The sequence below is a fragment of the Cupressus sempervirens genome, chromosome 6, assembly GCF_028749045.1.
Source record: "Cupressus sempervirens isolate cs-2001-9-10 chromosome 6, ASM2874904v1, whole genome shotgun sequence".
Taxonomy (NCBI): domain Eukaryota; kingdom Viridiplantae; phylum Streptophyta; class Pinopsida; order Cupressales; family Cupressaceae; genus Cupressus; species Cupressus sempervirens.
Window position 1 is genome coordinate 146,432,478 of NC_143123.1, and position 60,948 is coordinate 146,493,425.

At 36.6% G+C, this 60,948-nt stretch overlaps 2 protein-coding genes across 11 annotated transcripts; one reads left to right on the top strand and one right to left on the bottom strand.

The window, feature by feature from the left end:
* Positions 1-17,282: 17,282 nt before the first annotated feature.
* LOC149551647 (RNA-binding (RRM/RBD/RNP motifs) family protein) lies at positions 17,283-60,405 on the bottom strand. 10 transcript variants are annotated; one of them, XM_089787151.1, is made up of 10 exons: positions 60,288-60,405; positions 38,767-38,823; positions 38,083-38,161; positions 37,758-37,908; positions 37,415-37,470; positions 34,067-34,114; positions 33,861-33,958; positions 18,073-18,142; positions 17,786-17,896; positions 17,283-17,651 (listed from the first exon to the last, which is right to left on the bottom strand). In XM_089787151.1, the coding sequence occupies exons 2-10, from the start codon at positions 38,799-38,801 to the stop codon at positions 17,595-17,597; spliced, it is 705 nt and encodes a 234-aa protein (XP_089643277.1). In that variant the 5' UTR covers positions 38,802-38,823; positions 60,288-60,405; the 3' UTR covers positions 17,283-17,594. The 10 variants fall into 10 exon arrangements, with proteins under 10 accessions (XP_089643277.1, XP_089643278.1, XP_089643280.1 ...); XM_089787152.1 differs by having other exon boundaries at positions 60,279-60,405; XM_089787154.1 differs by having other exon boundaries at positions 60,256-60,405.
* Positions 42,002-42,819, top strand: LOC149551648 (uncharacterized). The gene is made up of 2 exons (XM_089790120.1): positions 42,002-42,185; positions 42,332-42,819. The coding sequence occupies exons 1-2, from the start codon at positions 42,002-42,004 to the stop codon at positions 42,817-42,819; spliced, it is 672 nt and encodes a 223-aa protein (XP_089646246.1).
* Positions 60,406-60,948: the final 543 nt, after the last annotated feature.

Sequence of the window (60,948 nt, forward strand, 5' to 3'; positions counted from 1 at the left end):
TTCTTGGCTTTTCCTTCCAACGGCTTCCATAAATCCTTCTGATATAAATAGTCTTCCATTTGCATCTTCCATAACTGGAAGTTCTGCCCATTAAACCTGTCAACCCTCAACTTACCCTCATCTTCCATCGCTCCCACTCAACTGTGAGACTCCCACTTAACCGTGAGACTTTCCTGTAGAGGATAACTGAAAGACAACTAGGCTTTGATACCACTTGTTAGGATAAACCACAAACAGAAATAAAAAACTACATGCAAATATAACCAATAACAGAAAATAATAGAACACACAGAAATGAACACAAGGCACCAAGATTTAACGTGGTTCACCCAATCCCTGGGCTACATCCACCAAACAGCAAGTCCGATCTTATTACAATCCAATGATTACAACCTGATTACAATCCGTAATCCCTTACAGCTCAATACCGCCGCAAGAACCAATTTCGTATCACCACATATAAAAAATACCCAACCCTAAGCCCTTTTTATACAAGTATTAAACCGCTTTAGGGTTATAACATGTCGGCCATATGTCGTCCATAATATGTCGGCTACCATGTCGGCTACTTCCCAAAAAAAAAACCCACTATTTATGAAGTATGTACAGTACTTTCCTGATCAGTCACACAATCTAACAGATTCTTGAGCTATAAATAAGATAACCATCAAGTACCGATTTTCTTTGCCAAGGATGGATGATCTTATAGACTGCTTGAGTGGAGCTCAGTACTTCACAAAGATAGATCTGAAGAGTGGTTATCACCAGATACGGATTCGAGAAGGAGATGAGTGGAAAATAGCCTTCAAGACCAAGGAGGGTCTTTATGAGTGGTTAGTCATTCCCTTTGGATTGACGAACGCCCCAAGCACCTTCATGCGGCTCATGAATGAGGTACTTAAGAAGTTCTTGAGAAAAGTTGTTATTGTTTATTTGGATGATATTTTAATTTTCAGCAAGACTTTGGAAGAACATTTATTGCATATTCGTAGTGTCCTTGAAAGGCTAAGGGAAGAGAAATTGTTAATCAATCTGAAGAAGTGTATCTTTGCAAAAAGGGAGTTAGTCTATTTGGGGTTTGTTATATCACCTGAAGGTCTCAAAATGGATCCAGAGAAGGTAAAAGCCATCTTGGAATGGCCTACTCCAAGGTCTGCTGCTGAGGTAAGATCATTTCATGGTCTGGTTAGTTTTTACAGGAAGTTTATTAAGAATTTTAGTGGCATATGTGCACCCCTAACTGATACAATAAGAGGGGATAGAAAAGAGAGTTCAAATGGACTGCAGTAGCTGTGAGAATTTTTGAATTGCTGAAGAAGAAGGTGAAAAAATAGCCTATGTTGGCACTTCCAGATTTTAGAAAGGTTTTCCAAGTGGATTGTGATGCCAGTGGCAGCGCTATTGGGGTTGTATTAAGCCAAGAAGGTAAGCCTATTGCATATTTTAGTGAAAAATTGAATGATGCAAAGAAGAAGTATTCTGTTTATAATCAAGAGTTCTATGCAATAGTTCAAGCCTTAAAGAAATGGAGGCATTATTTATTGCCAAAGGAATTTGTTTTGTATACTGATCATCAGGCATTACAGTACCTAAATAGCCAAGGTAAATTGAATCAGAGGCATATGAAGTGGGTAGAGTTCTTGCAGAGCTATACATTTGTGTTGAAGCATAGAAGTGGAAAATCAAATAGGGTTGCAGATGCACTAAGTAGGAGACAGTTGTTTCTTACAGTAATGCAGGTTGAAGTGGTTGGGTTTGATGAACTCAAGAATTTGTACTCTGAGGATATTGATTTTTTCGAAGCATGGAAAGCTTGTAAAGAACCTATTGCTGTAGATAGAACCAAGTGGTTAAACTATTTGATTCAGGATGGCATGTTGTTCAAAGGTAGTCAATTGTGCATTCCAAGGAGTTCCATGAGGGAAAATTTGATTAAGGAGAAACACAGTGGAGGGATGGCAGGACATTTTGGTCGAGATAAGACCATTGCCATTCTTAGAGAACATTATTTTTGGCCTCAGATTTCACAGGATGTGAAGAAGTTTGTAAAGAGTTGCCAAGTTTGTCAAGTTGCCAAGAGGTTTAGTCAAAATACTGGCCTATATCAGCCATTGCATGTTCCATCAAGGCCATGGGAGGACATAAGTATGGATTTTGTTCTTGGATTGCCAAGGACACAAAGGGGTAATGACTCAGTATTCGTGGTGGTTGATAGGTTCTCCAAAATGGCACATTTCATTCCATGCCACAAAACTCATGATGTTGTCCATACTGCAGACTTGTTCTTCAGAGAGGTGGTGAGACTACATGGTCTCCCAAGGAGTATAGTTTATGACAGAGATACTAAATTTGTTGGGTATTTCTAGTGGACATTGTGGAAGAAGTTGAGAACAGACCTAAAATTCAGTTCCACGCATCACTCGCAGACTGACGGTCAAACAGAAGTGGTAAATAAAAGTCTGGGCAATTTGTTGAGATGTTTAGTTGGGGATAAGCCCAAGGGATGGGATTTGATTCTACCACAAGCAAAGTTTGCTTACAATAACTCTATAAATAGGAGTACTGGAAAATCAACATTCCAAATTGTATATGGGAATAGCCCAAGGACTGCACCAGAATTGAGGAAGATAGAGCAAGGGGAGAGGACAAGTGCTGAAGTGGAAGAATTTGCTAAAAATATAAAGCGTCTACATGAGGAGGTTCAGGCACACATTACCAAGATGAATCAAAAGTATAAAGCTAGGGCTTATCAAAGGAGAAGACATAAGGAATTCCAAGTAGGGGATCTAGTCATGGTGCACTTACGAAAAGAAAGATTTCCCGCCGGTACTTACAACAAGTTGAAAATGAAAAAATTTGGCCCTTGCAAAATTCTCAAGAAACATGACTCAAGAAATGCATACGAGGTGGAGCTGCCAGATGGTGTTCACATTTCTCCTATTTTCAACATTGCAGACTTAACAGAGTATCATGATGATGGTGCAAATGAGGAGCTGGTGTTAGAGCAATGTCCACTTCCTACTTCTAAGAAGGAGGAGATAGAAGACATTCAAGATCATCGTGTGGGTAGGAGTACCAAAAACAGGCAGTATGAAGAGTATTTGGTCAAATGGAAAGGACGACCGATCGAGGACTCAACTTGGATTTCAGCAGCTGAGGTTTCCCATTTGCGATTTCCTCTACCATTCATAAATTGACAAGGTCACTTTTCAATCTACCCTGGGTGTCTGATGCAGGAGCATCCAGAGGTATAAGGGCAATCCTGTGTTACCCAAAAAAATATACTTAGACTTAGTTTCTGTTTCATGTGTTTTCATTTTTGGATACCCATTTCGGTCAAATAAAGGTTCCAACTCTCACAGTTCCACTATCAGTGTTCGTGTAAATCTCAAAAAAATAGGAGTATGTAATTAAGCCACCATTTTGGTGAACTAGGAGGTGTAAATTGGCTAGATGAATGTAATTGTAATTTAGAGCATTCCAGAAAAAAATCAGGTCAAAAGGCCCCACGGTTTGAAAGTTATTGCAGTTTTTCGAGTTGTGGAGACCTCCTAAGAATGCTTCAAAGTCAAGTTAGGGGCATTAAATGACCTCAAAAAGGGCCAAAAATTGGGGGACAAGCAAAGCCTATCCATAGGGCTATAGAGCACTTCGAGAGCTTTTCGAAAATGTAAACGGTTCGTCAATTGGAGCTACGGTTCAAAAGTTATGCCTCCCGCAAGTTCAGTTACTGTTTCTGGATTTTTCTAGATTTTCGTCGACTTCTAATGCAACTTTTGGAACCTTCTATTTGGTCGGTGGATGCCTACTAGTACTTTCTAGAATGTACTCCTAGTCCTTAACCCTCCGGGGTCTATTTAAGGATATTTTTGGCATTGTAAAAGGCAGTTCTGAGTGGAGTTTGAGAGGAGGTATTGGAAGGAGAAATTATCTCCACGTTTATGCTATTGTAAGCCCTTAGGGCATGTTGAAAAAGTTTATTTTCTCTATACTGAATGTGCTAGCTTATTTTTCAGTTAATACAATTTCCCTTTTCTGTTGTGTCCATTCTGTTCTTGGGTTGTGTCCCCATCAAACATACAAAAACTCTTATTAGGTTCATTTTACTCTCATTTAGTGTAGTGTTTTCACTTATTAAAAAACTTACAATGGGTTACCCTGGCGGCCACTTAGGGCCCCGGCCTCTATTGCAAGCCACTTCCCGACATCACATATTGATAACCTACCCTAAGCTTATGAAATCACAAATTAAAAAATCATATAATATCACATCAGTCCTATACAAGTGACTAGAAATCATCAAAAGATAAATCACAATAACCCATTAGTTCTCTACAAGTAACTGAAAAGTATCTCAAAAATATCGATCGAAGACTCAAAATGGTTAAGTCATAGCATTCATCTCGCTATCCCACAATGACAATGAAAACAATAACTAACAATATAATCACACTCATCATAGAGCATACCAACACATTATACAATGGTTGGGTTTAAAAGATCAAAGATCAAATCAGCATAATACCACATTCACAGAACTCCTAAGCCTCTGGTAGATGTCCTAAAATTGGTCAACACTCTAGTCAACCCAAACCCAAAACATAGACAACATACAGATAACAAAGTGTAGGTTTAATAGTTTGGTTTGATTTTGAAAACATATCGTTGAGTTAAATATAAGGTTTCAGTTTTCGTTTCAATGTATGTTTCAAATATATAAGATTCTTAGTTTACCCTACAAATTAACCCATTCCTTTATTCGAATAATTTTCTAAAATACTCTAAGGGTAACTATTTATTTGTTTAAATTATTAAAATAATTCTTATTGATTTTAAATAAAATAATTTGCAATTTCATTAAAATCAGAATTATTAATAATTAAGTAAATCCACAAACCTATTAGCTAAATTTCCATTATTAAATAAACTATTTAAATTAAATATAAAACAAAATTAACAAATTTTCATTTAACCTTACCCCTATGTATGTTAAAAAGCCTGGCGGCTTTGTAAACCATGCGGCTACCTCAGTGCGACTTTCAATCGTTGCCATGACAGTGGCCTGTCGTACAGCCATTAATGGCCGCCAGCAGTACAATGTCATGACAATATATGCCACGGTGAGAAGTTGAATTTGGTGGCTCGCCTCCCCGCTATTATATTATATAATTTTTTTTAAAAAAATTAAATATTGTTTTAAAAAATTACGTTTTCCAATTAATTTTATTTCATAAAATTTTATAATATATAAATTTTAAAGAAAATAATAACCTCCTTTTAAATTTTATATGTGTGTGTGTGTGTGTGTGTGTGTGTGTGTGTGTAACAATTCCAGCATAAATCTAATAGGGAAAATATGACCAACTAGTCAAATTCTCTATTTAATTTTTTCCTTTATAAAACTCAAAACCCCTCTTGATTTACTATCTAATTTACAAAATTACTAGATGAGGTTTCTAAGATATTTCAATCTCTACGTGTACAGAAGAATTAACATGCATACTAAAAATTCACAATCTTAAAAACACTTGTCACAAAGAATTATTCAAATAAAGAAGATAGGAAAAGAAATAGCGTAAATAACTATGTGAATTAATCACAAGAATCTATCTGGATTCTAATGCTAATAATACAACACCCAAGAAGATTTGTGAGAAAAAATTCTCCTGTCAAAACCTTCTTTTTTTCAAAAAATCCCTTCCAAAATTCACGGTCCTTTGAAAATGAACCCACAAATTGTGATATGGAGTTCTCTCGTAAAATCGGGGCACTAATTGTGCGATCACCTGAGAGAACTCCTTGCTCACCGGTCTTTAACTCTTTATTATCTTTTCTTTATCTTTTTTATGCACGTTCATTGAATTATAAAATAGATTTATTTAATTTCACTTGACTTCTCTTTTTAATTAATTTATTAAATTTTAATCTCATGCACACATTATGCAATCTTAAATCTTTTAATAAATTAATATATTTTTCATTTTTTAATTTATTTTGAAAATGTTAACTGATAAAATATTTATTAACTTAAATAATAATACTATTTAGCATTTATTTAAAAATGAACTCTAAATATATTATTATTAAATTAAATAAATATTATCACGTTCTAAAATTATACTTATAATTTTATCTTTAAATTTAATTCTTTTTATTTAATTAATTTATATATAATTAAATATTAAAATATCATAATAATTTTTTATTAAATTAAATCATTAATTTAATATTTTAATTAGACTTAATCAATAGAAAAATCACCAAAGACTAATAACACAAAATACGAAAACCCATCATAGAAAAATACATACAAGATCAAACTAAAGGGTTATAATCATAAATTAACGTCATACGACGCATTCGGAAGGTAATCAACTTGGATACTTGTCCTAATTGTTTAGGACAAATGGCTTAAAGGTTTAGGATTTGGACTTAAGAATTTATCTCCCATCTCTTACCATTGAGATAGTGCGATAGGGTACACTCATCCTAGCAATTCAGGGAAGTTGAGACCCGGTACTTGCAATTTGCATAAACACATATATACCAACCTAAACAGACAATGGCAGAAAGTAGTGCATCGTGTAGATCCCGACTAGTAGGTGACTACGTCTCCCTTCCTTAACCATATCAAAATTCCATACATAAAGAAAACATACATGTACACCATACACATACAGTATGGGGTAAGTATGCATAAGAAAATACATATGATAATCCATTTAACTAATCATCATCAATAACTGAAAATACTGTAATAATCATCATGCATACATGAAGTATAGAGTACTAAGTAATCTCATCATAAATCAACTAAATCTGAAACAGTATCTGGTAATCTCAAAACAATGCTACTAATCATCAAGCATAAAACTAGCTTAAAAGAGTTCAACAATAATAAAATGTAAACTAGGGGCAGGCACTACATCCAACCCCCCTAGACTTAAGCTTACTCTTGGAAGCCTACAAGAATGGTAAAGCTAAAGAACTCACTATGTGGGTCCCATTGGACCCTTTCCCCTTGTAGGAGGATATGACTCTACTGAGAACACTTCAATAATACCCAAAACAACAAGATGTTTTAATAACCATAAACCATACTACTGTAAAGCATAAATAGAAAACACATATTTTGAAAACAGTATTAGTTCAATTTCAGTCTGCCTATTTTTATGTTTAAGTATATTTCAGTTTTGAAGTCCAAATGCTCAAGTTTGAAAATATACAACTAATAGTTTAAGTTCTGCTTTAGTTCAACTAGTTCAAGTATTAGTTCGAAATAGACACACATAATAGTTTAACTTTCATTTTTATTCAACTAGTCAACAACTAGTGGCGTTCCAATATACCCAGAGCTCTTGATGTAGAACTCGGGCTCTGATACCAGATGTAATGCTCCGCAAAGAGATCCAAAAGAATTAACCTAAAGTTTTACTAAGTTTACCAAACATTTTTATTTTTTTTAAAGAATAACATACACATCAATCACAAAGTAGCGAAAGCAATAACATACAATCATACAGAAGCAAACATAACAGATTACATTCCTTAAGGATCCCAAGATGTTGAATCACATTTAATTTAATTTATACTAAGTCTAACATTTACCACATCCACATGAAAGAATAATTAAAAGTCTGAAGTACATTTAAATAATATACATTTGTTCTGAATGCCACTTGGCAATCAAATTCAGAATGTTCAATCATCCTCTATACATGTCACAAGGTATGAAAGGCTAAAAGAATATACATTTATAAAAATAGATTACATCATCCCTTTCGGATCCATGATACAAAGTACAATATAATAAATGAAACCATCCATCATAAAGATATAACTATTCATCATAAAGATATAACCATCCATTATAATACACAAGATAGAATGAAAGGAAATGCAAACAAAGAACTCCAGTCACAGTATCTACGGACGGATCTCAATGGTAAGAGTAAAAAGCATTACTACTCGATCATATGGTAACCCAAAAAGGCCCACTCCCACCACGCTAAGGAGATAGTCTCAAGTCCCAAACAGGCTATCAATCCAAATATCAAAAGTAAACTCCTAGGAAACCCTAAAAGTAATATAACTCAAAGGTTCCAAGATAAAATCGACATCTATACTCAGAGGCACATAAAGACATGTAAGGAATCTACTACATAAGCGGGCAAGTGTCATCGCACAAATCAATGCTAGAGTTACCTTGGCAGTCTCTCAGGAACCCAACCCCCTAGTGATCCTATGCGGCACCAGTATCCTCTCGTACTGACAAGGCATATTAACGATGCATGGTCGCAACCAAGCCTTCTCTCTACTCCCATCCTAGCCTGTACTAGCACTCGAGGCATGGGCGAGAACATACAAAGAGTCTTATTAGGTTCATTTTACTCTCATTTAGTGTAGTGTTTTCACTTATTAAACAACTTACAATGGGTTACCCTGGCAGCCACTTAAGGCCCTGGCCTCCATTGCAAGCTACTTCCTAGCATCACATATAGATAAACTACCTTAAGCTCATGAAATCACAAATCAAAGAATCATATAATATCACCTCAATCATATACAAGTGACTAGAAAGCATCAAAAGATAAATCACAATAACCCATCTGTTATCTACAAGCAATTAGAAAGTATCTCAAAAATACCAATCGAAGACTCCAAATAGTTAAGTCATAGCATTCATCTCGCTATCCCATAATGACAATGAAAATAATAACCAACAATATTAATCACACTCATCATAGAGCATACCAACACATTACCATGGTTGAGTTTAAAAGATCAAAGATCAAATCAACACAATACCACATTCATAGAACTCCCAAGCCTCTGGTAGACATCCTAAAACTGGTCAACACTCTAGTCAACCCAAACCCAAAACATAGACAACATACAGATAACAAAGTGTAGGTTTCGAAATTTAAAAAAAATGGTGCTCCCGAGCTCTGCTATGGCTGTTGCAACTAGGGTTTTTTCTCCCTGTGCGTGGTATGATGAGGGGCATTTTTGACAGCCCTCTTATCTTTCGGATCAACCAGGCACGGCGAAAAACATTGTTGGATTGGGAAAATGTGCGTAGGCAAAGTCAAGGGTTGGATGTATTTCAAAGGGCAGAACCAGTGCTTTCGTGAATCAGCAGAGCTTTCAAAATGATGGGAGATTAAACAATGGAGGGCCTGAGATATGTGATGCAAGTTTTGGAGTTGTTAGTGGTAAAAGGAACCGACAGGGTACGAAGACTATCCATGATCAAAATGATAAAGGAAAAAGAAACAGAGGAAATAGAGGTCATGGACGGGTAAGGTTTTGTAGTGGAGGCAACAGTAAAAATCACAGAGTTTATAGATGCAAAGAAGACAAAGGTGGAAATGCGAAAGGAATTTTTTCAGATGGGGGTGGATTTACTGACGACGATGAGAAACATGCGGGATGAAGCAATAAGAGAGATGGGTTGGATGGAGTTGCATGTAACGTCCGCCATGGAAGACCCCCTGTGCAACAAAAAGGAGGTTTGTCTGTAGTTTTAGATACATGGGCAGATGAGGAGGTTATGCATAATGTTTCAGTTTTCTATGAGTATGGACTGATAGGAAGGTTCCGTGGGTTGTGGCCAAGCTTGAGTGAGCTGTATACATGGATCTCAGAAAATTGGGGACCTTTGTTAACAAGAATAGTCCAGATTTACCCAGCAGCTAAAGGGTTTTTTTACTGTAGTGTTTGAGAACACCCAGGATAGAAAGATGGCTCTGTGTGAGCATTTTTGGTGTTGGGAGGATCAATATGCCCTTATGTTGAAACCTTGGCACCCCAATTTCCGTCTGAATTCTGAAGGTTTGATAAAATCCCAATCTGGGTAAGACTTCCATATTTCCCTTTCCACTTATGGTTTAATTCTTGTTTGGAAGCAATTGGGAATACGTTAGGTGAATTTTTAATGGTTGATGAAAGCTCCTCAAACCTTTTACATTCCACCTATGCCCGGGTTTTAATTGAAATGACTATTTCAAATGGGCTACCTGTAGAAATTGAAATCAAAACCTCTAAGGGTTGCTGGACTCAACCCTTGGATTATGAAGGCATTCCATTTAGATGTAGGAGATGCCACCAAGTTGGACATATGGCTTCGGAATGCTCAAAAGTGAGAATCCAGCAGGAAGTTTCTTGGTGGAAAGATAGCGAGGAACAGCACTACACGGTTGTGAAGAATGCGGAAGGGGGTGAGAATCAAAAGAGTTTTTCTCAAGTTGTTACAGAATCTCCGCAAAGGTTACCTTCCGCAGCCATGAAGGAGCCTCCAAAATTGAACAAGAACCTATTAGTAGAGGGAGGAAAAGGCATGCAACAGTCTAATGTAGGCACGGATACTCCAGATGGACGGGAGAAGCGGAAGAACGATGATGATTCTGGTGCACAAGAGACATTACTAAGGAAGGATAATGATGGAGCTTTTCTTACTTAGAAGGAGTTGGCTTGGCAGACGAAAGCTGCAAAGGTGGAGGATGGCTGGCAGGTTGTGAAGGGCAAAAAGGAGAAGCGGGGGGTAAAAGAATAATTTGAAATGATTCTCCGATCTCAGTCTCGAGGAAAAGGAAAGACATAGCTTATGGCCCTTGTTTTAGTTTATGTTTCTACTTGATGTTTTGTCGTTTTTCTAGTTGATTGTATCTCGTCTCTTTGTTACTAGTTCTGGCCAAGGTTAACCCGATTTTAACATCTCAATAAACTCTTATTACCGATCAAAAACAAAAAAACAAAATGTAGGTTTCATAGTTTGGTTTGATTTTGAAAACATATCGTTGAGTTAAATGTAAGGTTTCAGTTTTCATTTCAATGTATGTTTCAAGTATATAAGATTCTCAGTTTACCCTACAAATTAACCCATTCATTTATTCGAATAAAATATAGAATTACCCCCATTATATTTTAAATCCATTTTCTAAAATACTCTAAGGGTAACTATTTATTTGTTTAAATTATTTTTTTAAAATTAAATCAAAATTATTAATAATTAAGTAAATCCACAACCCTATTAGCTAAATTTCCATTATTAAATAAATTAATTTAATTTAATTTAAATAAATTTATTAATAATTACACATATATAATTAACTATATTTTAATTAATTATTAAAAATTAAAAACAGTTAATAAATTTTTATTAATAAATATTATTTAAAAATAATAATACATAATAATTAAAACTTTGAATAAAATTAAATTAAATATAAAACAAAATTACCAAAATTTCATTTAACCTTACCCTCGTGTATATTAAAAACCTGCCAGCTTTGTACACCGTACGGCTATTGCAGTGCGGCTTCCGGTCACTTCCACGACAGTGACCTGTCGTGCGGCCATTAATGGCCGCCAACAATACACTATTGTGACAATGTATGCCATGGTGGGATTTGGTGGCCCACCTCCCCATCGTTATATTATATTAACAAAATTTAAAAAATTAAATATTGTTTTAAAGAATTACGTTTTCCAATTAATTTTATTTCATAAAAAAATTTAATATATAAATTTTAATGAAAACAATAACCTCCTTTTAATTTTATATATATATAACAATTCAACATAAATCTAATAGGAAAAATACGACGAACCGGTTGAATTCTTTATTTAAATTTTTCCTTTTTAAAACTCAAAACCCTTCCAGGTTTACTATCTAATTTGCAAAATTATTGGACGAGGTTTCTAAGATATTTCAATCTCTACGTATATAGAAGAATTAACATGCATACTAGAAATTCACAGTATTAAAAACACTTCTCACAAAGAATTATTCAGATAATCATTTCACAGACACGAAAAAAATAAGAAAAGAAATAACGTAACTGTGCGAATTAATCACAAGAATCTACCTAGATTCTGATGTTAATAACACAATGCCCAAGAAGATTTGTGAGATAAATTTCTCCTCTCAAAAACTTCTCTTTTCCAAAAAATCTCTTTCAAAATTTGCAATCCTTCAAAAATGAACCCTCAAATTGTGATATGAAGTTCTCTCCTAAAATCGAGACACAAATTGTGCAATCACCCGAGAGAACTCCTTGCTCACCAGTCTTTAACTCTTTATTATCTTTTCTTTATCTTTTCCATGTGCGTTCATTGAATTATAAAATAACTTTATTTAATTTCACTTGACTTCTCTTTTTAATTAATTTATTAAATTTTAATCTCATGCGGACATTATGCAATTGTAGAACTTTTAATAAATTAATATCTTTTTCACTTTTTAATTTATTTTCGAAACATTAATTAATAAAATATTTATTAACTTAAATAATAATAATATTTAACATTTATTTTAAAATGAACTCTAAATATATTATTATTAAATTAAATAAATATTATCACATTCTAAAATTATACATATAACTTTAGATTTAATTCTTTTTATTTAATTAATTTTTCAATTAATTAAATATTAAAAATATCATAATAATTTTTCATTAAATTAAATCATTAATTTAATCTTTTAATTAAAATTAATTAATAGAAAAATCAACAAAGACTAATAAGACAAAATACGAAAGCCGATCATAGAAAAACACATACAAGATCAAACTAAAAGGTTATAATAACGAATTAACGTGATATGACGCATTCGAAAGGTAATCAACTCAAATACTTGTCCTAATTTTCTAGGACCAATGGCTTAAAGGTTTAGGATTTGGACTTAAGAATTTGTCTCCCCTCTCTTACCATTGAAATAATACAATAGGGTACACTCATCATGACAATTCAGAGAAGTCGATACCCGATACCTGCAATCTGCATGAAATCCACGCATGTACAAACACATATTTACTAAGCTAAACAGACAATGGCAGGAAGTGGTGCATCGTGTAGATTTTGACTAGCGAGTGACTACGACTCCCTTCCTTCACCACATCAGAAATGCCATACATAAAAAAAAATACACGCACACCATACACATGCAGTATGGACTAAGTATCCATAAGAAAACACATGATAATCCATTTAACTAATCATCATCAATAGCTGAAAATATTGTAATAATCATCGTACATACATGAAATATAGAGTACCAAGTAATCTTATCATAAATCTACTGAATCTGAAACAATATCTGATAATCTCAAAACAATACTACTAATCATCAAGCATAACACTGGCCTAAAAGAGTTTGGCAATAATAAAATGTAAACTAGGGGCAAGCACTACAAACACAGATACCCTTATTTAGCCTACTGCTCCTCAATTGCTATTGCAGACTCTGATCCCGCAACTAGAGCCCATGGTTGGTATGCTTAGGCTACTATCCTATTGAGTTCAGTTGGGATCGACATTGACCATCTCCCTCCCTACTAGTTCTCATTGGACGCTCCTACTCATCTACTCCCCTCTCGGAAGGGGTTGAACGGGAATGTCAGACTTGACATTTACAGGCAGTATATCAAATAGACCTAGGTGAATCCTCTAAGGGGACTACATCTGAAGATGGCTTTCTACGTCAAGCACTTCTTAGATATTCGAGATGAGATTATTGTACACCTTGTACTTATACAAGTATTGTTCACACGTCTTGTGTATCTCCCTTGGCTCCTTTAGGGTGGGGTCGCACAGACTCTAGATCTAGGTCAATCACCATATTGTTAGAGAGGATAGAGTGTGTACACTTTGTACCTTAGCAGAGGCAAAATTTGAGATTCATTTTCTTTTCAGATGCCTCGTATATTACGAGATTAGAGGGAGATTTTACTATTTGTTTAGAGATTGCAGATCCCTCTCAGATTTTTTCAAATACATCGATCAACGTTGCATTGCACTCTATCTCCGTGAATCCTTACAACTTCATGACCATACTTTATAGCTATCATTTTCCAAGAGTCGGACCCAAGCACAACTTATTACAACCTTCTTCTCACCCTCAACTCCGGCTCGAGGTGTGAAGCAACTATACAGTTTCCCTAACACAAGCCATTCCAGAGCTATGAGACCCTACAAGGGACTTGTTAGCCAGCGACACTCCTCTCATAACATTCAACTTCATCACAGGGCCTCTGATAGCCACACAGATCAGTTGTTGTTGGACTTTTTCCTTGTGAGGATGGATACCTAATCTTTTCCATGATGTCTCATGCTTTTTTCTTCTTTTGTTGTGCTTCTTCTTTTATGAACACCGTTTGGTGTTCCGACTGTCTGATTTTTTTTTCCTTAGGATAAACTTCCAATCCCATAGACCCACGTTGTGGTCTTTTATTGGATATTAATAAAAGTATCTCATCTTATCCTACATAGGTAGCATAAGAGTGATAATTTTGCATATATAAAAAATAAAACATAGTTTATCAACAATGAAAATGAAATTTACAAATGCATATTCTTTCCTCGTATATAAGAAGTGTACAATTCATTATGGCAGTATGAATCCCTCACAATTCCTACTCTAATGCAACTAATTTTAGTCGATTTCATTTACTCTTCAAAATAAATTTTCGTTGATGGGTTTTCCCATAATATTCTTCCCAACAATTAAATATGTTACCTCTAGTTCTGGCTCGCACCAAGTTTAGGTGTTGTGTGCACCACCACGCAGGAGCCCACCACCCACTGTCAATCAGTGTGCTTAGCGATAGAATTTTTTATAAAAAATATTAATATTAATTTGAGGTTAATTCCCTTTCTTATACTTTTAAGTTATACTTTAAATAAATACTATCAAGATGTTTTAAAAGAGGTTTCTGATTGTTTTCTACAATGGTGGCACAGTCTGTAAGACAGTAAAAAAGTCTAGATGATCAAGCCCATGACATTCTTGCCCTGGTATCGTTGAATGGAATCTCTTATGTTTTTCAAGCAGTGGCCAATTGCTCAGGCGCAATCAGTCATAATACATAAGTAGGAGAAACGACTAATGAGATATCTTCTGAGTTTGCAACCAAACCATGAATCAAATATGGATCCCTAAGACCATTGTTGCCAAGTGAAGTTTAAGTGAAACATAAGAAGATGAGGTTTTCTCACTTATTTTCTCCTACAGCGTATATAGGTTTCAAGGACTGGAGAATATAATTCAACTGTGTGTACTTTATTTTTTCCCAAGTGCAACAAAACAGAATGGCATATAAAATGTTACTGTGCAAAGACATCCATGACCTAGGGGATACAAAAGAACTTACTTTTATCATTTATGGAGTTATTGACCACATACAAGCATTGTCCTAGACACCTAAGGATGCAACTTCTCAAAAACTACCAAAACAATCTGACTTGGATACTACTAAAGTTTTTGATTTGTTACAACATGACAACAAGAACCAATAAGACTTGTGAGCTCAAAATTGCAACCATTTACACAACATCAAAAATAAAGAAGCTTATGTTTGCTATAATGCTAAGTATATCAAAAATCAAGTTTTAATGGCTGCACGACTGCAAAGTTAAGAAAGATCAAAGAAGTTGCCAAGTATTGTCAAGGCTTTCCAAAACCCAAAATGCAAACTGTTGGATGCATGAATCATCACGGAGAAATTAAGATAAGTTCCAATGATAAACAAAACTTAGCTTAGTAATCAAGTCCATTGAGCCTGGGGTTGAAAATGAAATTTGACGATACACAAACAGAGGTGAGTTTTAAATACAAAAGCAACAAGTGTAAAATAAGTCTTTCCAGTATCTTAAAAACAATTATGTTTGCATGTTTGGTACTGGAGGCAGTGAGAGAGAACATCTGCAACATTTCCAGGACACGGTATCATCAAAAAGGCTTGTCTCCAGTCTACATTGTTGCAAAATAGTGATTGCGGCAAAAACAGTTGTTGCTAAAGTGTATTGTCCTCAAATGAGACATGACTGATACTTCGTTAAAAAATTCATTATCAGGCTTGTCACAGATACATGAACGCACCTTAAAACATGGAAGAAAGTATTTAAGAGGATGATGTGGCATTACAACTCAAGACAGATGGTTGTATTAGAAATAACATGAACAAGGACACTTAAGGGGTGCCCAACCACTACAACTATTTTCTTTGAGGTAGAAATGGATACAGGATTGCCAAATGGAAGGATGCTCATCCCAGCTGAAATATGTATGAGGCCTTATCAGAACCACCAAATTAGGATTTTATTGAAGATAAGACAATCAGCCCTGATGGATCAGGATAAAAGAACCCGTATGAATTGTAAAGACAGGACTTTGGGGCTCAGGTCAGACCTTCGTAGATGGAATGTGGACATAACAGACCAGACTGCAAAATAGGAAATGAAGTAAACAAACAGAAAGAAGACTGACAAACATGTCAAGGACACAGAGAACTCTAACATGACACGATGGATGATAACAACAGGCACTAAGAGAACCCAACCTCTGGAATGTCTACAAACATCTGCACATTGGAAAAAATATGGTGCTCTTTAGAGAGACAAACAAGTTTCTAGGTTATATTCAAAGCTGAGCGTAGAACTCTGTTAAATTGATGGATTGATAGATCATAACAGAAAACAAGAGTTATAGAAGCTATCTAAGATACCTCAGTACTCAGATTCAATTAATCTCAAAGACTTTGAATTTAACTGCCTTTCCAAGGTGAAAACTGGAATCTTCAGGCTGTACTGCTACTGGCATAGGGGCTTGGTGAGTTCAAGTAACCCAATCCTTCAGCAGCACAGAGCAAGTTACCTAATGAATTCCAGATTATCATCTTTGATAGGGGCTTTCAGCAAAAGAGTGATTATTGGCGCATGAAAGTAAAATTTAAAAGTAAAAAATTGTAGGGGTGTACTTTAAATTCTTAGAGGGGTTGATCAACAAAAAAATCATCACCATTGTGAGTCATGACAGTGAAGGACATCCCACCTCCTCACATTAAGCTATGAGGCTGTGCTCTCTGAAACATATGTATTTAACTTTATTTTCACATTGGTGGTCACAGTAACACAGAGATGTTTGCATGCAAACCACCAGACCATATTCATACTTGTGCTAACCTAAGCTGATGAATTTTATCTATATCACCTCTAGGAACTCGCCTGCGCCTTCCCAATTATGAGTTGAGTACTTTTACCATTCAGCCATGGATGCAAAATAATAAGCATTTCGGTTCGGATTTAAATTGGATACCCAAAAGTTAAAACTATTGTTTTTGATAAAAAATAAAAAATATAATTAACTTGTTCGAGATTTGCATCAGATGCTAATTCCAGTAATAAAACAGCTGTAAACAGAATACCTAATTTAAAAGAGTTCAAGCCTTATTTCACTAGTATATGCCTTCAAGATCGCTCAACTTATTTCCACATGCAACTCCACTGAATAATTTGTAGAATATATCATACTATGAACAAATTCTGTCACAGTTATATATATGCAAATTAAATTTTCTGGTTAGTTTCAAAATTGATACCAACATTGCTGCAAAATCCTTGTGACAAGTTTGCCACCGCTAAGGAAGCTCACAATATTTTTACAGATCTATCTGAACCTTCCTCCACTTAACCCTAACTACAGGTAAACTTACTGACATGTTGAAAAATATAGCATTGATACACTCATGAAGCATAAAGCAGGTTCTGGCAGATGCTCAAATTGCATCTGTTGTTTCTTGCCCTTCATGTGCCTAATCTTCCTCATCAGAGAACTTGATTTTCTTTGGAATTGGTGGAAGAGTTCCAATCTGAAGCAGAAAATCAACCAATATGATGATATCAGGAACTTCATACACACCCACCCTTTAATTTTATCTTGATAGCTGAATCCGACTTTCGACTTAATAACACAGATAATGCTTGTATAACCTATATTACTTACAATGTCTGGATACTCATACTCAATGCCAGCAGCTTGTATTTTCTTTCGCCGTTTTGCATCATTTTTCATTATTGTTTTGATAAGACGCTGCTGCTCTTCCAGAGTTCTTTCCTGTTTGCAATCAAATTCCAGTCACACCCATATGAAAAATAATAATTAAATCATCAATTCTAGTCAATGCAACTAAATTTTTAAAAAGAAAAATGTAATTTCTTTTCTTCAATATTAAAATTATAGATTTTAATCTAATAATGACGCCAACAAGAATCACAACTCATAATACTTACTCGATTATGATGTTTCCTCTCAATCTGCTGCCACTTAATTGGTTTGAACTTGCAATTTGCTCTTTCCCACCTATCAATAAATAACCACAATTATGTGCATGAAATTTAAGGTGAGCAGTAGAACAAAAATGCTTATATCTTTCAGTTACAATAGGAAATTGATAGCAATTTAAAAAGAAAATACAGAAGAACAGCATACATGCAACAATGCATTAGAATCAAAAACTATCGTATGCGTTTTTTCTAAAACCGCTCCATACCTGAATGGGTACGGTTTAGATATGGGTCCCAGGTGTAGAAGTTTGTAGCTGCGGTGGACATTTTTATCTCTGATTTTATGAGATAGAAATATGACGTTATAACCATTATGGTCATCTTCAGCTAAAAGAAATATTTGTGATTATATTTAAGTTAAAAAATACAAAAAATTGTGCCATACGTCATGGAAGAGGCATGCGTATGGAAATATTAAGTATTGAATATGTGCAAATATGAATGGTCTTATTTTTGAGACTCAAAGAGACCATCGTGTGCAAGATGAAGTCTTATGCAATCTATTTATATAATTGCTTGGTATATTGTAAATCAATCAAGAGAAACTCAGAAAAGTCTTGTACTATGAACATTTCTTGATCAATAAAAGAGATATTCTGCTGGTGTGGCAGGGTTTTTCCCCTTCAAGTGGAAGGGTTTTCCCAGGATAAATATTTTGACTCTTTTGTATAATGTTTACTCTCTTTTATTGCTGTATATCTCTATTTTCTGGACCAAAACATTAAGATGGTATCAGAATCAGGTTCATTAACAGCAATAAAGCCAAACATTGTGCTGACAGTTTATTTTTATCATTATGTCCTGGAACATCAGTTCATTATTATTATTGGTGGTCACTTTGTTTCTCATCTCATATGGTTGATATTTTTCTGATGAAGTATGAACAGGGAGCTTATATTCTTTGTTTCAGGCTCATTGAGAATCTATGTGGTATCGGATCGACAAGTTAGGGTACCTGGAGAGGGGAGATGAAGAGTCTTATGCAATCTATTTATATAATTGCTTGGTATATTGTAAATCAATCAAGAGAGACTTAGAAAAGTCTTGTAATATGAACATTTCTTGATCAATAAAAGAGATATTCTGCTGGTGTGGCAGGGTTTTTTCCCTTCAAGTGGAAGGGTTTTCCCAGGATAAATGTTTTGACTCTTTTGTATAATGTTTACGCTCTTTTATTGCTGTATATCTCTGTTTTCTGGGCCAAAACATTAAGATGGTATCAGAACCAGGTTCATTATCAGCAATAAAGCCAAAGGTTGTGCTGACAGTTTATTTTTATGTCCTGGAACATCAGTTCATTATTATTATTGGCAGTCACTCTGTTTCTCATCTCATATGGTTGAGATTTTTCTGATGAAGTATGAACGGGGAGCTCATATTCTTTGTTTCAGGCTCATTGAGAATCTGTGTGGTATCGGATGGAGAAGTTAGGGTACCTGGAAAGGGGCTATGCCACTTATATTTCATTATGCTCTCATTTATTGTAATCTATCATACTGATTGGGGCATTCAAAATCGTCCTCCACTAAAATTTGTGTCTACCGTTGTTTTTGGTCTCTGTTGGAAGTTTTATCAGGTATTCTTTCCTTTAGATTCCTTCAGCTTAGATGTGTTTGCTTGCCAGTTCTGTTCGATTGTGTTTCAGTTATGATGGTGATCGTCTCTCTTCTGAGATTGATTGGGTCATAAATTAATGATGATAATCTCAGTTCTTACCACTGCCAGCTAGCTCATATTATTGTTTTTTCTCAATATCTTGAGGCACCTGTTCAAATTTCTCCAGCTCGGTGCCATGCTACATGCAGTAGCAGTGTTGGGATTCATTTCCCTTCATTATTGACTATTTCTGCATTCAATGGGGGCGGTCAATATCAGTGTGTAAGCAGCTCAGGAAGAAATCAATTCAATTTACGCTGAGAGGGTCTATTCATGGACATGATTTTTGATGGGTGAGTGCCGGCATGGTCATAAATTATGTCTGAAGATGATTCATCTTCCATCTGTCTTCAGATATCTTTGTGATGATGAGTTATCACCCTTCGGTTTCTTTACATATCTTCACTTTTTTATGGTCAGTCTTCATGCTACTGATGCAACATCCGTTCGTCTTCTTCCTATAACCATTGAAAGTTGTTTCTTATTGTGGGACAAAGGAAAGTCAAAGATTACAATTCATGCAGTGTGAGAACGATATTGTTATAATCTTTCACTAGAAAGAGAGAATTTTGTTCTAGATTGGGTGTTACAAGATAGAAAGAGTCAGTTGAGGAGATAAGATATCAGGAAGAGGGAAAGAGCCAGGGTGAGTAATGTTCAGAACTGGCTGGGCAAGCAGAGAACTAGACAGTGTACCAGTCTTCTTCTACGTCTCTGACTGCAATGGCAACATCAGGTGCTAAGGATTGATTGTAAAAGTCACGTTATTTCGGTCAAGCAAGCCGTTGTTGGCTGGAGTGATGATGTAGCTACAGAAGAGTTCGGGTTGCTCGAGCAATATATTAACATTGAAGGTGTTCTTAGCAGATGCATTGAGACATATATTTATAATGTCATTTTCATTGTTTGGAGAGTCTTGCCAATCCATGCAAGTTATGTGAGAATGGCTGAGAATAACGTTCAAGCAAATTTTATGTTTTAGAGAGTTGGATTTTATTCTTGTGGACTATCGGGTGTTCTATCAGCACATGAATATCTGAGCGCTGAGAGAAGAAATTTTTCTTGAACTATCAAGGTTTTTGAACGGGGGAATTTACTCTATTTTAATATCATCATCTTTTCTCTCTCACGCATTGGAATGTCTCAATGATCTCTGACCAATCAAGATTACATGCATGTCTGTTACTCAAGAAGGCTGACAGGAAGGTAAGTGTCACATAACGAGGAAGTTTTTTTTTTTTTTTTTTTGAAGTTCTGTGTGACTTTTGTGTATCTATCTACTACATTTGCTTCAGACTCTTGTGATCTTACTTTTAGTATTCGTGTGATTCATTTTCGAGTGAATGTCTGAAACAATGTTGTGATACATATGCTTCCATAATATCTAGCGTGCTGTATTATAATATAATCTTTATTCCTTATTTTTGAGTTGATAGGTAAAGCTTCTCATTTTTTGAAGAAATTATAATAGCTGGGAAAATTTCCTTCTGACGTGACCTTGGGCAGGATGGTAAAGGGGCTTTGCAAGTTGTTTACAATTTGTTGATGGATGGGCTCTGCAACAGTGGCTTAATGAAAAAGATTGAGTGAATCGATTAGAGAGCAGGGGAACATCAATTGCAGATCAGAACCTTTGAGACTCAGAATTTTTTCATCAGCAGCAAGCAACAGTTAATATCTCTGAAGGTGGACAGAATCTTGTAAAGCATCAATCCTCTTCAAAGTTTTGGATTGCAAGATCTTGATGGGGCAAGGCATCAAGGTAGCAGATCCAGGGAATAATTAGATGCACCATATTCATTTCCTCTGAATGAAATTGCTCAACTGGAACCAGGCTACAGGCGAATACAATATCTAGGAGAGAACTGTCTGGCAATTTTTTCATGATTGTGTGAAAGACACCGAATGTTCTTTTCTAGTGGCCATATTTTCACCAGAAAACCCACTTGCTAGCAATCAGAAAGACAGAATCCGGTGATTTTTAGACTTTAGTAGCAAATTGCATAAAAGATAAAAACCAGTATATTCATACCGGGGTGGAAGGAAGAATGACACCTATTGGTCAGCGATAATCAGACAGAGTCAAACTGTATTGAATGGGAGTATCCTTCACACATACAACCAGTCACATCATTTTTGCATTCAATAAAATTTGTTATAAGGAAGTGGCACAGGCTTCAGAGCAGATTCATATCCATCAAATCCCACAAATAATTCAAATTTGATAAATTCCATCAGCGATATCCTTTAATCAGCAAATTTACTCATTCTTCCAGATTGAAATTGGGGTTTGGGTGAATCATCAACATAAGGTCAACGAGCTCCTAAATTGTGTACATTACCAGCGAATTTTCAAGTCCGAGCCATCAAATTGTCTTGTGAAATCAACAATCTCCTCAAATTAAGACATCTGAAGAACAAAAGGAGGTATAAAAGAGATCCTTCTTCAGCAGCTGTAGGTGCGAATTTAGAATTCTCTAGCAGCAGAGATTAACAACCAATACTGCCATACCCTAGTACTTAGGGCCCACCAGGAGAATATAGAACTCATGCAACATATCATTGGTCATTGAGATAAGCTGCTGGAAAGCGCACCAAACTTTAACATCAGAAGCAGTCTGTTCAAAGCCGGAAGTAGATACTCAAAGAGGCAGATATATGCTAAGGTGGAGGTAAGCCTGTCTACAATTGAAGAATCGAGTAACATTCATCTTGAGATTAATACCATCATCAAGGTCAGAATATATTTCATAAGTCTCTTCTTTGTAAGTTGCATTATTACCTATAGTAATTCTCTGTGATGCTATTGTATACATATTTTACTTTTAGTTTCGATAAGTGTTTGGCATAATGAATATTAGAATAAATATCTGTAAGGGAAGTTAGAACTGTATATAATTATTAGGGATATTACAAACTTATTTCTCAAATTAACTGCATTACTATTTAAATTTAAACATTTTTTAGATTTAACAATAGATGAGAGCTACTGGGGAAGGTTAAATTTTCTGGACTTTTATTGGCATAAATTTGTGCTCTTATTAAAACTAAAGATAAATTAAAACTGAAAAATGGCAGTCTTCATCTAATTTTCTACTGTACCAAAGACAATGCGCTCATCTCTGGTGAACGAAGTATCCTTTGCCCTTCTATCAATCGCTGAAACTACTTCCGGAGAACAAGGAATCTGAGAAAGGATGGATAGAGGTCTGGTCCCCTAGACCCAAGAAGGATAGATCATATCACCTCGGAGGGCAAAAACTGACCTAGGGCTAGGATCCCTAAAAATACTGGAAGAAGGCATCCTAATCAATCTAATGCTTTCAGCCCCCTTCAGAAGATTGATTCAGCAGAATATTATTCTCTTCCGATCCGATCTTCTATATGAGACAGAAGGAAGGACTCCCTAACTCAGGGACCTCCAACAACTTTGAATCGCATCAAGGAAGCAAATCAAATGGATCGTGATCTACCTATCGGAACATGAGATTAATTATCTTCATGAAGATGCCATGATCTAGGACTTTTTGACCGGTGGACAGGCCTCGGTATGGAGGTGTGTTATGTTGCTAACTGGCTTAGAAATCTTCAAGGAAAGCAGGCTAACCTAACAATTATGGAAAATGAATTTATATATTTGGCTTGTGATAGTTTAGATCTAAGAAATAAGCTTCTATACGGGGAAACCCTAGTTCTAAGTGATTACCCTGTAAAATTTCTAGAATGGAGCCCATTCTTTGATCCAAAAAAATTGGTCAAATTTGAAGTAGAAAAGCAATCCTTCTTCCTAATCTTCCGATATAACTTCTGGTTAAACATACACTCAAAATAATAGGCTGCAAATTAGGATCATATGTAAGGTTGGTAGAATCTGATATGCTTGCTCTAGTTCAATTATTATAATTAGAGTAGATGTTAATATAGTTGAATTTAAAACCCTAGATATTAATGTAAATGGTAAAATTATCTTTGTCAATCCAAGACTTGCCTATGGCCTTTGTAGAGTACAACCAATTTTTGTTGTTTCTCTACCTCAAGATGTCTATCATCAGGAAATTCTCCAAACACTCAAATCTCCCTTAATGAGAAAGGTAGGGGTTTTCCGATCCATTCGGGGGAGGAGATGGAGAAAGGAGAGATTAGGGACTGCCCTCCCCGCCTCAAATCGGTAATTATTAGTCCAAGTAATGTTGAGGAAGAGTTCCCTCTGCAGAAAACTACTCTTCAAGTCACTCCTTCCAAGGAAATAGTCTGATCTGGTCATCAAGCAGAGAAAGAGGAGTTTGTTTCCAATAATCTGGCCCAAATAGAGGAGGGTCCAAGTGGAACCCCACGAAAAGCAACGGAAGTCAATATGTTAATAGAGGCTTGTTGTGAGGTTTTCACACATCGCCCCAAAATCTTGGGGACCCCCTTTTTAATCGCCTTTAGGGCCAGTGGAGAAGGTTAGATGTATTTTTTCACCCGGTTTCAACTTGATTTTCCAGAGCTATCAGTTCTATCCTTAGGCCAAATAAGTTCAAAATTGATTTCAACTTGGCAAGATAAGATTGTGAATTTTGTACTTAGACGATTTCTTTTGAAAATTTGGATTTAATTGTAAATTTGAATGATTTTCAAATAAGGAAATTTTTCGTTAGACTTAGGTTCTTGGAAAATCTTATTTTTTTTGGTGAAATAGAATTTAATTTTGTAAGATGAAGTTAAATTGCAAAATCGATTTTTACTCTAGAGGCAATTTTATTTTTTGTCATAAAATTTTAATTATTTAGCAAAATCGATTTAGAGGAAAATTGCAAAAATTGGCTTTAATAGATTAAATTTGCCATGAAAGCTTTTGGTATTTAATGAAATTGGTAAATTAATATTAAGAAATGGCTTTTGGTTAGCCAAAATTCAACTTCAAGGATGTATTAATTAGCAAACCCTCATTAAATAGAAATTTTTAGCATCCCCAAGGCACCATTTAATTTCGTTTTGCAATTTGTGGTTAATTAGTAAATTAAAAGTGCAGTTTTCATTTTAGAAAATTAAAATTTTGGCAAAGTATTTAAAGTGGGCCACTAACTTAGCTTTAATTTTGGTTTTTTTTTTTCCTCTATAGGACCAAGTCGGCCAGCCTGGGAGGAAGGTGAAAGCTACTATAAAGGGAGTCCCCTCCCATTTCATTTTCATCAATTCATTTGCTCCTCATGCTTGGGCGAATTTGAAGCAAGGGCAGATTTCCAGACTTGGGCGAAATTGGTGGAAGGCAGTTTTTTGGCGATTTTTGGGCAATTTCTCCATTGCCATTGTTGGGCGATTTGACTAAGGGCCAGATTTTTGGCGTTTTTGGGGATTTTTGCTCCACTTTGTGGGCTGCGATTTGTGCCTTAGGTGGCAGATTTTACAGATTTTGCTCCTTCTTTGCTTGGGCGAATTTTGTGGAAGGGCAGATTTTTTTTTTCATGCTTAGCCGAATTTTGTGGGAGCCGAATTTTGTGAGGGCCGAAATTTGTGGAAGACAAAATTCTGATTTTCTAGAGGGGCTGCAATTTTTATATCAGATTTGGGCAATTTTGTTGGAGAAGAGATACATATGAAAGTTTGATTTTTGCATAGAAGGCAAGTGTTGGATAAGCTTAGAGGCTTTGTTTTCTAATTTGCAAAGGGATTTGTAATTCTTTGATGTCATATCCCGGGTTCCGAAAAGTTGCTGTAAGATTATTAGTTAAGGTGAAAGTCATCATCTAGAGTTGCAAGGAGTGCTTAAGCTGACATCCATTCTTTCGCTCTTTTCTAAGAATTGCACTACTTGGTTCTTCTTGCCTTTTGGTCCACCACTCTACCATCCCGTAATAGGGCGACGAGCATGGAGGATGATAGTGCAAGTAAGAATCCCAAGCGGGCAAACGCTAAGAAAGACAAAGAGGATATGACGCCCAAAACTTCCTTCTTCTCGAAAATGAAGAAAATAACCGATACTAATATCGCTACAATGGACATGATACGGATGAGGGACAGACTAAAGGAAGGACAATCCCCCTTGGCAAAGAGGATATACAAGAGCGGAATTGTACATGCAGCAGCTTTTCCTCCTACTTTGCCTTGTCCGGAATTGATTATGGAGTGTGCATCCAGATTTGATCTAGACAGTAAATCCATCATTTTTGGCGAAGGGAAGATAGTGTTGGCCAACATTGGCGAACAAGCAATTGAAGAGACATTTAATATTCCCCGGAGCAAGGGCATGACAGTTGTAATGGTGGATCAGGCGGCCAAATCATTTCAAGGTAACCAAGAGGCCTACTTCTCACATCTAAAGCGGAATTGGATACACGAAGGGAGGAAAGGAGTTAACAAATCAACAAGGCTTACAGTGGCAGATTTCAAGCCGGAATATGGCGATCTCATTGTTCTTCTCAGCCGGATCATGGGCCTAGCTCAAGCTATGCAATTCGAAAACTGGATGTACTTCTTCATTGATGAAATTGAAAAGGGAAAAGGAAAATTTGATTGGGCTAGGATCATAAGTGAAAATTTAGAGTTGCAACTTAGAACAGTTCAAAACCAAAGGCAATTCTACATGGGATCCTATCTGTTTTACTTAATTGCTAGATTGTATGAGAGTCCGGGACTTAGGGCCTTAGGAGAGATTGGTAATGGGCCGGGGCAATATTTGGTGCATGAATGCTATCCGCAGCTTCATTTGCACAATAACAAGGATTACAAGATGTTTTGCGATGCATTCGCCATGAAGACAGTAAGGGTATTACAAGGGGCGCCTGCTAAGAGACTTTCATCGGAAGCAGAAGCAAGGATTAAGAAGTTTGGGAGTTGGTTCATCCAATTCCCGCAATTCACATACATTAGAGTGGCAGGAAGTACAGTTTGTCCCAAGAGGCTTCCAAGATACCCGCCCGACAAGGTAGTTTTGATGGAATTGGCTAGGCAGCTTGAGCACTATGATAGAGTAATGAGGAATGAGGGGAAAACAGGCGTTTCTTTCTCAATTATAATTGGCAATGATAGTTGCCCAAATCGGGCCACCTTTGAGGCTGCGGAAAAGGAATTGGAGTGGTATCATCTAGGATGGTACAGAGCAAGGCAAGGATTCGACCCTGTTGGTCTTATCAAGGCATCTCATGGAAGCGAATTTAAGCATGTTCCCACTATAGAGGACTTTTGGGCCAATGCAAAGGATGATTTTCACGTGAGAAAGCTAGCTTTCTCGAGATTGTCGGTGAACATGATGAGAGATATCAGATGGAGAGGCCTTGATATTCCCGATCAATTGGAGGATGATCGTAGTGTGTTGAGAGAAGACTATGAGACAGTAGTTGGAACAGAGTTGAATCCAGTGGATTGGACGATCATCAGGATCCTTCCTTGGAGGCAGTCACAAGGACAGTAGATTTGCATACCGAGTCGTGGTATAATGCCAAGTTGAGAAAGCTACAAAGACAAAAGGTTCTCCTTACTTATGAGATGATGAAACCGAAGGAAGGTCTAGTAGAATCAATCGGACAGAAGGGTGAAGGAAGTGGCCGGCAATCGGAGACAGTTAGAAATAGCAAGAAGAGGGCTTTGGAGGTAGAGAAAAGCCAAGAACGTTCGGAACCTCCAGCCAAGAGACAGCGGGCAGCGCCGTCAAGGGAGAGTATAACTAAGGCTAGAAGCCAAGAGGTCAATTCGAGTGATAAAGGGGCCGCAGTGGAGGTGAGCTCTGATTCGGAATCAAGTGGCTACAGTGAAAGTACGGAGTACTCCCCTCTCTCGGAGAACCAGCAAGGAAATATGGCAGAAACTAGTAGAGAAGAAGATGGGCCGATTGATATTGAAGAGATAAGTCAGGCGTCTAAGGCCGTTGGTGATGCTTTGTTGGTCGAACCGAATCCAGATTTGGGGAGATGCACTGCACCACTATGGTTAAGGCAAATGCTTATGCCGAGAGGCGAGGTGGTAATGGCTCACGCAGTTGATGATATCCAAGGACTAATAGAAAAGGATGATAGCGAGAACCAAAAACAGATGGCAAATACGGTGGCAAGGGTAATCAGAAGCGACAGTGATGGTCACCGAAGGGTTCAGATTGCTATACCAACAGTCAATAAGGCAGCGGATGAGATTGCAGCCCAGGAGTACGAAATAGTAGAACATAATTTGGGAAGAAATACAGATGATATGGAATGTGAGGAGGTTCAGGAAGGCATAGCATCAATCAGAGATTGAGGAAGGCAAACGAAAAGATAGTAAAGTTAGAGGCCGAAAACAAATATTGGAGAGATTGCCAGCCAATCCAACAGCTGCATCAGGCAGCCCTTCCTCAAGACAGCGGGAGCAATTCAGAAGAGGTATCAGCTCAGTTACATGAAGTAAGGGGTTGGATCTATGATACAATCCAAGATGGGCGAAATTTCTTGCCCTCCATCTCAACATTCCAGTCATTGGTGACTGTTAGAAACAAATTCAGATTATTTGAAGAGGAATGGAAGAATTTTCTTCCCATCAAGGATTTGGTTATTCCTAGGCTGCAGGCGTTCATTAGGCTACCGGGGGCATATTTGGAAAGAGCCCGGTTGGTTGATGAGAGAGGATTGAGCATAGTTGAATCTTGGTATGTCGCATTGACTACCAGATTCAGAACACTTGAAGAAATTCATGATGAGATTGCACAACACGGCCCAAGCGTCGACACTTCCATTTCGACCATGATGAGCGACGTTGGGGTGGCGATTGATTTTGAGGGTATTAGAGAGGAGGATGTCAGTGAGACAGGATTTGGATCAAGATTGGATGAGTTAGGAAAGGCTGCTGTCAAAAGGAAACATCTGAACACCCTTTCCTCACTCAATGGTTTTATTGGGTTTGCAAAGGAATATGAGAAGGATCACGAAAGGATACTACAAGCAGCAAACAGCGTGGCAAAGTCAGCAGAACTCCGAGCGAAGCACACACCTTGTCCTCCTATGGAAGAAGTTAACGAAAGGCTAGCTAAGTTCATTGCCTTAGCTAAAAGAACAAAAGAAAAAGGAAGAATTATATTAGAAGATCATCTTATGTAAGCCCAAGTGGCAACTTTCTCTTTCTTCTAGAATAGGACAAGTGTTTGTTTCTGATTGGCCACCATTTTGGTGCCTTCTCATTGGTTGCCACTTTTGCACTTTTTTCATTGGTCCATTGATGAGGTGGCATCTTCTCATTGGCCGATGGGGTGGCAACCCTAATTAGGGTTTTTGGATCCAATCTGGATCGTCGATCTTGTTTTGATCTCTACCGTCCATTGTATTTTGGACCTCTATATAAGGCCATTGGCTCTCATTTGTAAAGGGGAGGAGGGTTTGGAGAAATTGTTGCGAAAATAATACCAAAGTGCTCTCTTTTTCATTGCATGTTGACTAAGAACATTGGGTGTTATTGCATGTTTTCTACTTCCACATAGTTAAATTTTTCTTTTCAAGTTGAAGCAATTTCATTTCAAGTTGTTAGAGTAAGAGTAAAATAAAATGGATAGTTGCATGGTAGCTTTGGTAGATGTTTGATAGGGGTCAACACTAGGCCACTAGCATCCTAGTGGCTGGTTGGGAGGCTTTGTGTGGTGATCTAGTTTACTTTCCTTTGAAGCGTTGCATCTATGGAGGTAGGGCCGCTGGTTAGCCTTCATTAGATTCGATCCCCGTCCATCTGCTAACCTTCCATTCTTAGGAGTAGGAGTAGTTGAGTAGCCAAATTTCATGCTTAGAAGAGGTTAGTTAGAGAAGTAAACCAAAACATCGGCATTCTCACCTTCCATCGCCATTCACCCTACATTGCCATCATCGCGCCATCAACATCATCTAGCATTCACACCGAACCACCATCTCCATTTTCTCACCAAGATCCAAATTTTTCTCAAACAAGAAAACGTAAGGCCGCCTACGTGATTACCAGCAAATCACATTGATAAAACTGAGCGAGTATCCAACGGTGTAAGGAACATCGGAGTTATACTCATGTCCCATGAGAGATAACTTTTCAAGAGAGGAATTGTGTATTTGATATTCTGTATCAAGCATCCAATTACTAATATGTTATGTAGTGACACAAAACTCACATCAACAAGGCTCTAAACAATATGGTAGTGGATGATCTAATGAATCAATTTTTGGATGAGATTTGCAATGAGGCAAAGGTGAAGTTGCAGAAATCTATTTTAATTTCTAAAATTATGGAAGTTGACCTCAAGGAAGAGGAATTAGCCTCTAGTGTTGATCAGGAAACAACAGACTTTGAGATCAATGGGGAAATAGCAGAGGATAACTTAGGACCTTCAGGTTTAGGACTTTCCCTCCCAAGCAAAGGAGATCCAAATTGTGCAAAAGTGTTGAAGAAGTGCAGTTAGAAATCCTTGCAAGAATTGAGATCTTGAGATGGGGGAGCTAAAGGTCAGGTTAAACTTACAGATATTCTTTATGCAGGGAAGGAGAAGATCCTTCCCATGGCGCCATGAACATCATTACATGGAATGTTAGGGGCCTCAACACCCCTAACAAGCAACGACTCCTAAAGCGCAACATCTCTAACACTAAGGCTGACATAATTCTTCTTCAAGAAACTAAACTAAATAGTAAAGAAATGGGAAAATTTAAGAGGTCTCTACGCTGGAGGGAGGTAAGATACTCCCCAGCACGAACTTGAGGTTGGCTTGTTTTGTTATGGGATCCGAGGAATGTCTCTATCTCCTCCTTGGAATTTCATAGAAATTGGATTTGCGGATCAGTGAAGGGTATAAGATCTAATTTTCGGTACAAGCTTTTTAATATCTATGGTCCAATCAACAACAAAGATAAGTTGAGGCTATGGATGGAACTGGAAGAAAAATTTCAATGTAGAACAAGATGGTCTATCCAAAATTGGAGGAGATTTTAATGCTATCCTTCATCCCTTAGAGAAACAAGGTGGCAGCAATTCTCTCTCTTTGGCATCAAAGGAGTTTTTTGATTGGGCTAATAGGCTAGGTTTGATGGAAATAACATGTTCAAATAATACCTTTATCTCGAATAATAGAAGGAAAGGCTTTAGCAATATTGCAGAAAGATCAGATATGTTTCTTATTTATGGGGACTTATCTTCTTTCCCTATTTCATTCCACTCTGAAGTAAAACCAATATGAGGATCAGACCACTATCCTGTCGAGCTGAAAGTTGTAGAGGATAAACGCACTAGTAATTGCCCTTTCAAATTTGAGCAAATGTGGCTTAAAGACAAAAATTGTATTAAACAAATTAAACAATGGTGGGAAGAAACAGAGGTCTCAAGCTCCAAACTGTTCCAAGTAATCAAGCGAAAACTAAAGGAGTGGACTTCAAAATTCTTTGGGAACATCTTTGAGGATAAGTTAACTTTGGAGGAAAATTTGGCATCACTTACTAATGAAGTTATGGAGCATGGAATGGGGGAAACTTAGTAGCTAGAAGAAAAAAAGATTATGCAAAAATATTAAGAAGTTCTTTCCAAAGAAGAGCTTTCCTGGAGGGAGAAATCGAGAGAGGTGTGATTGGAGGCATGAGACAACAATACTAAGTTTTTTCATAACAGTTCCAAACATAGAAGAACAATCAATCGAATTACATCTATCAAAGGGAGGGATGGAAACATAAAGAATTCTCCTGAGGATATAAGCTTGGAGGTAGTCTCTTACTTTGAAGATATCTACAATAGTGGGTAGGGTTCTAATCTGCTTGCCCAATTCTTTCCAACATCCCAAAACTAGTATCCAGGGAACAAAACAATCTTCTTCTACAAAAGATATCTAAGTCAAAAATTGAGTCAACTCTTAAACAAATACATTCGGATAAATCACCAAGACTAGATGGATTCCCTGCCTTCTTTCAGAAATGTTGGAACTTCATTGGGGATGATATTACTAAGGCTCTAGAAGAAGTTAGGAATTCAAGCAAATTGCTTCGTGAAGTTAATAACACTTTTCTTGCCCTTATTCCTACAAAGGGCAAGACCTATTACCCTATGCAATACTCTTTATAAACTCTTTACAAAGATTTTGGCCTCTAAGCTTCAAAAGATTCTATCCAACCTCATTACTGAGGAACAAATAGGTTTTGACCCTAGAAGATCTATATATGATGGTATCATTATAGCTCATAAAGCTATTCATTCTATTCAGAACAATAGATCCCATAGTATATGCTCATGCATATGATAGGATAGATTGGTGTTTCTTATGTAACAGTCTAGAAGCATGTGGATTCTCAAAACTGTGGATAAAATTAGTCTTCAAATGTATCACAACCCCGAAGATGTTTATTATAGTAAATAGCACCCAGGTTGGTTTTTTTAGTATTTCTTGGGGTCTCAGACAAGAGGACCCAATCTACCCATTCCTCTTTATTCTAATGACAGATGCATTAGAAAGGTCAACTTCTTGAGCTAGATCCCTAGGGGAATTTAATGGGATTTTGATAACTAGTGACCATGATCCTACTACTCACAGGTTGCTCTAGTTTGGATGTATCAGATTTGTTTCTTAACATGAATTTATGTATGCATGCTAATAAGGAGTTTCATACAATAGAGACATAAGATCTTCATAAATAAGAAGCTCTTTGATTATTTAATATCAAAATAACATATTTGTCACCTACTTGAAAGAGGTTGCAATGTACCAACTAGAAGACTGTTGATTTCCAAAGATTAACACACATTACAAGCGTCTAAATCAATTCAATTCAAGAAAACAATGCATACTAATACATATGATAGTTAATATATTTAAGCCCCAATTCCCTACTTCTCTCCTTAACTCAATCAATTGCCGATTTACTTGTTGTAGTGCTGATTTACTTGTTCTAGGGCGCTTGACACCAATCTACACTTGGTTCCCCAAGGCTTTGGAACCCTGTTTCTATCTTGTCTTGGGACTCACCTACCTTATGTAGATTTACTCCACCTTTCCCTACACAAGACAACCTTATCCTCTTGAGGGGCTATAACGAGTGATTAAGTAAATGGCTATCTATAGTAACATCTCATGTATTATGACTATATGTACAAATGTATAAAACATAACATACATACATATATATATTACATATATTTACACTGGAATACCACTGCTGATAAAGCAAGTAGGACATACTTTTAAAGGTAAAGATTGAGCAGTCATTATTTTGTAATTCTCATCTTGGTAGAAATAAAACTGTCAAAAGCAACTCATGAGTTCATTAGTATCTGATGGGCACAGCATTTAAAATGGAAGCAAGAGAGCTTGTTGATCAAGCCATTTCATGTTGCCCCCAAGTCAATGGTCTCCCTTTCAACTTGGTGAGATCATCATATTGGAAGTAGATGGTGTCAACATTCAATAAAGCATCGGCTGCTTACACAGGTCCCAGGTATGAAAAGGTGTGTACCACTCTATTGCAAAACGAGAGGACGTCAATAGAGAGATCTCTTCAACCAAATAGAAATTCTTGGAAAGCTTTGAGTGTGTGTATTGTATCTAATGGATGGAACGATATAAGAAACCATTGATTAATGTGATTGTAGTGTCCCCCAAAGAGAAAATGTTGTTTAAGGCAGTTGATTGTGAAGGGGAAGTGAAAGATGCACAGTTCATTTTCAGAATTCTCATTGAGGCTATAGAGATGGTGGGGAGTCCACCAAAAATTGTAGGGGTATAGGTGGTTTGGCTGAGGGTCAGTATGACCATATTTTTTGGACACCATACACTGTACGTCATGCAACAAATTGGCACTCAAATAGATACAGGGAAACAAATATACCAAGAGTGGGGGGAGAAACAGATGTTCGTGATGAACCATCAAATGTCACAATTGATTTTCAGATCATTCTCCAAATTGGAGTTATTGAAGGTAAATAAAATTGTAATTACTATAAGCCAAACAACAAAAAATGAATACACAAAGTAAGTGTATCACAGGCAACAGAAACTAATGCAAAAAAAACTTTACAACCTTGTTATCAATGCCCAAGCACAATAGGTATTCATAGTGTTCCTACAGTACACTCTATGACTGATAATGCATATGAATGTGAAAATTGTTTCTAAATGACAGTCAAATTTCTTTAAAATATCTTACAGTCTAGGGTGAATTTGCTCAGATGGAACAAGCTGAACTTTCAAAATGTGCTCAAACAAAAGATAATTGTGCATGCAATCTGCTACAATTTCAGCAACCTGCACAGAAGCACACCATCATCACATGGCAAGAAGCCAAACATACATGAAAATATACTATTAATAACATAATCTTATGTCTGTCTTAAGTAAGATAAATTCACTTGCCTCAGGAGACTCGAACTCAATGAAACCATAGTGTCTTGAATTCCCTGTCTGACATAAATACATATATGGAAATTATTATAGTTTCTCAATGTTGTGATTGATAAGATCAACAAAAAGTAGCATAAGAGTCAATGCAATATAATACAGAACTCCAGCCGAAACTACTGCAATATAAAATGTTGGCTTCATATAAAAACCACAACTAGAATGTAATGATTTCTTCTCTCAGCAGATATTAATTCAAAATTCAAGATGACTAGCATCCTTGTCTACTAATGAAGTAAGATTAAAAGGGGAGCATACAGTAATTCAACAAAATTTAAAATAAAGTTATGAACTCTATGATGCACAAAGGAGTTGACTGTTGAACCATATGAGGAAGCCAAAAACTATTTCAATGAGAAAACCTTTCAGGATGTAGGCGGGAAGGATACTCAAAGGAGTACAGCGAAAGAAAAGATTAATAAAGGGGAAGGGGCCTTAAGTAGGAAAAAGAAAAAAAAGACAAAAGATCCAATCTATGTTGGCAGCATCACAATTACAATAGCCAAATCAAGACAGAGTTGCTTGTCAACCTAGATCAATAGGCCGAAGGTGATAAATTTGAATAGCATAGCATTTCTGGAGATTTCCCATTTATTGGCCTGCAGTGGGAAAACGTTCTTTTGGGGGATTGGGAGACCATAATAGCAGAAACTGCAAGAAAATCATCATAATCAATTGTTCTAACTTCTTACCACCTGGCCATTTCTGTGGTTATTGCACACTCAAAATTGTGGCAGCTTTCCCCCCAAATTTTCCTGACTTTTAATTAAATTAATCACTAGAAATTGCATCTGCTTGTATACTGTCAACTTTATCTACTTTTTCCTGACTTTTAATTAAATTAATCACTAGAAATTGCATCTGCTTGTATACTGTCAACTTTATCTACTTTTTCCTGCTAATAGGGCAAATATTACAGTCCGAATTTCCCAAGGAATAGCACATAAATGGTCCATATTTATTGTGATCTCAACCTTCCCTGTGTGAATGAGCATCTGCTAAATGAACACGATAATGATTTTGATTTGTGTCAACACATTGAACAGACAGGCAACATGATCACATGTACAAATAGTTGAACTTGGAAGAAAGTAGTATTTACAAGGTAATTAAAGGCAAAATAGACTATTAAAGCAGCTCATTATTCCTTTTGTTTACTCATATGCATGCTACACTCTCTTATCTTAACTTTAGGAAGTTTGTGATAGTCTCTGATACATCAGATTTAGCAAAAAGCAGAGTAAGCAGTGAGAATGGATGTTATCAAGTTCTAATATATGATAAATATTTGTCTGTCTCCACTAATTGCTATACGCAGATTCTAAAAACATAGAAGAAAATAGAAAAAAGGTTTCAAGATTGACGATATTGCTATCTACAATTGTGCAGCCCTCATCATTTCGATGGAGTCAGATTTGCCAGCTTCACCATTAGTTTACTGAAGAGTGAAGATGTGGTCAGAAATAGTGAGGATTTGGTGTCACAAAACATAGTGATAAAATTATGGAAAATAGCATGCACCATAAAGGTCCATGTGGTCTCAATGGACTTTGTCCAGTTCCGGTGAGCTGACCTTGATGAACAACACATAACTAGCAAGAAAAGAAACACAGCCCATAGATGACCTTTCAACTTACCCAAGAGGGCTCCTAAAAGGTGTCTTTCCAATTTTCCGAAGTGGTTACCTAGACAAATGCCTTTTCCCATTTTTTTGTAACCATCCAATAGATATGAGCACATTACTCTTCCCCTTCCTTGTTCTCGTGTCAATAAGGATATTTTTATGACTTCAACATTATAAATTATAGAAAAGGTTTTTCCTTCTTGAAAATTATGATTTCCATTTAGTACAGCCACAAACATCAAAATATTTTCAACCTCCTACTTCCTCTTGGGCACATTCCTAGGTACGTGTAAACATAGATGCTTGTATTTATTTTAACCACCAAAAACTAACAGAAAATAAAAATAACAATACTTTTGGGCGATACAGGATAGCCCTACAGCCCTGGATGTTCCTAATTGGAAACACATGAACTGCTTCACTTTGACCATACAACATAGTGGTACAATCATGAAACATGAAACAAACGTGGCTTAAAATCAAGCAGATTGGACCTTTCTATAAATGTTTAGGAAAAGATTGGTTTTCCACAGGACTGGAGGTATTGGCTTTCATATTTGTAATTCCTTGGCTTCCCCTGGAATCCAATAACTGAGATAATTGGGGTTTTCTCAAGCCTTCCAGAGGGTTGAAGCGGGATACCACATTTCCTTTTACTTTTAAAAGTTAACAGAGTCCCTAGATACAAATCTTGGATAAAACATTCAGCGAGAGCTGTAAGAGATTTATAAGATTCTTTAGGTGTAGAGTCTATCTCCCACCTACATTTTGTGGACAGCCTTGTCCTTGTTGGCAAAGGCTATAAAATTGAAACCAAACATGGCCAATATAAGCTCAATGCAGAGCAAAAAGCTTAACAGCTCCAAATCTAAAATCTTCTTTTTAAATGCCACTTCCACACAGTAGTACAATGTCACATTTTCTTTAAAATTTTAACTCATGAACTCCTCACTAGGCATGTCATATTGACTAGTCAAACCAATAATTGATATTGCAGGCCAAGTTGGTGCACTTAAAAGGATTATTATTATCTTTAGGGGGCATCTCCAAAGAATAGAAGAATCCCTTCAAGTTGTCCCTACATATATGATTGTCCTTCTCAAGTTTCCTCCTCACGTAGCAAATGACACTTCTGGAATAGAGAAGTCCTAATTTGTAGCCTCCCAATTGCTCTGAAACTCTAGCATTGTGAAACTCTGGGAAGGGCAACTGTTTTGTATCAATGGTGATTTCTACTTCTGCTTTTCAAGTGAAAGGAACAAAATCCTAGCAATGTCTCCAGACACCGACTATTCTCAAAGAAGACATGCTGTCCAATTGTTATTACCACTGATATTTTCTCTTGAACATGAGCAATTGTGGAAGATTAATCGATATTGATGTAACAATAAGTCTTTTGTTTCTCTTATTGAAAGAAAGAACCAAAGGCCTAGTTTATCAAGGATTTCAAAAAGTTATTGTCCAATGCATTATGTTTTGCTTTTCATTTGGCTACAAAGCAGAAAACAAAGATATACAGAATCTAGCAAAGATACGAAACACTAGGAGGTGTCCATTTACTACAAACATGGTTACCTATTTAACTATTACCCTAAATGTCTTTCAATAGAATCCTTTGACACATTAAATATATTTACATCATCATTGCTTGGAAATTTAAAATAACCATCAGTACAGACCTTTCTATTCCTTGATATTCGAAGACGTTTGATGGTTCCAAACTGGCTAAAAAAACCTAACATAAAGACCATGACAATGTCACAAAAAATACCAATTATATTTGCAAAATTAAAGTGAAATACTAACTAATGACCAAAAAAGGTGGAAACGAGCATGAAGATCTAGAAGGTTGGAACAAGGTTAATGTAAATGGCATCAAGTAGGGCTTAAGTGAAAAATGAGTCTCCAATTTTGCATGACTCAATTGCTAAACATCAATCACCAATCAGACGAAAACAATTATCAATGATCATCCAATCAAAACAAAAATTCATTTTCGTTTGTACAATATACATTCCTTACCTCTCATCTGGTCTTCATAAAATCCATGAGGTATATGGCCAATGTAAAGTACTGAAGATTTCTTCTCATCGGTACCAATCTGACCTCCCTTTACAACTTTTTTCTTAACAGAATGGGGTTGAATAGGGTCTCCATTATTTCCCTCCAATGGCTAGAAAATTTAAGAAGCAAAAAAAATGAGAAACAGAAAACAAGGAATTCACTATGGAAAAGAAAAACAAGCTGGATCACTTCCAAAAACATTTAAAGCATAAAGGACAAAACAATTAAGCATGACTGCATTAACATTATAATTCTCGGATTTCTTTAGAGTAATCCTACATACCAGAAAACCATCCATGCCCTGTGCCATCTCTCCCACCACCTTCCTCTTATTACCCATTCCTATCACTTTTGAGTTTTGACTGATACATAGTAATTAATCAGATATTTAACTTGACAATTTGTCACAAACTATGCCTAATATTAAAACAGAGATAAGCCATTATCTTGTTACAAGATGAAAAAGAATTAAAAAACTTAATTTGATCAAAGCTTTTTTCTTTGAATATTTTTAATCAATGGAGAAACCCAAAACTTTCCACAAACTATAACCTTTAACAGAAATAAATTGTTCTAGACAAATGAAAAATGTGACACCAGTTCAACCATGAAACCCAAAGCACTATGTTCATTCTAGGCTTCTTTGTAAGAAAATCTACATCTAATTTTATATGTTCACAATTTATAGCAAAGAGCAACTATTCAAGAGCCTTCTATGATTTAACAATTTGCAGAATGTATGCTCACACAACTGTCGGCTAAGTTTGAATGCTACGTGTGGTACATAGACTTACACTTGGGGTGCATGATGTCTCTTTAGTAGTTGTAACTAGGCGAAACCTAACCCCCATGTTTAAGTTTAAGTGCATGTGTTTTCCAATTCCATGGAATTGAATGATGATATTTAGGGTCCATAATGTACCAAATAATTCTTCTAAGGTGAAGTACATAAGGCAAGGAAACACACCAGTAAACATGCGGCCACTCCTCATAAGCAACCATGAGATTTTAGACACTGCTAGGACTGCAGAAAAGGTCATCAAGTGAGGGCCTACAAATAAAAGCTAAAAGGCAATTGATTACATACAGGAACAATGAATCAGGAGAAGGTTACATATGCCATAAACAAGCAAATGCTATCACAGTGACACGCATATGTACAAAACAGTAATTGCATTAGACATTTTAATAGAGGATAACCATTAAAATGAATGTCATAGATTTGAGATCCTTTGCAAATGTATGCTCACTGTTTTAGCTCACAGTGAAAAGATATGAAAAGTTTCACATGGAGACAGAGGCTGCCTTTGGGCGTCACCATGGCAATAAGTTGATAGTTACATACAAGGAGACTGTCAAAATGTAATGCCAGACATGACAGAACTATAAACATTATACGATCATTGTGAAAGGAACATATATAACAGAGATGGTGATTGACAAAACAACGTTTACAACAATAATATGAACGGCGGCAGATGAAAATATGTTCATATTCATAACTGTTAAAGCTTCTACAGTTACAATAGTATGATAAAATGAAAATAAAAATGATAAAGCTAATACAGAAAATACATGAAGCCGGGACCTTCAGGTTTTGACATTTTCACTCATAGGAAACCCAAATCAGAATGCACTGAGGGAAGAAGATTTTCAAAAAAAGATGTGCAGAAACAAGGAAAGCAAGGTTTTCATTTCAAACCCTCAAAGGATTCTCAAAGATAAAAGAGAATACACAGTTTCCTGAAAGAAGAATGTACCTGTGATATTGAGTCAGCATACAAAATTTTCATGAGAATACTACAGATAGCAGTAAAATCCATCAAACCAAACCCTCAGCCCCGCAAAAGAGCAGGTCTGAAAATGTGAACTGTAAAAATTGCAAATAAATAATTGATTCACCTGTTTGGGTTTTAGGGTTTTCAAACTATGGCATCACCATCGTAGTTTGGTTTAAAAGGCAACATTTAAATTAATAATAATAATAATAAGGTGAGTTGGCTAAAAGTCTCAATGGAGCATTAAAAGGTATACAAATAATTAAAAAATAGTACAATTAGTTTCTTACCCTAATAATTTCAACCCTATTCATTAGAACCCTAACCCAAATCAATTATGTAACCCTGATCCAAATATTAAATCGTAATTTTAGATAGGACCATTCAAATTCTAAGGGCCCAATTGGCAACGGGAATACAAGTGGAACAGGTATATGTAAATTCTTAAAATTTTGAATTCTTCGTTTGGATGCACCATATTGGAATTAAAATATGAAGTAAAATAGGAATACGTATTCCAATTTTGGCCCAAAAATGACGTTTTGCAATTCCACCCAAATAGGTGTTATTGGAATACGTATTCCTATTCCACTTTTATTTATTTTAGAAAACATAAATCTTGGGGTCCGCAAATTCCCCATCAACTATTGGCTGAACCAAACAAAGAACAGGAATACGTAGCCCCATTTTCTATTCCAGAATACATATTCCAGAATAGCTATTCCTATTCCCCTATTCCTATTCCCGCAGCCAAATGGGACCTAAACTCAATCAAACTATAACCATGACCTAATTGTAGAGTTCTTTTCTAACCCTAGCCCTAGCCCTGAGCATCAAAACCTAGTTAGAACTTTACAATCATATTTTAGTCAATAGGCTATATGTGGGAACTTTGTTCCCGTAAAATTACTTTTTTGGCTGGAAAATTGTCAGTCTTTGACCGAAAAACTATGAGCCCTTGCCATTAATTATTTTTCGACCACTTTTATCTCACTCGAACTTTAACTCCCGATTTTTTTTACTGTTTATTTAATTTAATTAGCTATTATCTACACTGTTAACTCTTGTTTATTTTCTTATTTATTTATTTATCTTCATTTTTAACTCTTGTATTTAATTTATCTATAATTTTAACTCTTACTTTTTTCCATTTATATAGAATATTAATTAGTTATTGTCTCCGCTTTTAACTCATGTTTTTCTTTCTTTTTATTTAATTTTGATTTTTAGAATTGATTGAAGCTTTAGTCTTTAAATTATTTTAATTAGTTTAGTTTTTTTACTTTAAATATTAATTTTTAGTTTAGCCAATAGGATATTTGTGGCAGGAGTTCCTTTTTTTTTACTATAATATTTATATTTCTCATATTAAATTTTCTTATTAATTTTTGAAGATTTTTTAAAGTAATTATTTTATTCATATATTTAAGCCAATAGGCTTTAAATTAGTTAAGTTTTTAGTTTTAATAATTATCTTTAAAGTTTTAGTTTTTAAATTAGTTTAGTTTTTCACTTTAAATATTGATTTTGAATTTAGCAAATAGGATTGGCAATATAGGTATTTGTATGATTGAAGATTTAGTTTTTAAATTCTTTTAAATTTTTTTAAATTAGTATAGTTTTTCATTTAAATGTTGACTTTTTTTAAGTTGGTAGATTTTAAATTAATTTATTTTTTAATTATTTTTAATTATTTTAATCATATATTTAAGCTAATAGACTTTAAATTAATAAGTATGAGATATTTTTCCACAGCAAGTTAAATTGTGATATTGTTATCAGAGTTTAACCATGTAGTTTTTGAGTCGAACTCATTGATTCATGTTTAATGAATAGTGATTTACAAGAATCCATCACTCATGATAATATATAGAACACTTAGTAGTCATTAGATCTAAGTGATTCTCACAGAGGTGAAACACCGGGACTTCACTTTTTTATGGGAATATTTTTTCGATGATAATTTATTAGTATATAGTAAATAAATAAGTAAATATTATTTATTTGATTTATTACAAAATTATATTTTATTTTACTTAAAGTAAACACCTATTGGCTCATCATTGCAAGCACAAAAGCTTGCGACTACTAGTTATAACTATCCTAAGATAATTATAATGGTGATGTAAACCTCAACCCTTATCATGAATTGTAATCAAAATCCTAATTTTAACCATAATACTAAGCATCATAACTATTTAATGTTATTTATTATTTACTAAATATGCCTACTATCTACATATTTTTTCACCGAAATGGCAACACAGCAAGCTTGACGTCCTCCTCGGCGAAGACCAGGGTTTACAGGTGCCACAACAGTGCCTTGGATGCGCAGAGACGAGCGAGATGGCAGTCATAGAGACTTTAGGTATTTTGTACCTAGATCATGGCAATTTTTAGACCGTAATCAGGAGATGTAGTATAATGACAATGTATCACAACGGAGGTTTAATCATGGATCACAACGAAGGTTTAATCATGGTCGGAACAGAGGCTCGCAGAATGATCAAAGGCCTGGGTGGAAAGGAAATGGCGCCCCACAATGTTTTAATGGCAACTTGGCGATGCAGCGTCGTTTTGATTTCAAGCAAATTGAAAGGAAGTTTTGGTGACTAAAACAAACCCAACAGGAGTCGAAGGTGGTGGCAGGTAACACTAATATTTTTAGGGTTTCTGCTTTGCCAGTTCAGAATCCTTCTTGGGGTTAGTAGGTTAAACGCCTTCAATGTAGCGCCTTTTTTCTGAAATGGTTAGGGTTGTGGCCTTCTGTGAATAAAATCCAAGCCTGGTTGCTTGATGACTGGGGAGCAAATATGGTGTTTACGCCTATGGCGAATGAATTTTATATGGTTATTTGCCCAACACCAGATGATAAGAAGGCTATATTGAGCGGAGGTCCTTATATGATGGATGGCATAGGTTTTTATTTATGTGACTGGCGTCCAAATTTTAACCCTGAGACTGAAAAAGTGAAGGAAGTTTTGATATGGGTAAATTTGAAAAACCTGCCATGGGAGTATAAGGATGATGAAACACTAAGGATGATAGGTAATAGTTTGGGTATTTTTCTTAAATCCGAGGAGGTGCTGGAAAAGAATCGTTTGTATCAATTTTCCAAAATTCTGGTTAAGATGCAAGAATGTTACTCTGTGCCTGATCGCATTGCTCTTCGCACATCCGAAGGGGAGTTTCTGGTGATCATTGACGCAGATTATGCGAATCATTTCCATCCTCAAGAATAGTTGGGGAAAGGAAAGGGTAGTATGGAGAATTTTTGCTTAGATATGATGAAGCAAATTGAACAGCAACGGGAAATCATTCCCCCGTGGTCAATCTCATTTAAGGAGGAAATGATACGCATACACAATATGACTAAGGTTTATCACGTGGATTCGGATGGAAACCACAGCAATATGGGTGGTTGGTTGGGTGGTGGTGAGAAGGTGACGACTGTTGTTCAGTCTCAACAAGTGGTGGTTCCTTCCCAACAAGACCTTAGCTCTATTGTTCCGAATACCCTTGATAAGAACAGTGGTGCTATGGTGGAGGAAGTGTCTCAAAAGGAGGCAAATGGTAAGGAAGCGGAAAGGGGTTCACCCTCTCCGAAGGGTATTAGTGGGCTGATGAGGAGATTTTCAAAGACATTCAGATTTCTCCTATTCGAACGCTGGAATCCTTTCTGGACAGCGAGATGGAACGAAGAAAAGAGGCACTAGTTTCGGAATCAAAATTCTCATATGATGAGGAGCTTGGTGCTGATGAGTGTGGGGTATTGGATTCATTAATGTTGGAGGAAGAGTGTTCCATTCGCATGACTCCATCTGGTATTCACAAATCAAAAGTTGTTGAAAAGAAGAAAAGGGGCCCAAAACCGGTGAGTGTTAAACTTGCCATGGCTGGCTGTGCATCGAACCAGGGTAAATTGTTGAGATTAGGAAGAGGATATACCTCTTCCCGGAGGCCATGAGGCTACTTTCGTGGAATGTCAAGGGCTGTAACGCCCCTGACAAACATCGCTTGGTTAAACGTGTGCTTGACCAAGCTAATTCAGATGTTGTTTTCCTTCAAGAAATGAATGAAGCTTAGTGGCAAAGGCAAAAGAGTGTTTTCTAAGAAGTTTTCAAATTGGAAGTGTGTGTTGGTTGATGTTGATGGTGCTTCTGGGGGTTTGGGCATCCTTTGGAAGGAGGCCTCTATTGGCATCTCTTTGGTGGAGTCAGGCCTTCACTAGCAACTGGTTCTCATTTCCTCTTTTCAATTGCAGATGAGTTTTTTGGCTTTTAATGTATATGGGCCGTGTCAACAGACCCAAAAGTCTCAATTATGGGCAACATTATCGGATAAATTGAGCTTGGGGGAGGGTAAGCTAGTTTTGTTGGGTGATGATTTTAATGCTATTTTATCCCTGAGTGAGAAATTAGGAGGGGCTACAAATTTAACTAGGAGTCACCAAGATTTTGCTGATTTTGTTCTCATGGAAAATCTTCAAGATTTACCCTTCTCGAATGGTGTTTTCACTTGGACAAATCCAACAAAGGTTTCACTAATATTGTTGAAAAGATTGATTGTTTTCTTTTGGGTGGAGACTGGTTGGGCACGGAGTGGTTATGCCAAGCTGACATTTTACCTCTCACAAGTTCTGATCATTTCCCCATCTGTTTGAATATCAAGGATGATTCGGTTCCAGAACGAGCCCCTTTTCGCTTTGAAAAGATGTGGTTACGAGAAAATGGTTTTCTTGATCTTATTAAGAACTGATGGAGCTCAGCTTCTAAACGAAAAGGTTCATGTGCCTTTAAGTTTTTAAAGAAATTGCAGTTCTTAAAGGAGCAATTGAAAGTCTGGAACAGGGAGGTTTTCAAAAATATCTTTGATGAGAAGTTTAAGGTGGAGAAAAAGTTAGCAGAAGTGAATGAGGTGGTCATGATTGGAGGCATGGATGAGACTCTACCAATAGGAGAAGAATCTGAAAAATGACTATGTTGTAATCCTACAGAAGGAAGAGGTCTTTTGGAGGCAAAAGTCTCGTGAATTATGGCTCAAAGAAGGAGACCGGAATACCAATTTTTTTCATAATTCAGTAAAGGAAAGGAGATCCCTTAACAAAATCTTTTCCATTAAAAATGTGAATGGAGAGACCAAGCATTGATTAATGGGGAGGCTGCAAAGTTTTTTAAAGATTTGTTAGGTGTTCAGCATGAGGAGACCTCTGAGGAGGACTATAGGGGTCTGCTAGATGGTAGTCCAAAACTGGTAACAGATGCCCAGAATAAAATATTAACTGGCTCGGTGTCTAAGGAGGAAGTCAGATGTGCCCTTTTCAGTATGGGTAAGGAAAAAGCACTTGGTCCAGACAAGTTTCCTGCCCTTTTCTTTCAAATGGCTTGGGATTGTTTGGGTCAAAAGCTTTGGGAAGTCATTGAGGAGTCCAGAAGGAAAACCTTTGTTTTTAAAGATCTGAACAATACCTTTTTATCCCTCATGCCCAAAAAGGGAGAGAGAGAGACGTTCAATGACTTTAGACCTATTTCGCTTTGTAATACGGTTTATAAAGTGATTTCTAAGGTGATGGCAAATAGGTTCAAGTTGGTGTTGCCTACTATTATTTCCTCGGAACAGAGTGGGTTTGCTCCTGGTAGATCTATTTATGAAGGCATTATTGTTGCCCATGAAGCTATTCATTCTTTGAGATTAAGTAAGGGAGTTGGGATGACGATTAAATTGGACATTCGTAAAGCTTATGATAATGTGAACAGGCCTTTCCTTCTTAAAGTTCTCGATAAGTTTGGCTTTAGCTCTTGTTGATGTAAGTGGGTCCTATCCTATATTGATTCCCCTCGTATCTCCATCCTTGTCAATGGAAGCCCCCTAGGTTTCTTTGAGATGAAAAGAGGAATCCGCCAAAGGGACCCTCTATCCCCCTTTCTTTTCATTATCCTAACAGAATTGTTGGGGAGGTCGATTTCAAAAGCTAGGTTGGAAAAAAAGTGGAATGGGCTACGGGTTGCAAGAGGTGTGGATCCGATAACACACTTACACTTTGTTGATGATAATTTTCTAATGGGGGAAGCTAGTACCAAGGAGGCTCATAATATAAAAAAGGTGTTGGAAGTCTATGGTGAAGTTTCGAGACAGCTCATCAATTGGCGTAAATCAGAGATTTTCTTCTTCAACACTGCAAGTATGACTCAAGCAAAGATTTGTAGAATCCTGGGTATTCAGCATTGGTGTTTACCTAACAAGTATTTAGGAATTCCGTTGTTTCAAGGAAGGAATAATTTGAACCTTTGGAAGGATTTGATTGATAGCTGTGTTAAGCACTTGGATGGATGGAAAGGGAGATGGCTATCCTTTGCAGGAAGGATTTTGATGCTTCACACTGTTATATCTGCAATTCCCACCTATTTGATGAGCTCCTTGAAGATTCCGATGGAAGTGCTTAAGTTTATAGAACAGAGAATGAGGAAATTCCTTTGGAATGGAACCCTCAATGAAGACAAAATTTCCTTGATAGCATGGGAAGCTTTGTGTAAGCCAAAGAAACAGGGTGGTGTGGGTCTGCCTAGATGGCAGGGTGTTAATAAGGCTTTGGGTGCAAAGTTAGTGTGGGATAAGTATGCTAATCCGAACCAATTATGGGTAAAGATTCTATAGGCAAAATATTTAAATTCTAGAGATCCTTTACGAATCCTTACTGTTAAAAATCCTCCTAAACGTTCAATGGCGTGGAATTTTTTGCTGGATTGCAAACCTATTATTACTAATCATATTTCTTGGCAAATTGGAAATGGGGAATTTGCATCCTTTTGGCACAACTCCTAGAATGGTCTGAGTAGGTTGGCGGATCTTGAAGGGGTTAAGGATCTCATTCCAATTATGGAAGCTGAATGGGGAGAGACAGAAGACTGTTATGTGGAGGAGAAGCAATCTGAGGTGGGTGTCTACTGGGGATGAAAGGATTTTTCACATTTGCAGTTATCAGAGGCACAAATCTTGAGGTTGAAAGGTATTTTTCTTGACAGGCAGATAACTCTCAGTAATAATGAGGATAGAATTATTTGGTGTGCTTCAAAAAGTGGTGGTTATTCTGCTAGATTGGGTTATCAGCTTAGGTGCCCTACTCCGGTCTCTGTTGGTTGGCCCTATACTTTGTGCTGGAATAAGTTATGCCTACACAAAGCTGGTGCCTTTGCTTGGCTCGCCTTGAAAGGCAGAATTCTTACAAATGAAAGGAGATACAAGTTTGGTTTTGTGGGCCCTTCTCGATGTGTTCTTTGTCTTGGTGCTATGGAAACTACGAATCATCTGTTGGTGGATTGTACCTTTGCTCAACATTGTTGGATGAGCCTGATGAAGCAGTTATGTTGGTCGGCCCCCTCCCAAAACTCTTTTAGGTGTTTTTCAAAGTTGGTCGTTGAACTTTAAAAAATCTGTTTTTTCAAATCTTTTGACTGTTAGCCCAACTTTGGTGGTGTGGGAGATTTGGAAGGAGCACAACAGGAGGATTTTTCAAAATAGATTGGAAAGTATGGAGATGGTGTGGGGCAGAATTCACCAAGCTATTGAGGAGTGTGTGAATGCAAATGGTGTGGTGCAGCATCTGAGGCGACCCTTCAATTGGTGGGATAGTAGAGTGCAAAAGTTATGGCCGGGAGTCAAAATTAAATGGGCTAACAATGGCGGAAGGGAGGATAAGGTGCGAATAGACAGGAAAGCGATTAGATGGCACCCGCCCAAAGGGGAGTGGATCAAAATTAATTTTGATGGCACCTCTAAAGGAAATAAAGGCTTATCAGGGGCAGGGGCTATAGCTAGAAATGTAACAGGGGACATTATTGGTTCTGCAGCGAAGCAGATAGCAGATGGAACAAATACGACTGGGGAGGTGGAGGCAGCAATCTTGGCGGTGCTACTGAAAAAAAATAAGGTGTTTGGTATCTACATTTGGAAGGGGATTCTAAAGTGATTATAGACGGTATTGTTAGAGGGATGATGCAAGCATGGATGTACCAACATCCTATTTAGAGGATTCGAAAAGAATTGGGTTGTTTTTTAAATTTTAAAGTAAATCATGTATACCGAGAAGGGAATGTAGAAGTAGATAAGTTAGCCAATTGAGCAACAACTTTCCCCAAGGTTAACTATAGTTGAAGATTTTCGAGGGGTTTTTTGTGATGATGATTTTGAATTCAGTAATGGTTAGAAGTCGGAGGACAATCATTTATGAATATAATGAGAAGGTGATGGATGTGACAGGTCCACGCATGTGAAAAATGGAAATCAATGTTTTGTATATCTGTTTTTTGTATGATAAGATTTTGTCAGAGTTGCGTATCGATTTGGCGGAGGAGTTTTACGAATATAGAGATGGAAAAGGCAATTTAAGTGTGCGTTATTAATGCACCCATACAATCGGCAAAAGCCCTCCTTTATTAAGCAAGGAAGATGGCGCTTTTGTGTTCAGTTGTTTTTTCTGTAGCAAGTTCAAAGAGAAGGCAGCAACGGAGGCCTCATTTGCTCTAGAGTCTGACAAGCAGCTAAAAGCTTTTAAGGGACCAATCAGCAAGGAGCGACTGAAGGGCCTGCTAAAGGTTAAAACGAAGGGTATGATCGAAGTTGTATTAGGAGTGATTGGCTCCCAATTCTAGAAACGAGCGGTTAAACAACGTTGCAACCTAGATGTGATTGCCAGAAGTGGGCTACGTGGCGAGGTCTTTGTTCAAGAAAAATTTGTTGAGTGGTCTCGACTCTATCCTAGAATGGTCGGTCCCGAGTGTTGGCTCTAATTTTTTCGAATGTTTCGAAGATGAGGACGAGGGGCGACGATATGGGTATATCCCCTTCCTCAAGTGGAAAGCCAAGGTGGATAAGCTATCCCTTTATCGTGAAGCGCAGCAAGCATGGGAGAAATTGCAAGCAAAACTGAATAAGCCGGAAGGTGGAGCAGATAGACCAATGACTGAATGGGCAAACTTTCCCCACCATCGATGTAGTCCACAAGGCGAGAGAATGGCATCTGAAGGACAAGGGAAGGCTCCGCTGGAAGGATAGGGTGCTTCGCTAGGTTCCATGGCTGGTGTTTAAAAGTTTTTTGTATAATTTGATAATATTGTATAATGTTTAATATAGTAGTTGGAAGTGCTATATAGCTAGGGCAGGTGGTTAGTAGTTTTTTGATTAAACTGCAAATATTATATGTAAACTCAGGTGGCAACGGTAGGAAGGTTTTTTGATGGTTATAAATTATGCCTGGTTGCTCTTGGGGAGCTTTTTGTAACTTTTTGTAACCTTTATTTTTATTAATATTTATGAATCATTACCGACCAAAAAAAAAAATATTCCTACTATCTAATAATAAATAATAAATTTATGTAGTTCATAAAAATATTATTTATTTTTTAAATCATTAAAATTAAAATTAACCATATCTATTATGTAAATTTAAAATCATCTAAAAAATGATTTATACTTGAATAATTCAATAAATTGAAAAAATCATTAAAAAAAAATTGGGTCGATAAAGTATCATATATATTAATTAATAATAATAAAAGGTTACAAAAAGCTCTCCATAAGCAACCAGCCATAGTTCATATACATCAAAAAGAACCCTTCCTACAACTACCTCCCAAATTTATAGACAATACCGATACGTAAACAACAAAAACCACTAACCACCGCACCTAGCTATACAACACTAGAAACTACAATACTAAACACTACATACAATATTATCAATTATACAAAAAAACTTCAACCATCAGCCGCAAAGCATTGCATAGCACCCTATCCTTTCGCCAACGCCTTCCCCTGTCCTTCAAATGCCATTCTCCCGCCTCATGGACTGCGTCAACGACAAGGAAAGTTTACCCATTCAGTCACTGGTTAATCCTCGCCGCCCTCCGCCCTATTTAGCTCCGCTCGCAGTTTCTCCCATGCTTGTTGCGCCTCATGGTAAAAGGATTGCTTATCCGCCTTGGCTTTCCACCTCAGGAAAGGGATATAACCGTATTGCTGCCCCTCATCCTCCTCTTCAAACATTCAGAGAAATCATAACCAATGCCCTGGACTGACCATTCCAGGATAGAGTCAAGACCACCCAACAAATTCGCCACGTAGCCCACCTCCTTCGTTGTAATATTCAGCTCCAACCCCCACGCTACCACCATAGTGGTCACAACCAAATTACGTCGTTTTACCGCTCGCTCTTGGAATTGGGAGCCAATCACTCTTAATACTGCTTCGAGCATGCCCTCTGTTTTAATCTTCAGTAGGCCTTTCAGCCGCTCCTTGCTGATCGGCCCCTTAAAAGCTTTCAATTGCTTGTCAGAGTCCAGAGCAAATGAGGCCTCCATCGCTGCCTTCTTTCTGAACTTGCTAAAAAACACAAACTGAACAAAAACGCCATCTTCCTTCCTGATAAAGAAAAGCTCTTGCCATTCGTATAGGTGCCTTTAAAACGCACGCTTAAACTACCTTTTCCAACTCTGCTTCCGTAAGATTCCACCAAAGCGATCCACATCTCTGACAAAATCTTATCATTGGAAAACATATATACAAAATGTCGATCTCCCATCCTCCACACACGCGACCCTGTCAAATCCACCAACTTCGCTTAGTGTTCATAAATGATCGTCCTTCGATTAATAACTGTTACCAAATTCAAAATCCTCCTCACAAAAAACCAATCAATAATCCTCAACAACAATTAAGTTGACCATAGTGAAAGTTGTTGCCCAATTGGCCAACCTATCCACTTCAACATTCCCTTCCCGGTAAACATGATTTACTTTAAAATTTAGAAAACTCCCCAACTCCTCTCAAATCCTCTGAATAGGGTGTTGATACATCCATGCTTGCATCGTCCCTCTAACAATGTCATCTATTATTACTTTGGAATCCCCTTCCAAATGGAGATCCATAACACCCAATTTTTTGCCCAGTAGCACCGCTAGAAGTGCAGCTTCCACCTCTGCTGTCGTAGTAGTTCCATCCACTAGCTGCTTCGTTGCAAGACCAATAATGTCACCTGTTGCATTCCTAGCTATAGCCCCTACTCTTGATAATCCTTTATTTCCTTTAGAGGCACCATCAAAATTGATTTTGATCCATTCACCTTTAGGCGGGCGCCATCTAATCAATTTCCCGTCAATTCGAACCTTATCATCCCTTCCACCATCGTTAGCCCATTTAATTTTGACTCCAGGCCAAAATTTCTGCACTCTACTATCCCATCAATTGAAGGTTCTCCTCGAATGTTGGACCACACTGTTCGCATTTATACACTCCTCAATAGCTTACTTAAGTCTCATACATTAAAAATATTTATAGAATATTTATTATGTATATATTATAATATACTATGTTATATTATGTTATTTAAGAAGCAAAAATCTAACTTATCCTATATTATCTTACCGAATTCCTTAGCCCCCAACTAAATATCCATAAGCTCCATACAGATCTCTATTCTTTTTATAAAAACATATCCTCAAATTCCATCCGTCAACAACAGTCACCCAGATCTGAAACAGAAACCAACGGGTGTTTGCCAAACTACTTAATGATTCAATGGGCACTAATAAAATTACTTGAAATGCAACATGCTCCAAGAAAAAGCCCTCGAAAATGTTTAATAATAAAAACAAAAAAGCCATGGTGAATATTTTGAGTGTACCTATTGGCAGATTGAGGTGTTTCAGCAGCCCTTGGTCCTTTGCTGCAAGAGAAAAACTTTCTGCAGACACTGCAATTGAAAATAAAAAACAAAACGTTTATTGCGAAAGCCTATAGATCTAAAGCATGTAACGACTAATCTAAGGCAACGCTATGTTTCTACTTTCAATACCTGCGAGTTCAGATTCAAGCTTTGCAGAAATCAGATGCAATTGGAAGGAATAAATTGGTAGAACAGTATAAGAAAGCCTTGAAACTACCAATGAAGGGAAAAATCAACACCAAAGGGGTAAAATCAACACGGACGCGATGGAGGAGGGAAATTTGAAGGAAAGAAATCAAGGGACAAGAATGGAAAGATTTTTGGCATGGAAACTTTTGAAGGAAAAAATTTTCTGGTGAGGCTGACAATTTGCCGATAGAAAATTGCAAAAACCGGGAGCAAAGCTCCCACATATAAGCCTATCGGCTTAATTATAATATACTATGTTATATTAGGTTATATAGCGTTAATATTAAAAAGAAATAGATAATAAATTTTTTATTATTAATTTAAAATAAAAAATAATTACTTCCGCAGAATCTGGAGGCATGTCACTTGCCTTAATATCAGTGTGTTTTTTTCCATAGTTTTCTTTACGTAGACAGTTGTTGATGTCAGCGAAGAGAGAAGAGATGGCAAATGGAGAAGAAGCAGTGAAGAACAAAATTAAAATTCAAAAGATCTGAACTATATCATATCTCTGTTGTGCAAAAAAAGGGGATGTGGAATGCATAAAAATGTCGCTTGACACCAGTGTGGATGCAAACTCCACTAATTTTGATAGCTAGACTGCCCTTCATGAAACTCATTCCGTTTCACTTGCATTGAAACAATAAAAGCTTAAAAGAAGCATTGAAAATCGTCCTCTAAATTATGGTTCCTTCCCTACTATGATAGGAATCTTAATTAAAAAATCATTTACGAAAACCTTCTAAGCAAAGTCTAATAGCTAATCCTAGCTGAGGATAATCTATAGGTTGTTAAGTGATGGTGCATGGGGAACCAGGCGATGATTAACCACAATATTTATTCCGTCGATCGGTGAGATTTTCCTAGCAAAGAATATCATATTTGAAAAACTCCTAAAACTCCAGAGATTTATAGACTAAAAGAAAGATGCATTTAGTTACGAGATTATACAGTTAAGGAAAATAAATTTGCACAAGATTGGCAGACTCTGACGGTAAAAGGATAAGAGTTGTAGATTCTGAGGCGATAGTAAATAGAAAGTTCCCAGGTAGGTATTTATTTTTCATTCTCTAGGTTTATTTAAATGAAATCCATAGTGATTGCTATAAAAGTTTTATGGTAATTTTTTAGTAATTTTTCTTTTGGCCTTTCCTTTTTGTTTGGATGTTAAAAAATCATTGTTGAAAACATTGGGGTCTAGCTTTCTTCGGGTGCTTAGACATTTTTTTTGAATTATTGAAATGTAAGGATTACTGTGAGCGTCTGCTATTTAGTGCCCCTAATGTATTTGGAATTAGTTTTTGCATTGAAATGTTGATATGGAGGTTTTTGTTGTGAATTGTTGATATTAAGGGTTTGTTTTGAAACTTTGTTTCTATTGAAAGTTCGGACCCGAGGATTTCAATTGAAAAGCATTAGGGACGGTGTATGTCATACCTTCTTAGTTAAGGTTTTGACAAAACAATGTTTTGTTTTATAGTTGAAAGAAATTTTGAAAGGATCTATCATTTAGGCTTTCTTTGAAACTAAGGGTTGTTTCAAAGTATTGGAATTTAATGTTCTATTAGTAGTTGTTTTACATGAGGATAATATTCTTTCAATCTGCGACAATATTGTGGAGGTGACTGATTTAAACTTCATTTTCGTTGAAGGTTTGGACTCGAGGACTTAAATTGAAAAGCATTAGGGACTGTGTATGTCATACCTTCTTCGTTAAGGTTTTGATTAAACACTGTTTTGTTTTGTAGTTGAAAGGAATTTTGAAAGGATTTATCATTTAGGCTTTCTTTGAAACTAAGGGTTGTTTCAAAGTATTGGAATTTAATGTTCTATTAGTAGTTGTTTTACATGAGGATAATATTCTTTCAGTCTGCGACAATATTGTGGAGGTGAGCTGATTTAGCTTCATCTTTTTGTAATTATAGGATCCTATGGTAAACAAAACAAAAAATTTAAAAATTGTCCCAAAATTGAATTTATTACAAATTATACATGCATTTTCTTTCTGTATCAGATATACAGTAACCAAAATGATTACATTGGAGAGTCTATAATATGATTACTAACAAAACAAGAGTAAGTGTCGGAAGTACTTTAGGTCTAATACAAAAACATATCTAGAATCAGACATCCATCTATGAGCATTATGTAACAGAAAGCTAAAATATCACTAAAACCAGTCAGCTCTTAGTCTGTCATTCCCCTGCCTCTCGATTCATGTTATCTAACCATTTTGGCCCTCTGTCCATCTAAGAACACTGTCTTCTCTGATCCACAATTGATATGGATGCACTTCTCTTGCTGCAACTGGTATAGGAGGTGTTGCTGCATCCAGAACAGCCACTAGTGGAACAACACCAATGGCTAGGATCACCATAGGAGGGCCTGCTGTTGTATGTGGAGGATGATCATGGTCTCTATTCAACTTCTGTTTCTGATTTCTTATCTTAGCAAGGAAGCTTTGGAGAGCCAACTCAAATTGGTTCATGGCTGGAGGGGCTCTGGCCCATGTGTACCCATTTGAGATCTCTTCCTGATACATGCTAACTGTCCCATTGTGAAGTAGTCTCTCAAATTTCCTTCGATCAAGCTTGAATGTGATGGTTACCGGAAAAGCAATATCAGAATATGCAAGTCTCCTCAGAGACTCATTAAGTGATCTTTGTACATTATTAAACAAATCTCAACTGATAAGACAGAATATAGCCATTGAAATCCTCTTTAATACCGAAATTGCCAAGTACTATCTTAGAAATAAGAATGTTTTTATGCGCAGATAGACCAAACATAAACCAAATCTCTTTGGCCACCAAACAATCAAAGAAAAGATGCATGAAGGTATCAGGCAGCAGCATGCGTACTGGGCATGTGTTAAACTCCCCCTTTGGCTGTATAACAGGGAGCTTTTGGAGCAAGAATTTCCAGAAAAAACACTTCCTTCTTAGGAGCAATAAGACTGCGCCAGAGATAAATAAAACAGGTTTGCTAGAGAGAGTGTGGGAGGTCAAGGAACCAACAGAGGTTAAGATGTTCAATAATGCCATAGTTATCAGCAAGAAGAGAGTATAATTCTTTAGCTTTTATGGACGGAAGAGGGGTACCATGGGGCCACTGGAGGGAAAGAAATCTCAAATCACTTAAGTCACAGGACAAGGGGAGTGACAGTGAAAGGCGAGCGGAGCGAGGATGGAAATGGTCCTAAATTACTCACTAGGAATACCAAACTTGGTCCTCAAGGTCTCCTAACTTACAAAAATCCTCTCACTAATGATACCAGACATTTCCTTGATGCCTTTGCTGGCCCAATTTCTGGCTGAGCAACCTTGAACTAGTGTGAGGGGTTCATCTTTGTGCACTAGGTTCCACCATATGGATTTTTCACCACATACATGGTTATTAATTGTTAGCCCAACACCACTCATTATGAGGTGTTTCACTGACCCTCATGCCTTCCATACTGTTTTAAACACCTCTGACCCTGCCACCTTAACTAAAAAGTTACCTCTAACTATATGTCCTAGTGGGAGTCCTTTCCATGAGGGTCCTTTGCGAGGAGTACATCTGCTAATGTTATTTATTAATTGTGAGCCCAAAACTACTCATTATGAGGTGTTTCACTGACTCCCGTATTTCCATATAGTTTTAAACACCTCTGATCCTACCACCTTAACTGAAATGTTACATGTAACAAGATGTTCCAGTGGGAGTCCTTTCCATGAGGATCCTTTGTGAGGAGTACCTTTGCTAATGTTATTTCTTACGAGGGCTTTCCATGATTCTTTACCTTCCATGCTTTTGTAGATCCACTTAATAGAGAGGGTTAGCCCTTGAGTCCTCAAATCCTTAAGCCCAAAGCCACCTAACTTCCTGCCCTTAGTTTACCATTCCCACTTCACCGCGTGCCTTTTCTTCCCTCATTTGCCGTCTGACCACAAAAGTTTCTTCTCAGTTTTTGAATGTAGTTAAACTGATATTGGTTAAATAGCCAAGCTAAGGGGTAGTAAATTCCATATGAAGAGAGAATCACTTGACATACTTGATATCTGCCAGCCATGGTCAGATAATGTTTGTCCCATGAATTCAATTTCTTGTCAAGATTGAGCCTTACCCAAGCCCACTTCTCTTTAAGTCAAGACAAATAGAGAATGGTATTCCCAAAAACCTAATTTGATGGTTATGGCCTCTCCATGTCGATCCATACTCATTAACCCTATTTTGGGGGAGTCTTCCCATCCAAGGACAATAGAATTAGCAATAGTAATCTTACTGCCAGAGGCTTGGCAGAAGATGCTTAACTTATTTACAAGATTCTTCAAGTTCTGATCTTTTAGAGTGAACAGGATGGCTGTGTCATCCGCGGATTGTAAATTGATTAAATCTTCCCATTTGGCAACTTAATACCTTGGACATCTGGGGAGATGGATTGGTCCCTAAGAAGGTAGAAAAGGGCATCAACAACAAAAAAACAAACAAGGCTGGGGCTAATGGGCATCCCTGCCTAACGAATCTAGAAAGCATGATAGGACTAGTTTGATCCTCGTTAATATCCACCCTGGCATTAACATCCTTTAAAAGAGCTTTGATCATGTGCTGAAACTGTGAAGGGAAGTTATGTCCTTCCAACATTGAAAATATAAATTCCGGCTCTTTTCTGTAATATGCTTTTGAAGTTTTTTTGTAATCAATCAACATAATACGAGCCTGGTGGTTCGAGTCTTTTGCCCAACTCATAGATTCCCAGCATGCAATCAACTTTTCAAGAATACATCTACTTTTGACAAACCCAGTTTGTGTGGGATTGATCACTGCGGGGAGGACATTCTCCAGCCTTTTGGCTAAGATTTTGGCAGGAATTTTGTATTATACATTTAAAAATATGATCTGCCTCTAATTTTTTTATGAGTGTTTTTATCACCTTCTTTGCAAATTAGCTTAATGATCCCAACATTAATATCCTCCTCAAAAGGTCCCTGGGAGAAAGCTTCCTTGTATACCTTGAGAAGCTCTTCACTAATCTAGCTAATATCATGCTTATAGAATTCACTTGGAAGCCCATCGGGCCCAGATGTCTTATCATTAGCTAGAGATCTAATAGCATTGTTAATTTCTCCAATTGAGACTTCCTTTTCTGACAGATCTACATCTACAAGACTGACTTTTTTGTGTATGATAACCTTGATTGTATTTCTAGCAATGGACATATCCATACCTGAATCCTCAAAGGAGAATAGCTTGCTGTAGCATTGGAAGAAGGCCGGAGAGATGTCCTGCTGATTAGTAAAACTTACTCCTTCCTTCCAAATATCATCAATCCTTTCCTTAGACTACTTGTTCTTCAACAACTGAAAGAAAAACTTGGTCCCCTTATCCCCACAATGAAGCCAATTAAGTCTGGCTCTGCCCATTGCACCTTGAATCCTATTGTTCTAGAGGCTCCTGAAAGAGTTTTTTAGCATGTCCAAGAGCAAGGGTGACTTCCAGATTAGATGGGTTACTCTGCAGTTGTCCTTCTGCCAACATTAATTGCTCATGTAAGGAAGTCTCTAGCCACCTTGCATCCTTGGCCAACTTGGAAGAGTTTCTTCTAGGAGAGGGTGTTTTGTTTCCATATATCTATGGCAGATTGGTTGACAGAAGTCCACAAGTTGAATTGCTTAATGATGAAGGCAGCATGAGTGACCTTCTCATATTCCAATAGTTTTGTGTTCAAGGCAAAGGCCCCAAATTGAGTTCTAGAGGCATGTACAACATCGTTGATAGCAATGTCTGCAATAATGAGATTGTTGTCTGAAAGTGTAAATGGCACCACTTCGACAATATTATAACCCAGGATCTTATCAAAGGTGAAGAAGTCTTTATTGGCATAGAACCGGTCGAGCCTGCAGTAGATCCTATTTCTTCCTTGCTATAAACCACACTCCAGGGTTTTCAGACTTATTTCCAGCTAGAGGAATCCAGAGGTTAAGTTTGTATCTCATCTTTTGCCAAAGGAATTTCTCATTTCCCTTCCAGACAAACTTAGAACCCCCACCCCCTTGACTTAGTTTAAAGAAATCATGTAAAAATTCATCAAAAATATCTAACTTTAAACAATGCAAAATCCGAATTGAATTCACCTTTCAAATTAGGGAAAATAAAACTTCTCACTTTCATTTTCCAAGTTATTTTCTTTGGTTAAATTATGCTGACATGATGTAGGCATCCTAAATGGTGGATATAACATAGACACAACAACATAGTGTTGAGAAAGACAGTAATGATAACTGCCACAACTATTAATGTATGCCTGGCACTATGTACTTTAGTTTATTTTAACTTTAGGAAAGTGTGTGAGGAACTAATGATGTATAACTGGGGAAAGTATGAGAAATTTTAACTTTAGGAAAGTATGTCCAATAACAGTCTTGGCTTTTACTGTTACAGGCTCATTATATTATAAAAAATTTAAGCCATAGTAATTCACCTCCTCATCAACTATAAGAGGCATATATCCTGCTTGACATTCTTGGAATTCTATTGATTCATCAGATACCTAGAAAATGCTTCTTTTTAATTCATTCACTCCTTATTTCGTAGAATTTGCAGTTTTCCCGTAAGAGAAAATGATACTTTTTTATTAAAAAATTCAGGAACAGATGGCGAATTACGAGCTGCACTCAGAAGATGATTAAATCCAACCAGTTGTCAGACCACCGGCTAATTGTTGTCCTGCTGAACTGAGTTTTGTTTTGAGTCCAGGATTGTATTTCTCTAAATACGTATGTATTATCAGTGTGTTTTATCACTATGTAGACTGTGTTGTGTTTGTAAATAAAATAATGATAATGCAGGGCAAGAGCCCATTTTATGTATGTTGTTTCTCTGCCTTGACATTTTGAATGTGTGGCGAAAACCCATTTCAATAAAGTTCTTTTTATGTCCAAATATGGCAGCTAGTTTGTTCTTGAAATATTCCTATACCAGTTCATTTTAGAACAAAATTCACTCCTTGACATTATATAAGGACATTGGGAATCGAATCCTCGTTTCAATGAAACCAACATAATTATGGCTAAACATTGTGTCATATTATGTTTGTCATTGCTAACCAACTTTGGTATTAATTAAAAATTGCACTTGTGTAATTAGTTATTACAATTACAAATGGTGTAATTCTCCATACCGCTTAGAAGTCAAATGTAAGCAAGCTAAAAATTTGTTTGTGAATGAATAGTTGTTTCTGAATGCAAAGTTGTAAGCTCAACTTAGATTCAGAGACAGAGTAGTGAGATAAACCAACTCAGCTCTGGTAGTAAGTGTTGTCTCTGCTATTTATTTGTTGAAAATTTATCATCATAAGCTGCAGAAGCAATTGTAACTTTTTCTTGATATTCAACGGAGATAATTACTGATGGCTGATGACATTTGGCTATGGCTTTAATCAATGCATCAAAAATGCCACATGAAGAGCAATAATCTAAGACATTGAAAAGCTAAGAAATATAATTTATTTTTCTAATTAGATGACATGATCTATATACAATTATAAAACACTAATACAATCAAGCAGCATGGCAGTGTAACTTCTGGAAGTAGCAATAGCAAACCAACAAAGCCTGCTGGAAAAAGAACAGCTGTAGCTGTAGCCAGAAATTCATATACTTATGAGGGGAAGTATTACTGCAAATTGAAGACTTTTTTTAAAGCAACGGTGTCACCCAATTTGTTTCAGCAATAGTCAATAACTTGGATTTCTTGATGGACCATGGTATAAATGACCCTCTTGTGATAAAATGGCGTAGTAGTGTATGTGTTATATTAAATTACTTACAAATATGATATATAGCAATTTCAGCAAAAGACAAGTAGAACGAAATCAGACCAACTGTTGGTGAAGTGTAGACAAAAGCAAATTAGCTGGATTGTTGTCACTGGAGCTAGTTGAATACGAGATAAGGGTCACAATGAGGAGGTTTCCCTAGCCATATGGGAGGCCTTGACTATAGGATAGGCTTATAACTCATGCTTGTATCCATTTCTCTCCTTTTCATGATCGGTAGGACACAAGAAAAGATGAGACCATAGTTAGTCACATATATCGACCATATGATGGTGGGGAGCAACTGTAAAACTCATGTTTAAGGGACTTAGAGAGATATGTGAAGGGAGTATTGGCTAAACAACAAACTAATGAGTAAAATATGTGAGAGAAGTTTGAAAAACAAAAACTAATAGTCCTGCGAGTTTTATGTTGATTGTAGAAAATATTCTCGAATTCATTACCTGTCAGATCTAGTTCCTACTGCAATGAATTTTGCCAAGAGTCACATATTTATCTGGTTTCTTTTCTTTATAAAGGAATTACGTTGAACAGTTGTACTATAAATCCCCTAACACATTCTATATAGAGGGCTCTCCGTATCTTTTCACCGGTATTGCGGAGAGCTTTCACAAACAGAGGCATAATCTATGATCTAAATCAGTGAACTACCCTAATATTTTCACAAAAACCATATCGATCTTAACCTACAAAATCGTTTTAAGAGAACTATGATTAGCAATGACAGATATGTATGGGTGTTGCGTGTTGGAAAGGAGGAAATCACCTAGACCTTCAAAACAGAGCACGACAAAACGAACATGGCATGAAACGGGGAAATCACTACGAGGCTTAATATTACAAAGATAATAGCGAGAAAGATAATAGCAAGAAAGATAAGATAAACAGTCGTGTCACAGCCTCAGAAAATACTAAACTCAGATTACAACGACGGCTCACAAAGAATGAAACCTCTGAAAATATGAGAACAAGACCTCTGAAACCTGTAGCAACGAGAGCTTTGAACCCTGTAGCGCCTTCAACCCTGGCAACTCGGTTCACTACAGCTCCACCTTCACCGGTAAACCCCAAAACAAGCGAAGCTTTCACGAAAACTAGAATGAGTGGGAGTTTAACGGTAACCCCATAAAATTCGTCCAAAAATATCGACACCTACCACGGACCCGACGAATTTTATGAAATATGATTAAGTGAGATTGAAATAGGAAGGAGCATACCAATGGCAACGGCTGAAACCTAAATTATCAAGTGGCGCATCCGCCAAAGTTCTTATGTTGATTGAAGTAGGTTTTGGTTAAAATATAATGTATTTAATTTAATAAAATAACAAATAAATAATAATGAAAAATATAATATTATAGTGCTAAATTAAATTAAATTACAGAATATAGTTAATATGTTATGAAATTATATAATGAAATTATATAACTGCAATGATATATTAATTAAAATAGTAAAAGAATATATAAATAAATATTATAGTATCATGCTAAATTAAAATTAGATGACATTTAAAGAATATTTATCATATCAAAGATATTTATCAACTAATTATATATAATATATAGATAAAATTATATAAATTTTTTTTAAAGTTAAATTGATTAATTTTAATGATTAAATTGTTTGATATATTTTGTTTAA

Bases quoted from the DNA above. Each gene is read 5' to 3' on its own strand.
- LOC149551647 (XM_089787151.1), bottom strand. From the start codon at position 38,801: ATGGTTGCTTATGAGGAGTGGCCGCATGTTTACTG. The intron at 33,959-34,066 runs GCAAGTGAATTT...GCTTCTGTGCAG, and splicing joins TTGAGTTCGAGTCTCCTGAG to GTTGCTGAAATTGTAGCAGA. The intron at 17,897-18,072 runs GTAAGTATTATG...GATTGCAAACAG, and splicing joins AGAGGAAACATCATAATCGA to GAAAGAACTCTGGAAGAGCA.
- LOC149551648 (XM_089790120.1), top strand. From the start codon at position 42,002: ATGACAATGTATCACAACGGAGGTTTAATCATGGATCACAACGAAGGT. The intron at 42,186-42,331 runs GTGACTAAAACA...TGAAATGGTTAG, and splicing joins CAAATTGAAAGGAAGTTTTG to GGTTGTGGCCTTCTGTGAAT.